Raw genomic sequence first — 72,089 nt, 5'->3', positions numbered from 1 at the left:
GACTGGTTGATTCACTGGATGTATGGGTTCAAGAGTGCATGTGGAAACAGCTGTAGGGTTTGGTGAGTGTGTGTATGGGTGTGTTAGTGAGTGAGTGGATGTCTCAGTGGTCAATGTGCGAGTAACTACATATGTAAAGGCAGTATATGAGAATGGTGGTGTAAATAAATAACTATATGTGAGAGTGAGTGATTGTGAGAGTGACTGTATGGATGAGTGTGTACTTGTATCAGTGAATGTATAAGAGAGTAAGTATGCGTTAGTATCTGTATGAATAAGTGAGGTGGTGTGTGTATATCTGTATAGATAAGTAAATAGAAGTGTGATTGATTTTTTGCATGACTGACTAGATGTGTGAAGAACTCTGGATGAGTGACGCTGTGTGAGTGTTTGTATTGGTGTATGAGTGCATATGATAGTGTTGTATTGATGAGTGACTGCATGTATGAGTAACTGTATGGGTAATGAGTGGGTGTGTGTGTAGACTTAGGAATCAGTGAGTGCGTACGTATTAACTGGTATTGGTGTGCCAATTGTTTCGAAAATGTTAGTCTGTATTTTAGAGTGGGTGTATCAAAGGTTATATTAGGGTGTGAGGTGGTGCATCAGATTTTCAAGTTACTTTTCAAATAATACAACATAATTTAACATTCAGAAAACATTTTTCTCCCTTTTTTTGCTGTTATCTAATTATACTTAACTTCACTATTCACAGAGATGTCAGTGTAGTATCATCATAAACGGCAGGCAAAAAAAACAATTAACTATATTGGTAAAAAAAAACAAATGACTAATTCTTGCAAGTACAATATGGAATCAACACAAATAACACATCCAATATTGTTTCCAATTTTTAAATCTTACCTTTATTGTGTCGTTTCTGTTCACATTTTCCCACTAGGCCGAATAATGTGTAACACTTTTGTTTGAAATGATCCAGTATGATTTCCTTAAAGCATGTTTACATTTTCCCACAAAGCCAAATAATGTATCTAAAATTTTTGTTTCAGAGATATCAAGTATGAGTTGGGTAATTCACAAGGCCTTCTGTTTTATTTCCAAGTTTGTATCGTTGCAGTGACTAAAACCATTATTGCATTTTAAATATACAGTATAATGGCCGCATGTGATAGTAGCTCCAGCATGGAAAACAATAGCCACTGTTGCGAAAGTTCTTCCAGAAATAGATACTTGACTAGCAACAAATTTTTTAATTTTCATTTCCACTTTTCTTCCATTTGGTCTACAGCGTTGTAGCATTAAAATTAAATATTTTCCATATCTTTGTAGGCATAATGTAGATAACATTGCTTATTGACAAAAAGAACATTTCATTTCATGAGTTGCTTCTTTTACTAATTTCATAAAAGGTACATATTTGCAGTCAGGTATTGTTAAATATAGAAATTGTTCTCTATCAACTATAGTGCTTGAAGTTAATGAACACTGTTCACATTTATGTTCCCATTTGTAACTGAGTCCAAATAAACTCTCAATCTGTATTCCTTCATCTTCTAATACTCCAAGTATAACCATCAGAAATTCTTGTGCATCTTGTTGTATATTAGCGCTGAACGTTAAAGATACAGTACATGTATCCAAGAGTTGGCGAATACCAGAGCAGTACGGATCTTACTTTTGTCAGTTCTCAATTGTTGAAATAAAGTATAAAGTGCCGAACATAATCTTTGTTCCTGACTTTCCATAATTTCACCATAAAGATCTTCTCGATAAAATATAATGTTTAGAATAACATTACCATAGCAGTTGACACCAGAAGCATTTTCTAATTGGTATCCCACAACATTATCTGCTTTTTAACCACACTTGATTCTTCAACATGTTTGCATTTTGAACACACAACATGTTTTTCATAAATAGGATATTCACCTAAGGTTGTTGCATAAAGCCTTCTTAAATGATTATATTCTCTTACACAATTTACATCAGCACTAACCGTGTTTTCATCAAAATCAATGAAATACAAACCAGACAATGTTCTAACTCAAGATAATGCAACATATGCCATTCCCTCTTTAAACACAGTTCTTCCAACATTTTCTAAAGCATTATCTACACTTAAACCTTGAGATATATGTATGGTTATTGCATATGCTAAACAGAAAGGAACATACACAGCTTTTACAAGCAAAAAACATACAGCAGAATGTGCAATCTGTCTTACCTCTGTAATATGATCAAATTACATTTTCAAAAATTCAACTGCATTTCTGTTTTGATATTTTACAAAATCAACAACTTTCTCCATTGTTCCATTCACTAAACCTACTTCTACATTCAAATTACGCCTCAAAATTACCCAACAGTTTATACATACATCTAAAAAAAATTCTAAGCCAGCAGTTTTTGATGCAGACTTTTCCAAAAAATCCAATTTAGTCTGTAGTTTCTATGAAAGAAGAAATGTTATTCATTGATGCTCAATTTTATCAATAGCTTCAATGTGAACTATTACTTGATTTTCCAATTTCAGAAGCTCTCGATTAAATGAATAACACTGATCCCCTGGAGGCATTAAGCAAACTATCGACTTTTTTCTAACCCTGGGCGGGCAACTTCGCTACACCCACGAAGTGGGCGTAGTGTTGCCTACTTTTCTCTTTGCAAAGTAGGCGAAGCAGGCAACACTACGCCTACTCCTTGGGCGTAGCGAAGTTGCCCACCACCCGCCTCCCTCCCGCCCTCCTGAACATAGCTAATTTAATTAAATGGGCAAAGAAAAATAAATAAAATACACTTACCTTGTCTGCGGTGTCCCGGGGCTCCCTCTGCTCGTTCACGGTGCCGTCTTCTAACCAATGCGCATACACCGGCGGCCGCGCATGCGCATTTCTCACGAGAATGCATGCAAACCTGTGCACAGCATCACACCCAGTGTTGAAAGTCTACTCCATGCTGACATGGCAACAACGTAGCCAACAACACAAAACCACTCAAAATAGAACTGCATGACAGGTAAAAGAGCCAACACAGATAACACAAGTATCAGTGTCTGAATGGACTGAAGACCCTGTTACCCCTGTTTAAAAATGTTATGCGGTAAAAGAGCTTGGCAATGTTGGTGACACATAGAGCATGGGGCACAGGATACCAAATGCACACACAAAAAGATCTTTAATCAGCAACTACACTGATAAAACAGACAACAGGAGTAACTGTCTTTATTCACATATTGCACAGATGTGATAGTTGAACAGCTGTACACAAGATCAAGACACAAAATGCTGAACAAATGCAAGATATCCTGCACAAGCAAACTGTAAACAGGAATGTCAGTGTCCATGGCACAGGGGAGAATCCAACACAGCAGAGCAACAGGGCCAATGTCCATGGCACAGGGGAGACTCCAACACAGCAGAGTAACAGGGCCAGTGTGCAGGGCAGGTGGCACAGCAAGTACATGAAAGGCTGCACAGGTGAGAGTTCAACACTGCAGAGCAACAGGGCCAGTATCCAGGGCAGGTGGCACAGCAAGTACATGAGAGGCTGCACAGGTGTGAGTACAACACAGCAGAGCAACAGGGCCATTGTCCAGGGCAGGTGGCCCAGCAAGTACATGAGAGGCTGCACATGGGAGACTCCAACACAGCAGAGCAACAGGGCCAGTGTCCAGGGCAGATGGCACAGCAAGTACATGAGAGGCTGCACAGGGGAGACTCCAACACAGCGGAGTAACAGGCCCAGTGTCCATGGCACAGGGGAGACTCCAACACAGCAGAGCAACAGGGCCAGTGTCCATGGCACAGGGGAGACTCCAACACAGCAGAACAACAGGGCCAGTGTCCCTGGCACAGGGGAGACTCCAAAACAGCAGAGTAACAGGGTCAGTTTCCAGGGCAGGTGGCACAGAAGTATATGAGAGGCTGCACAGGTGAGAGTACAACACAGCAGAGCAACAGGGCCGGTGTCCATGGCACGGGGGAGACTCCAACACAGCAGAGCAACAGGGCCAGTGTCCATGGCACAGGGGAGACTCCAACACAGCAGAGCAACAGGGCCAGTGTCCAGGGCAGGTGGCACAGCAAGTACATGAGAGGCTGCACAGGTGAGAGTCGAACACAGCAGAGCAACAGGGCCAGTGTCCAGGGCAGGTGGCACAGCAAGTACATGAGAGGCTGCACAGGGGAGACCCCAACACAGCAGAGCAACAGGGCCAGTGTCCAGGGCAGATGGCACAGCAAGTACATGAGAGGCTGAACTGGGGAGACTCCAACACAGCGGAGTAACAGGCCCAGTGTCCATGGCACAGGGGAGACTCCAACACAGCAGAGCAACAGGGCCAGTGTCCATGGCACAGGGGAGACTCCAACACAGCAGAACAACAGGGCCAGTGCCCCTGGCACAGGGGAGACTCCAACACAGCAGAGTAACAGGGTCAGTGTCCAGGCAGGTGGCACAGCCAGTACATGAGAGGCTGCACAGGTGAGAGTACAACACAGCAGAGCAACAGGGCCGGTGTCCATGGCACGGGGGAGACTCCAACACAGCAGAGCAACAGGGCCAGTGTCCATGGCACATGGGGAGACTCCAACACAGCAGAGCAACAGGGCCAGTGTCCAGGGCAGGTGGCACAGCAAGTACATGAGAGGCTGCACAGGTGAGAGTACAACACAGCAAAGCAACAGGGCCAGTGTCCAGGCCAGGTGGCCCAGCAAGTACATGAGAGGCTGCACAGGGGGGACTCCAACACTGCAGAGCAACAGGGCCAGTGTCCAGGGCAGATGGCACAGCAAGTACATGTACAAGACTATGGATTTGATACGGTGTCCTATGCCGATGATACCCAAATCCTAGTCACCATGGGCCCGGATATCACGGATACAAGACACAGGTTCCAGCAGTGCATGATATCGGTGAAAGAATGGATGTCAAACAACTGCCTCATGTTGAATGAGGGTAAGACTGAAATCATTTTATTCGGCTCAGCTAAGAAGACATGGACAGAGGAATGGTGGCCAACTACTTTAGGGCCCTGTCCAAAACCAAAGAGTGTAGTAAGAAACTTGGGTATAACTCTTGATGATAACCTATCAATGATCCCCCATGTCAATAAAACCGTGCAAACCAGTATGGGTCTGATGCGCAGCCTGAAAAAGGTATTCAAATGGATACCCCTCGCTTCACGCAAACCGCTAGTCCAGGGGCTCATAATCAGCCCCATAGATTATGGCAATTCGCTACTGGCAGATATTAACGAAGGATGCCTGACAAAACTCCAGACCCTGCAAAATACGGCAGCCAGGATGATCCTGGATTTACCTCCCCGTACCCCCTCTATTCCATGCCTGAAAAAACTTCACTGGCTGCCAGTCAGACAGCGTATAACATTTAAAATTTGCTGTCTTGTGCATAAATCTTTACAGGGCCAAGGACCAATGTACTTGATGGAAAAACTTACAGAATACTGTCCCACAAGAACCCTGAGATCCTCTAACAAACGCCTCTTAAAGATCCCGAAGGTGCGCACTGTTAGAAATGGCGACAGAAGTTTCTCAAAAATTGGCCCGGTTAACTGGAACTCTCTCCCTCTTACTTTAAGAAGCAATAATAATCACAAATCATTCAGAAGTAATTTGAAAACTTGGTTATTTTAATTATCTCTATCTAGAAAGTTCTGTTCACAAATAGGGTAATCTGTCAAAGCGCTATGAGACCTAAGGGTGACCTATGCGCTATACAAATTAAAATACATAACATAACATAACATGAGAGGCTACACAGGGGAGACTCCAACACAGCAGAGCAACAGGCCCAGTGTCCATGGCACAGGGGAGACTCCAACACAGCAGAGCAACAGGGCCAGTGTCCCTGGCACAGGGGAGACTCCAACACAGCAGAGCAACAGGGCCAGTGTCCAAGACAGGTGGCACAGCAAGTACATGAGAGGCTGCACAGGTGAGAGTACAACACAGCAGAGCAACAGGGCCAGTGTCCATGGCACAGGGGAGACTCCAACACAGCTGAGCAACAGGGTCAGTGTCCTTGGCACAGGGGAGATTCCAACACAGCAGAGCAACAGGGCCAGTGTTCAGGGCAGGTGGCACCGCAAGTACATGAGAGGCTGCACAGGTGAGAGTCCAACACAGCAGAGCAACAGGGCCAGTGTCCAGGGCAGGTGGCCCAGCAAGCACATGAGAGGCTGCACAGGGGAGACTCCAACACAGCAGAGCAACAGGGCCAGTGTCAATGGCACAGGGGAGACTCCAACACAGCAGAGCAACAGGGCCAGTGTCCAGGGCAGGTGGCACAGCAAGTACATGAGAGGCTGCACAGGCAAGATGAGAGCTGCAGTGAACGACAAGGCCAGTGGCCAGGGAGAAGTGCAGAGTCAGGGCATGAGAAGCTGCACAGCTAAGGCCAGAACAGCAGTGAATGACAAGGCCAGTGGGTCTGGCAAAGTGCAGAGTCAGGACATGAGAAGCTGCACAGGCAAGGGGAGAGCTGCAGTGAACGACGAGGCCAGTGGCCAGGGAGAAGTGCAGAGTCAAGGCATGAGAAGCTGCACAGGCAGGGCCAGAAGAGCAGTGAATGTCAAGGCAAGTGGGCATGGCAAAGTGCAGAGTCAGGACATGAGAAGCTGCACAGGCAAGGCCAGAACAGCAGTGAATTACAAGGCCAGTGGGCATGACAAAGTGCAGAGTCGGGACATGAGAAGCTGAACAGGCAATTGGAGAGCTGCAGTGAATGACAAGGCCAGTGGCCAGGGAGAAGTGCAGAGTCAGGGCATGAGAAGCTGCACAGGCAAGGCCAGAACAGCAGTGAATGACAAGGCCAGTGGGCATGGCAAAGTGCAGAGTCAGGACCTGAGAAGCTGCACAGGCAAGGCCAGAACAGCAGTGAATGACAAGGCCAGTGGGCATGGCAAAGTGCAGAGTCAGGACATGAGAAGCTGCACAGGCAAGGGGAGAGCGGAAGTCTACCTAGCTGTGGTGCCTAAAGTTCTGAGATCGCGGTTGGGCGGTCGATCTTTCAGCTTTACGGCAGCCAGATTATGGAACACTCTCCCGCTAGGACTGAGAAGTATGAATGATCTTGTCTCCTTTAAGAAAAATGTAAAAACACATCTCTTTCCTAGGGTTGCATCCTTTTAGTTTTCAAACAGCAGGGTGCGCAGCAGGATCCTTTCAGTCAAAGCGCCAGGATACCCGTGGGGTGACAGATACACGCTATAAAAGATTACCAATACATACATACATACATACAACGACAAGGCCAGTGGCCTGGGAGAAGGGCAGAGTCAGGGCATGAGAAGCTGCCCAGGCAAGGCCAGAACAGCAGTAAATGACAAGGTCAGTGGGCATGGCAAAGTGCAGAGTCAGGACATGAGAAGCTGCACAGTGAGTGTGTTTGACTGTACCCTTCCATGGCCAGCAACACAACCAGGTGGCAAACAATGGCCAGGACTAGCACACCTCTATGAGAGACAGTTGTATGCGGGGGAGTGCCAGTCACATCTGGCTGTCAGGTGGACTTGGAGCTGGCTGTGTGTCGGGGTCAGCAGGAACACTTGACTGGGGAGACAGAGAAACAGGTGATGTAGGGCTAACAGTCGTCTGGCAAGCTGGAGGGCTGTTTGGATCAGGTGGTATAGTGGCACGTGAAGGTGGAGTCATGCAGACCTGTGAGACAGTGTGGGTGGGAGAAGTTAGAGGGGTACCCTTCAACTTTTTGGGTGTACGAAATGGCTTACCTGTCTTGGGGTTAATGGGAACTGGTGATGACACAACAGGTACACACACCAACTGTCCTGCATCTGGTTTAGACACTGGAACTCCCTCTGGTGATGTGCTGGATCCTACAGAACGCTTTGTCTGGATTCGCCTCTGGACCACCTTACCCTGCTTGCCAGGTGTCCCACTTACAGTGCCCTCCTTTGCCTGTTTGCCAGGTGTCCCACCTACAGTGCCCTCCTTTGTCCCTTTGCCAGGTGTCCCACCTACAGCCCCCTCCTTTTCCTCTTTGCCTGGGGTGGCCCCTACAGTGCCCTCCTCCACCTGCTTCACTGGGCTTGGAATTGGAGTTGAAGTGGTGGGGGGATGTTGGCCTGTGCCCTTCCTAGGTGTACCCTTGCTATACAACACCTCATCAGTGGGCACAGACACTGCACGCCTAGCTCTGATTGAAGTTTTAGGGTCAGGAGAGTCCTTTGCTTGAAATGCCTCAGAGATGTGTGAGGCTGATGTCAGCCTCATTGCTTTTTCAGCCTTGCTCTTCCCTGATGGGCTCTTGTCCTTGCATTCTGGGGTGGCTCTGCTCTTCTGGGGGGATGGTGTCTGTGGGCGGGAACGCTTGGGTTGTGTCTGCTGTGTGCTCCTTGTGCTGTATTGTGTCTGTGACGCATGCGAATCATGGTCACTGTCCTCTGATGTCGCCACTGACTGGGGGGAGGACAAAGGCACCTGAGCAGGTATGGGAGTATGTGTTTGTTGAAGGGCAGACGTTACTGCGGATGACCAAGACTGAACTGTACGGTGGAGCCCACCCACGTCAGAGTGTATGCCCTCCATGTAGGCAACCACCTGCCCTAATTTCTTTTCATAGTCACTGAAGGCATTGAGCAGGACGGTCTGGCCCACACAAAGCTGTCGCAGGAGCTCTACACACTCTGCACTGAGGGCAGCAGGGGGGACAGGTGCAGGCTCAGCGGTGCCAGGTGTGAATGTAACTCGTCCCCTCTTACGGACACGGGCAGCACCAGAGGAAGTGGATGGGAGGCTGGGCACTGGCCGTTGAGTAGTAGATGATGTAGCAGACTCCCCACCCCCTGTGCCTGACAACATGGATGCATCACCACTCGCATCAGATGATGTAGTACTCTGTGTCTCATCCACAGATTCCTCCTGCATACTCCTGTCTCCTTCAGATGCGCTGGTGAGCTCTGTATCACTGGCCTCCGGTGCAGCTGTAGTGCTACTCTCGCCACCACTGGGTTCCGGCTCCTGTTCCTCCGTGGCCACTGGTGATTCTGCATGAGAGAGAGATGTAGGGTTGTATAAATGACATCATCAGGACAAAGCAAACTAAACCATGCATTCAGGGGATGCCAACATCAACATGCTGACCACCACACCCTGTATAAACATTGCAGAAACACACTACATCCACCACAACAGTGCCCGCAACACTGACTACCTGCCATGACTGAGCCATGTTTATGCCACACAGCACAACACCTTGCCCTTGGATGAAGAGTACCACACACAACTTGACATTCCCACACCTATCATGTCCCAACACTCATTGCCACTGACAGGCCTTCAGGGAATCTGATGGGAAAAAACACTCACACCTATTAGTACATGACAGTCCACAATGCCAAGTAGGCCATACCAAGCACCATGTGGTACTCTGGGGCACCTTGTTGTCAGACATGTGACCCTCAACAATCATGGTGCATGCAAAGTCGGAATACATGAACTCACACTCAGATAGTGGACCCTTATATTAACCCTCTAATACATTTCCCACACCATCACAATGCAGAATGACCATGTGGATCCCAAAACACCTGGCTATGATAAAGCACAGCAGGGATGATCAGCCTTTTAAGAGTTGTTGGCACAATTCCTGACACTAGCACACATCCCGGTAGCCACTCACATTACACATCACTGCACCACCCCATCACATGGCTCACCGCTGCCAATGGCTCTGTACACGTGCATCCACACCCAGGCAATGTCACCCTCCCCAAATACTCACCCCTTCCTTGCTGGCAATGCTCCTTCAGACGTGCATCCAACTCCGGATTAGTCACTGCCAATATGCGGAACATCAGTTGTGTCAAGTTGCACCATGCCAGACACCCAGTGCGCGGTTGCAGCCCCAAGGTCATCTCGGCCATTTTTTTGCCAGCCGGCTGATGTCATCCCACCTCTTGTGGCAGTGCGTGCGTTGTCTATTGGGTACCCCCAGGGCCCATACTTTTGCAGCAATGGCCCTCCACACGGCCTTTCGCTGGTGTACCTTGAGCTGCAGGTATGGGAGAAAAGTAGGGTAAGTGACCAGTTACATGGTGTCATGTACCAACATCTATCACAACAGTAGCAACACACAGAGTCCAAACCAATTGTAATCCCCCTAATTCCCAAACTGGGGGACACCTCACAAGGGCACTCTGCATGGCCCAAATAGTTATCATAGCATGCATGCATGAGGGCGTAGAGGCTACATGCCAAGCACACACACATGCAGTATGACTGCACTGAAACCCCTCTGTGGGTCGCACACATCACCAGTCCCATGCATGTTTGACCCCCCCCTTGCCCAACAGCACCCTCAATGATAATTTACCACTACATTGGTGCCACCATACAGCCTTGGGTACTGTGCCAGCACCTCATCCACTAGCACCTCCAGCTCCTCGCTTGTGAATGGACTGGCACGGATCTTCTCAGTTCTTGCCATCCCGGTGGACATGGAACACCTGTGGTTGAAGTGAGTGGTGAGGAGCCCCAGGCAGCAGGCACTGCTGGCAGCAGCAGGAGAGGGTCCCAGGCAGCAGCAGGAGAGGGTCCCAGGCAGCAGGCACTTCTGGCAGCAGCAGGAGAGGATCCCAGGCAGCAGCAGCAGCGGAGGGTCCCAGGCAGCAGGCACTTCTGTCAGCAGCGGGAGAGGGTCCCAGGCAGCAGGCTCTGTAAGCAGTGGAAATGTGTTGCTCAGTCCCACAGATTTATAGCCCCCTGGGCTTGTTTGTGAGGTGCAAAGCTGAAATTATTAGTTGTGCAGGACTGCCTCATTCAAAAACATCCAATGACTGGCTCCGCAGTGGCGGAGCACGCCTTCCGCGATTTCCAAATCTACATCACGCCAGCGCCATCATCGCTCCCATTGGCTGTAGGCAATGCTCCATGGCGGTGATGCATCGCAGGGGCCCGGGGTGCACTATCAAGATGGTGCATCGTTCAAAAGCATCCAATGACCAGCTCCGCGGTGGCGGAGCACACCTTCCATGATTTCCAAACCTGCATCATGCCACCACCATCCTCGCTCCCATTGGCTGTAGGCAATGCCCCATGGCGGTGTCGCACCGCCGTGGCCAGGCGGAAGCAACTGCAATATGTGTGGCGCTGCATGCCCACTGCCAGCAACCCATGCCAATCTCTACCGCACTTGTGTAGGGGGTGGTGCTGGTGTCACACCGCTGTGGCCAGGCAGTAGCAACCGCTATATGTGTGGCGCTGCATGCCCACTGCCAGCAACCCTTGTCAATCTCTACCGCACTTGTATAGGAGGTGGTGCTGGTGTCACACTGCCGTGGACAGATGGTAGCAACCGCCATATGCGTGGCGGTGAATACCCACCGCCAGCAACCCATGCCAATCTCTACCGCCATTGGCTGTAGGCAATGCCCCATGGCGGTGTCGCACCGCCGTGGCCAGGCGGAAGCAACTTCAATATGTGTGGCGCTGCATGCCCACTGCCAGCAACCCATGCCAATCTCTACCGCACTTGTGTAGGGGGTGGTGCTGGTGTCACACCGCTGTGGCCAGGCAGTAGCAACCGCTATATGTGTGGCGCTGCATGCCCACTGCCAGCAACCCTTGTCAATCTCTACCGCACTTGTATAGGAGGTGGTGCTGGTGTCACTCCGCCGTGGACAGATGGTAGCAACCGCCATATGCGTGGCGCTGAATGCCCACCGCCAGCAACCCATGCCAATCTCTACCGCACTTGTGTAGGGGGTGGTGCTGGTGTCACACCGCCGTGGCCAGGCGGTAGCAACCGCCATATGTGTGGCGCTGGTGACTATCTTCCGCCTGAAACCAACACCACCCACTACACAAGTGCGGTAGAGATTTGCATGGGTTGCTGGCGGTGGGCATGCAACATAATATTCAAAAATAATGATAGCCTGCACTCCTTTTTATCTCTATGTAATCAAAACTAATTTCTTATATTCACATTTATAATTGGTGCAATCCCATATCTTGACTAGCCCTAGTCAAGTGAAGTATACAAATCAAAAAACAGCAGAAACTGTAAAATGGGATGCACTGTTCACTGGCCCCTAATAAAGGCAAGTTATTCCCCTGACGAAGGTTGATACCGAAATGCATTGGGTGTTGCCAGGGAAATTGCAAATACTGTCACGCAAGAACTGTTCCTAACTTATGGACATCACGAATTGAGAAGAATAAAAGACAAAGATATAATGCAAAATGTCTTATGTTTTGAATGATTGTTTGTTTGATATCTGTCTAGTGTCTACACACAGATAAATGTTACAGTCTTTTTGAATTACGCAAGAATATTTTTGAATACGTTCTGAATTATCGTACCAATAGATCGGCACCTTAGGGGCCAGTGAACAGTGCATCCCATTTTACAATTTCTGCAGTTTTTTGATTGGTGGGCATGCAGCACCACAAATAAGGCGGTTGCTACCACCTGTCCACGGCGGTGTGACACCAGCACCACCCCTACACAAGTGCAGTAGAGATTGGCATGGAAACATGGGTTGCTGGCGGTGGGCATGCAGTCCCACACATATGGCGGTTGCTACCGCCTGTCCACGGCAGTGTGACACCAGCACCACCCCCTTCACAAGTACGGTAAAGATTGGCATGGAGACATGGGTTGCTGGCGGTGGGCATGCAGCGCCACACATATGGCGGATGCTACCGCCATATGTGTGGCGCAGCATGCCCACCGCCAGCAACCCATGTCTCCATGGCAATCTTTACCGCACTTGTGTAGGGGGTGGTACTGGTGTCACACCGCCATGGACAGGCAGTAGCAACCGTGAATTTGGACACATGCAATGGCAAATTCAATCGTGAACTCTGCATCAGTACACAGCAGCAACATGTTTAATGGCACACCATTGTGCACACAATGCCATTTATTGGTTTCATGTGGTTGTACGATATGTGTGACGCACATTGGTCTGTGTTCCTGCAATGTCACTGATGCATTTGATGGTTGATGATGTCTGACAGTGTTAAGCTGGTGTCAATAATGTGTAAACAATCAATGTGTTGTGGGTCAGTGCTGACCTTGACAAGGCTTGTCTCACTGTATGGTGTTGTTTCATACTTGTGCTACCATATCAGCCCATTCACACAAGTTTACCATCTACTGTGATCATTGGGCTCTTGATGTGCGCCTGCTTCACATGATGCATTGAGGTGTGACAGGTACAGCAGATGTGTGTGAGGCATTCATGGACATCTTACACACTTTTGTGGATGGTACGGGATGTGGCGTGCACATGTGGAATGTCGTGTTCAGAAACTGTGCATTTGCATTCACATTCTGTTATGTTTGTGGCACCTGTGTATTGAAAATGGATTGCTCTGTCCTCTGTGTGTCTCTAATTTAAACACATGTAACCTTGTGTGCCACGCATCTCTCATGGAATGTTAAGGTTTTGCGTGACATGCTTAACGGTATGTGCTGAGTCCACCTCATGATGGTTGTCATTGACATGTGTCCTTGTACATCTCAACTAGGAGGATGCCAAATCTCATACGTCACCTGACAGTGCTGGGGGACATGGAGGATAGAGCGATCATCCGAAAATTCTGCCTCGACAGAGCGACCATGAAGACCCTTTGTGATCTTTTGGAGCACCACCTGCAGCCTCATCACCACTACCCAACAGCCTTCACACCCACATACAAAGTGATGGCAGCCCTTCACGTTTTTGCAACTGGTTCCTTCCAGGAGACCGTGGCCGGCGCTGCAGGGATGTCGCAACCCATGTTCAGCATAGTGCTGAGGGATGTCCTTGCAGCCATGTTGAGATATAAGGATCGTTACATACGTTTCCCCAGGGGAGCAGAATTTTCAGGTGTGAAGGGTGACATCTATGCCCTTGGGGACATCCCCCATGTTGTTGGTGCCATCGATTGCACCTATGCCGGTCTGGTGGCACCACAGGACACTGAGCATATTTTTAGGAATCGCAAACATTACCATTCTATAAATGTGCAGGTGGTGTGCCTTGCGGACATGACAATTTCACATGTGTGTGCAAGATTCCCCGGATCTGCCCATGATTCATACGTCATGAGGAACAGCATGTTGCCCTGGATGATGGCTAACCCGCGTCCCGATCGTTCTTGGATTGTGGGTGAGTATGCCCAGTGATATGGCGTGCTGTGTGTTTATGACCTGCTGCCCTCTGCCTGTGCAACATTGCAATGTGTGTTTGTCATTCCTATGTGACTCTGCATATCCCAGTCGCCCATGGCTGCTGAGTCCACTGAGAAATCCCAGGACCCGGCTGATGTCAGGTACAATGAGGCCCATGGCAGAACCCGACGTGTAATTGAGCGGACTTTTGGTCTACTCAAGTCTAGATTCCGCTGCCTTGACAGGACTGGAGGAGCACTGGCATACTCGCCTGGGAAGGTCTGCAAGAACGTTGTGGCATGCTGTATGCTGCACAATATGGACATTCACAAGGGGATTTCCCAGCTCCTGGATGATGGAGAGGAACCAAGGCCCGCCCCTGCCCAAGGACCTGAGTCCAGTGATGGGGACAGTGGAGAGGAGGAAGGAGTTGACATTCGTTAACAGCTCATCAACCGCTACTTCACTTGAAGGTGTGTAAAGATGTACGACTTGTACATTGTTTGTTGTGGTGGTTGTTGTTGTGCAGGGCTATCTACGGATGGTACAGACAGGCACATGTTGAGTCACCTGTGTGTAGGAAAGGTGGCATTGACGTTGTGGACGTATGCTGGACTCTATTTGTTAACACCTGCTGCACATAGTCTTGTATGCCTGTAGTCAAATGTGTATGTTTTGTGTACTGTTATGTCTGTGATGCCACAATGACACCAGTGACTGTTGTTCTGTTGTGTCTCCCTAGGTGCTTCAGAATAATCCTGCCCTACATAATGTACATCATTTGGACACATCATGGAAATTTTCAAAACTGTAAATATTGCACTAAAAACGATACAGCACAAGATCTGGTGCGTCAGGTTTTTCATTTGCAAAGTGGACATGTGAGGGGTGCAGGAATATGTACATGAATGTGGTGAATGGGCAGTGATTTGACAGTCATGGTAGATGAGATACAAGAGTAGACACCACATGGATGTGGTGACCCAGTCCAACAGACAAGTGCCATTGCCAAGGCAGTGTGGGGAAGGACAGTACAAACTGTCAATCCAGTGGGGAAGAGGGTTGCCATCAGGGCTGGCTCCGTGACTGGCGTGTGGCTGGTGCTTTGCCTCCGGAGACTCCCAGGCTCTTCTTTGGATGCCCCCTTGATCTTTTTGGCGGTGGGGGGCCTGCTGAATGGCCAGCGGCATCTGAGGACTCACCCCTCTCTGTTGGCGCTGGGGAGGATGATGCACTGTCATCCTGCAGTACAACAGAAGGGGCAGAGGTGTTGGTTGTGACGCAGGCCTGTCCCTCAGCAACGCCACTTGCTGGGCCATGAGGTCCACCATTTGACCAATGCGTGTGTCGATGGACCTCATCAGCAGGATGAGCTCACGTAAAAGTTTGTTTGACCGGCCGCTCTGTCCCTGGACCTGTTCATATGCACCGATGACTCTGGTGAAGTGGTCCAGGGATGGTGTGCCATCCTCCTGAGGTCTGGGGGGTACCCGGGTCCTCCCACCTGCCCTGCTGCCACGGACCTGTTGCCTCGCCACGGTGAGTCCTCACACACTCTCCCTGTCCTCCACAGTTGGTGTTGTGTCCTGGTCGTCCCCTGGTACAGGGAGGGTGCGGATGGTGGCCGAGGTGGCAGCGGTAGAGGCACAGGCCATGACTGCAGGGGTCTGCTGTGCAGTTGTTGGTGGAGAAGACGTGGTGGTAGTGAGGATGGGGTCCTGGAACCTGTTGGGCCTTGGCACACCAGATGGGCCGGCCTGGAGCTCATCGTCCAAACTGTTCTGGGAGTCAACATCCGAGAGTCCATGTACCGGGGGTGGAGACTGGCTCTGCTGGTGGTTGTTGTCCTCAGCAGCAAGATCTTCATCACCTGTGGATTAGATGGGAAATGGTCAGTGTAGGTCACTGTGCAAGTATTCTGTTAGCTGCATGTCATCTGCTGTCTGTACACTACACAATTGAGACAACTTTTGTATTATTGTTACATGCAATACTGGCTGTTATTACATGGTACATGAAAACATCAAATAATCAAACATGTCCTGTGTGGATGCATTGAATGTAATTGGTGCCGTGTGTTGTGTTGCAGGTCTCTCAACCAGAAACAGCCAGACCTGTGACAATGCCTACCTACCTGTTAGGTCAGGGTAAACAGTGCAATGGCTGACACATGCTCCTGGGTGGGGGAGGCCTCCATGCTGCTGAGGTGTGGGCATGCTGGGAGTAGTGATACAGGCCTCCCACCCCCAAACAGTCCTCCAAAACAAGATGGCTACCTACCTGTAAGTCTGTTTGGTGGACAGTACAATGGCTGACACGTGCTCTTGGGTGGGGGAGGCCTCCATGCTGCTGGGGTGTGGGACAGGGGGAATGCTGGGTGTGGTAGTTCAGGCCTCCCACCCCCAAACATGTCTCCCAGTGAGGATGGCTGCCTACCTGTTAGGTGAGGGTGGACTGTGCAATGGCTGACACATGCTCCTGGGTGGGGGAGGCCTCCATGCAGCTGGAGTGTGGGACAGGGGGCATGCTGGGAGTGGTAGTCCAGGCCTCCCAACCCCAAACATGTCTCCCAGTAAGGATGGCTGCCTACCTGTTAGGTGAGGGCAGACTGTGCAATGGCTGACACATGCTCCTGGGTGGGGGAGGCCTCCATGCTGCTGGGGTGAGGGACAGGGGGCATGCTGGGAGTGGTAGTGCAGGCCTCCCACCCCAAACATGTCTCCCAGTGAGGATGGCTGCCTAACTGTTAACTGAGGGTAAACCGTGCAATGGTGTTTGGGTTGTGCAAGGAAGTACTTATCAGTGTGTTGGTTGCCATTTGTTTGTACTTACCAGCCTTCGTTCCCCCAGCTACTCCTGTGAAACTGTATGGATGCAGTATGGCAAGCACCTTCTCCTCCCTTGGTGTGAATGTTTTCTGTGCAATAGGAGGGCCACTGCCAGGCCGGTTCACCAGCTCCCAGTTCTTGCTCCACTTCTCCTTGACAACCCTCTTGAGATCATGCCACCGCTTCATGATCTCCTTCTTGGATCGCGGGGTGGTCCCTACTTTGGACTATCCTTTCCCACATTTGTGTCCTTGTGGCTAATGGTGTCTGTTGGACCAAAGAACCAAACAGTTGTGGTTCAACTCTCACTATCTCATTTACCATGACTGTCAACTCACCCTCTGTGAATTTTGGCATTTTCTGTGCTGCCATGGTGGTTGATGTTTGCAGTGTTTGTGGGCGCAGGGGTGTGTATGGTGGGTGTGGTGTTGAGGTGTGAGGTGTATTGTATGCTGGGAAATTGTTGTTCCTGTTGTAATGGTGGTGGTGATGGTGTTGGTGGTTGTGGTGGTGTGTGTGTTGTGTTGTTTTGCCTCTCCTGTCAGAAGTGGTGTTTGGCCTTCTCTTCTGGAGGTTCGCAAAGGATTGTGGTCAGTAGAGGGACTCTATTTATCCTCAGCTGTGTGGGTGTGTCCAATTGAGCCTTTGCTGTGAGGTGTATTTTGGGTGTTGTCCTGGGAATTTTAATTTTTTTATTTGCATTTGTTTTATCATTGGTATGTGTTTGGTGTATTTGTGGGGCATGGCTACTTTGATTTGTGCTCAGTTAGGCATTGATGCGGTGTTTTTGCTTCGTCCGCCATGTTTTTATGTATTGTCTGCTGCGGTGGCTATGCTGCAGCTCTTCCGCTGTCTCTCCCTTCACTGCAGTATGCGACCGCGGCGGTCGGAAACAGCGCTTCGTACCGCGGGACCATCGGGGATATCCTAATCTCCCATGTGGTGTCTCCGCTATGCTTGCTGTGGGGTGTAGCTTTTCCGCTGCTTTTCCGACCGCAGCGGTCGGTTTTGGGTTGTCACCGCCCACGTCGGGCATTTTTTGTTAGCCCGCTACCGCCGCGGTCAATCTTTTTTGGTGGTTGATCCTAATTTGACCGCCGGTTTATCCACGATCCCGGCGGGAGGTTGTTTTCCGCCTCCATGGCGGTCGGGGTGATTTTCCGCCCGCTATCCTAATGGTGCTCCAAGTTTCTTGTGGTTAATAAAGTTACCTTTTGCATGTTTTACTAAACAACCATCACATCCAACTACTGCATATGTTCCTTATTTTAAATTCTGTTTAACATTTCTTTTGAAGCCTTAATGTTGCAGTATTTCATACAGACATAGCTGTTCCAGATGTCGACTCCCTTTCGGATAGTATGTATCGAACATATTAGTTTAAAGAATTTCTGTACTGTTTGGTTCATTTGCTGCTAAGTATTCAATTTCTTCTAATGATTACAACACTCTGTTTCGTGAGCAAGCAAGACCTAAACTTACCCAAATGGTTCCTCGTGATTTTGAATATAAACTGGAAGGGCAAAAGGGGTGTGAACATTCATAGGATCCAATTTCTTGGTGGAAAAGCATTTTCAAAGTAAATCTGTACAATTTTTTGCTAAGGCTCTTCTCATGTGCAATTTCTTCCCACATTTGTTTCATCTGTTTTTTCCGATTTTGTTAGATATGATGTAACATATCGTGCACAGCAATTGAGTTCTCTGCAACATACTGGATGTTCATGTTTGCATTACACATTTTCAAAATAACTGGATTGTAGTCTTTAATATACTTTGACAGTTCTGTTCTTTTTAAGTTGTAGGTATTGTTTGGAGATTTGCAAGTTATTGTGTGCCTTACAGAAGAAAAAAAAGAATGTACACTTCCTTTAGAAATTACTGTACGTGGAAATCCAAACTGACACTTGGTATACAATTTTCCTTCAGACTTGTATTTTCGTCGGCAGTACTTTCCGCAACGGTGACTTTGGGCACGTAAAACTTGCTGTCTCAAGCTTCTATCTCCACCTTCTCTTGGAATCTCACATGTCACATACTGTTCAATGAAAGACAATACTATTTTCTCTGAATTAATTCCAAATTTAGGTGCATCCTTGATCCATAATAGCATATGTATATGACGAGCACCTCTTGCTTGGTACTCCTTTCTCCAAAAGAAATCGGTAACTTCTCCAAGAGGTGGATTCTTTTTATTGCAGATAAAAGACATCATAGCTTGAAACCTACGATTAAAATATCTGAACACATTTACAGGATCCAAACAACACAGTTCTCCAGGTGTCTTCATTTCAACATGTTTTATATTGGAATGTGCTTCTCCTAGAAATTCAAGCAAATCTTCCATGCATACTCCGCACAGCTAAGTGTCACAAACCATGTTGGTGTTCCTAAGTTCCGTAACATACACTTCAGTTCTCCATGACGACGATACCAATACACATTTGTTCCTCGTTGACATGCCATCAAATTAATTAATTGTGCATCTACATTTTCATCTGTTTCACCACAAGTTCTTTCGCTGAAAGAAGTGATTGATGAACTCGAGTTTTAAGTATGTTGTTTGTTGCATAGGACAGAGAAGACAGATCACTTTCAAACAAAAGGTGAAACATATATGGAATGCACTGTCGAAATCTAGGATCCTCAGAGTTTAATCGTGTTAAGCGATATTCTGAAGTTGGAATCCATACAGGTCGGTTATCATATTGTCCACCTTCTCCAGTAGGAAACAGCTGTGGAAAACAACGAGCTTCCAACCTTTTCTCCAATACACTCATGGGAGTTCCCTTTGCTTTTTTCGTTTCAAATATCTCAAAGCTGTTTCTTATGACTTCTTTTGAATGTAGAGGACATATTGTGTAATGTTCATGAATCTCTTCACTCTTTGACTTGTCCACTTTCTCTATTTCACCACTTGAAATTTCAGATTCATCTTCCAATCGTATTACCTGTTCTTCCACATTTACACTTTTATAATAAATATTGTTCTCCACAAGATATAACGTAGCCTTTTGAAGTTTATTAACATCCACAAATTCTTACCATATTTTGCGACTCTTTGATGGTACACCATTTAGTACAATGACTACTGCTTGATTTTCGTTTTTCTCTCCACCAAAAATTTCAATATTTTTTTTTAAACTGAAGGTAAGTACACCACTCTTCCTTTCAGCCCTCTTTGTAAGTCTGTTGGTGGCAGTTTAACTGTTTTAGGCTCCATGCGAATTAGAACTGACTCATATGTGTTCAAATCTGCCAGTTCCTCTGGAATAACTACGAATTCTAACTTATCATGTACTGCTCTAGCGAGCATTTTGTTCTCTCCTAATTTGTTATAACAATATTTACAAACATGTTGATCACTGCCTAACTCAGATTGACCTTCCACTAACAAGTAAGTTGCAAATTCCTTCCATTTATTATTATTATTCTTTTCAGATTTTAAATACAAATCAACATTCCTAGTTTGAGTTTTATAATTAGTACGTCGACAACAAACACAAACAAAGTTTGGAATTTCAGAGCACACTATGTTAAATTTTCCCATTTCTTCTTCAAACTGATCAATCCTAATCACTTTCCCATGTCCTTCAACAGCTGTAATTGTCAAACTTTCACTTTCTTTGCACTGCTCTTCATAACCAAAATATCACAGCTCAATATCAGTACACTTTTTTTGTCCATCTGATGAAGAACCGTGTAAAAGAGCTGTATTCAGTTCACTTAAACACTATGCAGGACTTTTTACATAGTACACTTTTCTTACAAACTTCCACATTTCTGAATGGTGTACCGCTAACATCCTCAAGTGATGAAAAACACTTTTACACACTTTTCTTGAAAGACAAGTCAGAGAATACCAATGCTTCTCAGTATATTTTCTTACATTACATGGATCTAGTCCTTGTAACAACCTAATCTTCTGTTTAACACTTTTCTGTGCATATTCTCGTAACAAATTTCACATTATTTCAACAGATTCCTGTCAAAGGCTACAAATAAAGCTACAACCCCACTTATACAAAAGAGCTTGTGTGCATTTCCCTTGCACTTTTTCAGCTATTAACTGTTCTGCACTAATACTAACCATTTCCTCTTTTGGAACAGGACAACCATTCTCAACTTCTGGGCAATGACCCCCAGTATCAACTGCAAATGGTAAACTATTTTCTTGACAGTAACTCTCTTCATTAAAAAAAGGTTCACTAGTAGACGTATGTTTCCATTTTCCACTGAAGATTTTACAAAAGTTGCATCTGTTCACAACTCTTTTTCTTTTACTTTTGTCTTTGTCTTTTAGAATCTTCATTGTTTTATCCAACAGTTTGATCCTCTTCAAAATCAACATCAATATTTTTTGGTTTATCTTAAAAGCAGTATCCACTATGCTTTCAATACTCTGTTTCTGTTTGAATTGCAGCACTTTCTTTTTCTATTTTCAGCATCCTTTTATTAAATTCTGAATTACTCTAGTTTGAAAAAGTCGAATTTCTTGAAATTGTTTTGTCTACGGGTAACAAATAGTTTTTCCTTATCATGATTTTTTTTCCTTCATTTTGAAGTCAAAGTCTGCTTCTCCTTGAAATCTTCTTTTTCCTTTGTGTCATGGTATTTTCATTAAATGTTCGTAATACTTTTTTTAAAAATTGTCTAGTGTTTTTAAGAGAAGAAAGTCTTTTTGTAGTATTCTAATTTACTTGTAATCCACATTTTTTACTTTTCATTAACTGGATTGCCTTTTTGTCTTTCCTTTTTTTCAGTTCTTCTAGGCATTTTCAATTTTTAATCCAAACAAAATAATTTTCTGAGAAAGAAAAAAAGTTTCAATTGTTTGTTATATCTGTTTAATATGTTAAAATAATCACATACAATTAGATAAGTTCCACTGGCGGCATGCAGAGGGTGGCGGAGCAGAATAAGGGATCAGTAGGGTGGCAGGTAGTGTCACCGGACATACAGCACATATTTATTTGATTATTTAGATTCACCTTTCTATTTTATATGTGACTCCACTACCTCCTACTTATCCCCTCCACCACCCCGCGCACCTTACCATCCCACGGCACTTCCTCTGCAACCCACTACAGATAACTTTGAAGATACTATTTTGAAAAATTGTTATCTGTAAACTTACAGTGATATTCTCAACTAAATGGCACATGTATACTTTAGCCTTATTAGCTTAACACTTCTATCTGCAACTTAGCTAGCATAACACTGCACAATATTAACAAAGATATGGTACAGGCTTACATTTCATTGTGGTTGTACATAACCAAAAACAGATCAAATGTTTAAGAGCAACAAAAATAAACCAATATGGGGATGGAGAGGGGGAGATATTAAGCAAGGTGTCATTCCCATTTTGATAATGTGCCTGCCGAGTCGTGTACTGAGCTTTAACTAGGGGTGGGCGGAATTTGCGGAGTAGCCTTTTGCAAAATTTCAAGGAAACGGCAAGAAATCTCTGCGAGCAAGTGAAATTTCGCAAGCTCGCAGAGATTTTGCTGCGCCCGTTATAATCTATTCCTCGTTCTTCCACCGCAAGATCGCCGACATCCACAAAAAACGCTTCGGCGCCCCACCCACGCACCCAACCGCCGAACCAACGCCCCCCACCGCCACCCTTCGCACCTGGACCACGGTGACGACCGAAGACACAGCCCGCACGATGAACACCATCCACTCCGGATCACCGACCGACTCCTGCCCACACCACGTCTTCAACAAGGCCGACTCCACCATCGCACCCCAACTCCGGAACATCATCAATGCCTCCTTCAACACCGCCACCTTCCCGGAGAGCTGGAAGCACGCCGAGATCAGCGCCCTCCTGAAGAAACCTACAGCGGACCCCACCGATCTCAAAAACGTCCGCCCCATCTCGCTCCTCCCTTTTCCTGCTAAAGTCATTGAGAAGATTGTCAACAGACAGCTGACCGCCTTCCTCGAGACGAACGGATCCCTCGACCCCTCGCAGTCCGGCTTCAGAGCCAACCACAGCACCGAGACCGCCCTCATCGCAGCCACCGACGACATCCGGACCCTGCTCGACAAGGGGGAAACAGTGGCCCTCATCCTCCTGGACCTCTCCGCTGCGTTCGACACGGTCTGCCACCGCACCCTAGTCCAGCGCCTCAGCAACATCGGTATCCAAGAGAAGGCACTGGAGTGGATCATCTCGTTCCTCGCCGGAAGAACACAAAGAGTCCGCCTCCCCCCGTTTTGCTCCAAGGCCACCGAAGTCATCTGCGGTGTCCCGCAAGGATCTTAACTCAGCCCCACCCTCTTCAACATCTACATGAAACCTCTCGCAGCCATCACACGCCAGCACAACCTCAACATCATCTCTTACGCCGACGACACCCAGCTGATCCTCTCCCTCACCAGAGACCCCGACACCGCCAGAACCTGCCTACACGAAGGAATGAAAGACGTCGCCGAGTGGATGAAGGACAGCCAACTGAAACTGAACTCGGACAAGACGGAAGTCCTCATCCTGGGATCTTCGCCCTCCGCCTGGGACGACTCCTGGTGGCCCCCAGCCCTGGGCACCGCACCCAAGCCAACCGACCACGCACGCAACCTGGGTTTCATCCTGGACCCCTCCCTCTCGATGACCAGACAAGTCAACGCCGTCTCCTCATCGTGCTTCAACACCCTGCGTATTCTTCGCAAGATCTTCCACTGGATCCCGACCGAGACCAGGAAGACTGTCACCCAGGCACTCGTCACCAGCCAACTGGACTACGGAAACGCCCTCTACGCCGGAACCACAGCCAAGCTACAAAAAAGACTCCAGCGCATCCAGAACGCCTCCGCCCGACTCATCCTGGATGTCCCCCGACGCAGCCACATCTCCAGCCACCTGAGGAACCTGCACTGGCTCCCCGTCGACAAGAGGATCACGTTACGGCTCCTCACCCATGCACACAAGTCTCTCCACGACCTGGGCCCCAAGTACCTCAACGACCGCCTGACCTTCTACACGCCCACCCGCCAGCTACGGTCCACCAGCCTCGCCCTCGCAGCCGTACCACGCATCCGAAGAGCCACCGCCGGAGGAAGATCCTTCTCTTACCTGGCTGCCAAGACTTGGAACTCCCTCCCCATCCACCTTCGGCTGACCCAGGACCATCTCGCCTTCAGGAAACAACTCAAGACCTGGCTGTTCGAGCAGTAGCATACCCCTCCCCCCAAGCGCCTTGAGACCCTCCCGGGTGAGTAGTGCGCTATACAAATGGCATGATTGATTGATTGATTGATTGATATGCAGGGTTACTCTCAGGGGCATATGAGCATCGCGCCAGCCAGAATGAATCCTGCCCTGCTAATTCATTGGCCTGGGCAAAGCACTACACTAAACTACGCTCGCGTAGTTTGCGAAGTTTGCGATACTTTGCACTACGCGAACTGCACGTAGCACAGTGCAACAACACGTAGCCTAGCGTAGCGTAGCGCAGGGGTCATTTTTTGCTTGCCCGCGGTCCTCAACGTCAAGTTGGTGACCGTGAGCAAGCAAAATTACATCCCGGCGAGACTTTTTCCTCGTTCGCGATCAGCAACATCAAGTTGCTGATCGCGAGTGGGGAAAATAAACCTCCCGGCGAGATTCTCAACGCGGGGAGGTCAGGTTTCTCATTGTGAGTGGTCGCGTAAGCTCGCGACCGCTCGCGATGAAAAACTAACCGGTCCGCATTGAGAAAGCTGCCGCTCCAGTAAAAATCTACTCGAGCGGCAGAAAACTACAGCTCGCACTGTGCAAAATGCCGTTTTTAATGATTGCACAGTGCCGGTTGCTTGTCTGCACCGTGCAATCATTGAAAACAGCATCTTGCACAGTGCTAACATGCTACTACGCATTTCGCGTAGTGCTACGTGTAGCTCGCAAAGTGCACTTTGCGTAGCTTCGTGAAGCGCTACTTTGCAAACTACGCCCAGCCCTACTAATTCATCCAAGAAGATGCCACCGTTTTGTGCAATTCCTCTACTCAGATGGAGTACTTTCTACTGGCTAATCAGTAAGTGCTACCTCGTTGGGTAAATGCATGGTGCTTTTCCTACACTACAGCTGCGTAAAGGGACAGAAGAGTTGTCTCCAGTGACCATGTGTCTGTAACTTTGTCACCGCACCGAATGGCGCTGAGGTCCCTTGATTGAGCTGTCAATCATAGTGGGGAAATGCCAGGAAGACAATGCATACCACTAGTGTGTGTGGGGCGGTGCTGCCTTTAATGCAAGTTCACATGCCTCTTGTTTATAAAGGGTCAATTGGTAGCCTAGTCAGAAGCCGATCAGAGATGCAGATGAGGAGAAAGCAGCCTCCTGGTCACAGGGGATTGCGCTGAAGAAACTCATGGATGCATCCTCCATCAAGGATTGCAGCTCATTTTCGATAGTAGATATGTGTTGAAAGCACACCTGCCCAGTCTCGACCGAGCTCACGATTTTTTGGGGCTGATTAATGCCTTACTGAATTTGAGCTTCTACTCGGGCTCCTGCAAGTGCTCCCTGGTGAGGTTTAAAAATACCACATGCCACCTGAATTGACATTTTCGCTTTCTGTGCAGAACGCGGAAATGTTGAAATTTCGCAAGTTCCGCGAGCGGAACTGAATTTGACACCCACTCCTAGCTTTAACACCAGCAGCAAACTTTGTAATTACATTAATTTACATTTATGTGTGCGTTAGTACTGTAACCAAAACGTTGTGCCCCTGAGAGTACTGTTTATAAAAACAAACAGAGCTTTATCTTGTATAAAAATAGCACACAGTAGGAGTGAGACATCCCCCCATGGGCTGGCTCCAAAGGAGAGCTGTGGGCTGTCAGCTCCTAGAGGGAAAGCTGCGTGCCGGCTCGCATAGGGAGAGCCGCGGGCCATCGGCTTGCAAAAGGATATCTGCCACCGATGATGTGGGTCATAGGAGGGTGAATGGAGCATCTCGCAGAGACAGAGCTGCGGTATATTTCCAGTGTTGGCCTGCAGAGGTAGAACTGTGGGCCCAACGGCTTCTAGAGGAGGAACTGCGAGCCGATGCCTTGCAGAGGAACAGCTGCGTGCCAATTTGCAGAGGGAGAGCTGCAGACTGGCTTGCACAGCAACAGCTACAGGCCGCTGCGGGCTGGTGATGTGGGGCAAAGGAGGGTGAAGAGGCTATCTGACAGAGGTAGAGCTGCTGTATATTTTCAGTGTTGGTTCAGAGAGGTACAACTGCGGGCCCAACGGCTCGCAGAGGGAGAGCTGCAAGATGACGGGCTGGCTCGCAAAGGGAGAGCTGCGAGACGACGGCCTGGCTCACAGAGGGAGAGCTGCGGGCTGTCAGCCGATGGGCTGGCTCACAAAGGGAGAGCTGCTAGCAAATCGGTGGCTTGTAGAGGGAAACCTGCCATATATTTCCAGTGTTGGCTGGCAGAGGTAGAGCTGCGGGCCCCATGGCTCACAGAGGAAGAGCTGTGAGCTGATAGGCTGCCTCGCAGAGGGGCAGCTATGGTATATTTCCAGTGTTGGCTTGCAGAGGTAGAGCTGCGGGCCCGAGGACTCTCAGAGTGAGAGCTCCGAGCCGACAGGCTGGCTCGCAGAGGGAGAGCTGCAAGCCGACGGGCTTCCTTGCCGGGGAGAGCTGCGGGCCGGCTCGCATATGGAGAACTGTGGGCCGTCGCTTGCAAAAGGATACCTGCGACTGGTGATGTGGGGCAAGGGAGGGTAAAGGGAGTATCTCGCACACACAGACCTGCAGTATATTTCCAGAGTTGAACTGCGGGCCTAACGGCTTCTACAGGGAGAACTGCAAGCTGTGGCTTTGCAGAGGAACAGCTGCGTACCAATTTGCAGAGGGAGAGCTGTGGGCCGGCTCATAGAGGAACAGCTGCGGGATGGTGGGGACTGGTGATGTGGGGTGAAAGAGGGTGAAGGGTGTATCTGGCAGAAGGAGAACTGCAGTATATTTCCAGTGTTGGCTTGCAAAGATAGAGCTGTGGACCCGAGGAGTTGCAGAGGGAGAGCTCTGAGCCAATGGGCTGGCTTGCAGAGGGGAAGCTGTGAGCCGACGGGCTGGCTTGCAGATGGAAAGCTGCACACCGATGGCCTGGCTCGCAGAGGGAGTGCTGCGGGCCATCGGTCGATGGGCTGGGTCACAAAGGGAGAGCTACGAGCCCACCGACTGGCTCGCAGAAGAAGAGCTGCAATATATTTCCAGTGTTGGCTGGCAGAGGTAGACCTGTGGGCCCCACAGCTCGCAGAGGAAGAGCTGCAAGCCAGCGGGCTGGCTTGCAGAGGGACAGCTAACCTATATTTCGTGTGTTGGCTTGCAGAGATAGAGCTGTGGGCCTGAGGACTCGCAGAGCGAGTGCTTTGAGCCGATGGGCTGGCTCACAGAGGGAGAGCTGCGAGCCTACGGTCCCCCTCGCAGATGGAGAGCTGCAGGCCGTCAGTCGACGAGCTGGCTGGTAGCCAACTGGTACAAACTGCAGTCAACATCTGTTTTTTTATCTTTTTGAAGTAAATAACTTATGTCTGTGTAAAACACACTCCTACAGTATTTTATACAAGATTCAATGTCCAAAGCACCAATAACACCCGGCACACTTAAACATCTCCGTATATTCAGCACAGAAACAAACCCTCATTACTTATAATCACATTTAGTTTACTATTCTGAACAAAATTGTACACAAAATATACAGAGAATATTTTCATTTATTTTTTCTCTCACACGTTTATAAAACATCTCTTGCAAACCCACACTCCCCACCCACCTTTATTTAGTAAGAATGGGCAATAAATAATCCCTTTAGCAGCATGCTTTTATTATATCTGTCTTTTATTTTTTCACTAATCACTAAGTACTAACACTGTGCACTATGCGAATCCACCCGCAGCTGTCCCTCTGGAACTGGCCTGCAGCTCTCCCTCTGTGAGTTCATACGCAGCTGTCCCTCTGCAAGATATCCCCTTCACACTCCCTCTCCCCACATCACTGGCTCGCAGCTATCCATTTGCAAGCCAGTCTGTCAGCTCGCAGTTCTGCCTCCGTTGGCTTGCAGCTCTGGCACGCAGCTGTCCCTCTGCAAGGCGACGGCTTATAACTCTTCCTCTCCGAACCAGCTTGTCGGCCCATAACTTGCTCTCTGCAAGCCGTCAGGCCCGCAGTTGTACCTCTGCAAGCCAACACTGGAAATATACCGCAGCTCTCTCTCTGCGAGATACCCCTTTCATGCTCCCTCTCCCCAAATCACTGGCCCGCATTTATCCCTTTGCAAACCGACGGCCCGCATCTCTCCCTATACCAGTCAGCCTGCAGCTGTTCCTCTGCAAGCCGGCCTGCAGCTTTTCCTCAGTGAGCCGACGGGCCACAGCTCTCCCTCTGCAAACCACCAGTCGGCTAGCAGCTCTTTGTCTGCGAGCCATTGTGCCATTAGGTTTACCTGTACAAGCCATCGGGTCCGTCCCTCTACCTCTACTAGACAACACTGGGAATATACTGCAGTTCTCCCTCTCAGAGATACCCTCTTTACCCTCCCTCGCCCCACATCAACAGCCCACAGCTATCCCTATGCAAGACAACATCTCGCAGCTGTTCCTCTGCAAACCGTGGAGCCCGCAGCCCTACCTATGCAACACAATACATCACTAGCCCGCAGCTATCCCTCTGCAAACTAATACTGAGAATATACAACAGCTGTCTCTCTCAGAAATAAGTCCTTCACCCTCTCTTGTAATATTTCCAACATAATACAGTGCAGTTTTATACTATTGAAACTGATTGCAACATTCTCTATATAATACAGATCCTCCCAATATGCCAATAAAGCTATAAGTGCTATTTTTATAATAGATAAACTTGTATTAGATTATATGTCTAAACAGTACAGTACTGTTGGGGGCACAAAATGGTGGTGGGGAGTGGACAGAGTAAATAAAGGTGTAATTCCCAAACTTTTTATGCATCGTCCCTTTACTATACGTATATTAACAGCTTTAAGTGGGGTGCAAAAATTGGCAGCTTTGTTAAAGCGTTGGCGGAGCTCAGTACCAGTAAGACCCGGAACAATTAAAGGTCTGCGTCTATTCAGCAGAGGAACACACCCTGACAATTACTATCTCTAATAATCACATTTACTTTAAAACTGTGAACAAAATCGTACAGAAAATATACATTGTCATTTATTTTTTATCTCTCAAATATTTATAAAAAATGTCTTGTAAAAAAACGCTCCCCAACAACTTAGATTTTCTAAGAACACCCAAATTTAAAGCCACACAGTACCACACCAGCCTTGACTGATATTGAAATCTACCTCTCAGTGTAAAAAACTGAGACCACAAACTATGCACATAACATTTCTGGTTTTTGTTGCATCTCTGTTAGGTTAATAAAACATGAATTTTGTAATCTCACCCCTTCAACACTATTTCCAGACTATGCATAATTTGCAAACGTGCGACATTCTGTTTATCTCACCAGAATAGATATATAAATCCAAATTAACACTACATCTCATTTTGAAAACCATACAGTCCTTTACAGATGACAACCTACACCTTTTCTTTGTGAAAAACTCCTAAACATATATAGTACTTGTTTAATAACTAGTCACACTTTATGCATATTTTAGAACCAATGTGAAACACCAGACGTTACTAACACTATGTTATTCAGAAACATAAAATACTTTCAAAGTTAAAAATATCGCCTGAAATACTTAACCACTACTACAGAACACATAACACACCTTCTTAATTTGTAACTTACCTTCGTAGTTGGTATGCAGATACAATTCTTTGTTTGTCACACAGTAAATGTAATGCACCGCTTTCATCAAGAATGGAACCAGTAATGGCACAATTTCCCTGTTGCTCCACACATAAATACATGTAAAGAACAAATCAAAATAGTTCCTTCCTTTTTTCAGATTGCAAAACTTCTCTCTATTGGTTATTTTTGAACTTTCATTATAAACTGTATTTTTAATATTTAAGGACACATACAGGTGAGAAGCGGAACGCATTCTGTCAACACACTTTCTGGAACATTCCACGACATGTGCAGGTTAAAAGTTAATCATTTTTTTAAACCTAATGATATTTTTGTGCAACATTTTCTCAAACATTTAACGACACATGCAGGTTAAAAGTTCACCACAGTATCTTCCAAATGCAAGTAGCATGTGTGGTTGAGCTGAGCAAATTTTATCCTATGATATGTACTCTACGTTTAAACTGCTTTTTATTAACCAATGACAAAGATGCTTTTACTCAAATCTAATATTATACACCCTACTTTTTTAGAAAACAATGCTTTTTTATCACCCAATCAGCTATCGTTTTGTATTGGGGAAAAAAGTAGTTCCCCATCTTTAAACATATCTCTTATTCTACATACAGACTATACACATCTATCCATACCTTCCAGCCATACCTTCAAAATGCTAGTGTGGATCGTTGGACATAGCTATGTTTTCTGGTTCAAGAGGTATGCAGAACAGAGATGTATTGACTTAGACCTAGGTTTACAAAATGTGGACATTAAATGGTTTGTAGAGAGAGGATTGAAGTGGCACCAATTGCTGCCTTTGGTTAACACCTGTTTGCATCTCAAACACCCTGACCTCAGGATTGCGCACTGTGGTGATAACGACCTAGGCACATTGACTGGGGTAGGTTTGGAAATGCTAATGAAGGACACCTTTGGACAATTGATGTTGCTTTTGCCTCAAACTGTCTTTGTATATTCCAATATATGCCAAAGACAGAAGTGGAAATGGTCAAACCGATTTTGTCATCAGATTGAAAAATCTAGGGAGAATGTCAACAAAGCTGTGTATGCATACCTCAGAGACCATAGAATGGGGCATATCTACAACAACATAGGTTTTGATATGGCTGATATCTACAGAAGTGATGGAGTACACTTGACAGATCAGGGAAATCGTTTTTTTCTGAATAACCTGAAACTGTGCATCTGCGCTTATATGTAGCTCCAACTAATAAACACAAGGGCTCTTTTTAGAGCCGCCCTATATTCCTAATATCGTCTCGCAGAGTGACAGCTGCAGTCCAGCTAGCAGAGGGAGCCCTGTGGGACGTCAGGCATGCTTATAGAGGGAGAGCTGCGGCCCGTGGGCTTGGCTCACAGAGGGAGAGCTACGGGCCGTCGGCACAGGCTCTACTGGCTAGCAGCGTACTGGCTAGCAGAGAGTGAGCTGTGGTTTGGCTTGCAGAGGGAAATCTTCGGGCTGACTCGCATAGGGAGAACATCAGGCTGTAGGCTTGCAAAGGGATAACTGCAGGCCGGTCATGTGGAACAAGGGAGGGTGAATGGGATATGTAGCAGAGGGATACCTGGGGTATATACCCAGTGTTGGCTCTCAGAAGTAGAGCTGCGCATCCGACAGCTTGTAGAGGTAGAGGTAGAGGTGTGGACCCTACAGCTCACACAGGCAGAGCTGCGAGCTGACGGACTAGCTTCCAAATCGATAGCTGAGAGCCAGTGTTGTGGGGAGAGGGAGCGTAAAGGGGGTATCTCGCAGAGAGAGAGCAGCGGTATATTTCCAGTGTTAGCTTGCAGAGATACAGCTGCGGGCCCTACGACTTGCAGAGGGAGAGCTGTGAGCCAATGGTTTGGCTGGCAGACAGTGAGTTGTGGGGTGACAGGCCTGCTCACAGAGGAAGAGCCATACACCAACGGGCTGGCTCGCAGAGAGAGAGCTGTGGACCGTCTGCTTGCAAAGGGATAACTTTTGGCCAGAGATGTGGAGCGACAGAGGGTGAAGGGGGTATATCGCAGAGAGACAGCTGTGGTATATTTGTAGTATTCGGTTGCAGAGGTACAGCTGCGGGCACGACGGCTCACAGAGGAGAGCTGCAAGCCGAGGGGCTGGCTTGCAGAGGGACAGCTGCATGAGCGAGACCAGTGCTGGCTTGCAGAGGTACAGCTGTGGGACTGATGGCTCACAGAGGGAGAGCTGAGAGCTGACGGGCTGGCTCGCAGAGGGAGAGCTACAGGCCGACGGGCCTGGTAGCAGAGGCACAGCTACGAGCTAATGGGCTGGCTCGCAGAGGAAGAGCTACGTGCCAGAGTTGCGAGCCGATGGGCTGGCTCACAGAGGGAGAGCAGCGGGCTGATGAGCCTGCTAGCAGAGACACAGCTACGAGCTAACAGGGTGGCTCGCAGAGGTAGAGCTGCGGGCCCGACTGCTCCAAGACACAGAGCTGCGAGACGACGGACTGGCTTCTAAAGGCATAGCTGTGAGTTGGTGATGTGGGGAGGGATCGAACGTGAAAGGGGTATCTTACAGAGACAGAGCGGCGGTATATTTGCAGTGTTCGGTTGCAGAGGTACAGCTGCATGCCTAGGGCTCACATAGGTAGAGGTGCCAGTCGAGGGGCTGACTCGCAAAGGGAGAGCTATCGGCTGGTGGCTTGCAGAAGGACAGCTGCATGAGGGAGAGCAGTGTTGGCTTGCAGAGGTACCGCTGCAGGCCCGACGGCTAACAGAGTGAGAGCTGAGAGCCGATAGACGATGGGCTGTCTCTCAGTGGGAGAGAAACAGACCAACAGGCCTGGTAGCAGAGGCACAGCTATGAGCTAATGGGTTGGCTCTCAGAGGAAGAGCTGCGGGCCTGGTGGCTCGCAGGGGGACAGCTGCATTCCAGAGGTGTGAGCCAACGGGCTGACTCGCAGAGGGAGAGCAACGGGCTGACAAGCCAGCTAGCAGAGACACAGCTATGAGCTAACAGGCTGGCTCACAGAGGTAGAGCTACGGGCACAATGGCTCCAAGACGCAGAGCTGTGAGCCAACGGACTGGCTTCTAAAAGCATAGCTGCGAGCTGGTGATGTGGGGAGAGGGAACGTGAAAGGGGTATCTCACAGAGCAGGGATATATTTTCAGTGTTTCTTCGCAGAGGTAGAACTACGGACCCAATGGCTTGTAGAGGGACAGATGCAAGCTGATGAACTGAGTTACAAAATGGCTGCCAACACTTCCTAGTTTCAACAGTTTGCAGCCAATGAGCCTCAAGCTCAAGCTCATAACACCTCAATCAATCAGATGTCAGAATTCTCAAATATCAATATCTGTAATATTTGATATTTCTCAAAACCTACTGAGTGGATTTACACCATTTAAACAAAAGCGTGCTTTCTAGACCATAATCTTTCTCCGTGCCAAATTTGGCATAATTTCATTCAGCAGTTTGACCTGTAGCATCGTCTATTTCCAATGGAAATTGCACGTAGAAAACACATTTTGGGACCCCCCTTTTTTCTCAGCCCCCCTTGATGAATCACCCCCAAACTTTCAAGATAGGAGCGGTTCTGAAAAAAGATTTTATGGGAAAATTCGTAAAGATTCGTCAAAGGATGCCAAAGTTATAAGCAAATCAAAAAATGCTTTTCCTATGGAAACTTGGTCCTAACTATAACTACCTACTAATAGGTAATGGCGACAGATGGCGAACAATAGAACTTTTTGCGCACCATTCCTTGGGTCCGTGTCCGTCTATGGAGGCAAGCTTGTGAAAGTACGGAAGAACGTGATATATATATATATATATATATATATATATATATGTATATTACCTACTGGCGGTCGCCAGTAGGTATATATAGTTAGGATTTTTTCTCTATGGGTTTTTTGAAAATTCTATGTCTAATAACTTTGGCGTTTGTGGACGGAATTGGCTGAAATTTTCAGGAAAATGGCACATTTTGTTTCTGAGCAGCCCTTGAAAATTTGGGGGGGGTTCGTCCAGTGGGGGCTGAGAAAAAAGGGGGGTCCCAAAACGCGTTTTTCCCATGTTAATTTCCATAGGGCGGTTGGCCTCACTTTTAGCCCGAACGGCTGAATGGATTTGCACGAAACTTGGCAAAATTGTAGGGACTGGTAGCCCGATGTGCCTTTTGTAGGTCTCAATATATGTGCTGCAGTGGATTTTGAGAAATTAACGTTTAAAAAAAGATATATATCTGTAACAGCGGACTGGGCAGCGGCCCAGGACGCGTACTTTTCGCGCAACGGAGCTTTGTGAAGCGAAGCTGATTGGTTCTCCGGCGTCTGTCAACATTCCAAACAGTCCGTAGCGGCCGCCATCTTGTCTCTCGGTAGGATCGAGAGACAAGAGGAGGTCAAAACAAAGGGGGAAATAACTATAAGGGGGCATAGTAGATCCTCGCTGACCCCCTAGGTTTGATGTGGAGGTTTTAAAAGGGCCCCGCGGGGCAAAAAAAAAAAATAATAATAATAATCGAACGGCTGAATGGATTTGCACGAAACTTGGCAAAATTGTAGGGACTGGTAGCCCGATGTGCCTTTGCTAGGTCTCAATATATGTGCTTCAGTGGATTTTGAGAAATTAACGTTCAAAAAAAGATATATATCTGTAACAGCGCACCACTTCGCGTACTTTTCGCGTTACGGAGCTTTGCGAAGCGAAGCTGATTGGCTCTCCGGTGTCTGTAAACATTCCAAACAGTACGTAGCGGCCGCCATCTTGTCTCTCGGTAGGATCGAGAGACAAGAGGAGGCCAAAGCGAAGGGGCAAATGACCATAAGGGGGCATAGTAGTTCCTCGCTGACCCCCTAGGTTTGATGTGGAGGTTTTAAAAGGGCCCCGCGGGGCAAAAAAAAAAATAATAATAATAATCGAACGGCTGAATGGATTTGCACGAAACTTGGTAAAATATTAGGGACTGGTAGCCCGATGTGCCTTTGCTATGTCTCAATATATGTGCTTCAGTGCATTTTGAGAAATTAACGTTCAAAAACAAGATATATATCTGTAACAGCGCTCCGCTTCGCGGAGATAAAATTATATCTGTATTACCTAGCTGTTGCTAACACCAGTTAGCGACGGCTAGTAGGAGATAGCGACCATCTTGGGTCCCACTTTGCATGTGAGTGATATTTATCACTAATGACATGCAAAGTGGGCATGCCAAGATGTTAGCGACTGGAAACAGTCGCTAACATCGCTATCTCCTAGGGACTGGTAGCCCGATGTGCCTTTGCTATGTCTCAATATATGTGCTTCAATGCATTTTGAGAAATTAACGTTCAAAAACAAGATATATATCTGTAACAGCGCTCCGCTTCGCGGAGATAAAATTATATCTGTATTACCTAGCTGTTGCTAACACCAGTTAGCGACGGCTAGTAGGAGATAGCGACCATCTTGGGTCCCACTTTGCATGTGAGTGATATTTATCACTAATGACATGCAAAGTGGGCATGCCAAGATGTTAGCGACTGGAAACAGTCGCTAACATCGCTATCTCCTATTATCAACTTTTGGAAATATTCGAGATAAGCGCGAATATCTCCAAAAAGTAACAGCTGCCCTGAGCAGTTCTTAGCCATGTTATCCAATGGGAGGTGGATAACATGGCTAAGAGCATTAGCTCGGTAATGCATGAATATCGCTGAGTTTTCAGCGATATTAATGCATTGCGGTCGTTTTTTATCGTATTTGCGATAAACCTTGATAATAGCAAGGTTTATCTGCGATAATTTCTGACGGTAAAAAAATCTTTGCAATTCATCGTTAGGGATAAATATCGCTTAACTTTGGTAATATGCCCCAACGTCTGTTAACGTTCGATTCGAAGGAAATCAGGAATTGTTGAAAAACATTGTGTGCGCCATCTTGTCTTTTTTCAAATGCCACACTTTTGTCGTGCACGGCAGCCATTTTAGTTGCCTTGACCAGACCCACTCTGTGCACGCTGTCGATCCTTAGCATGGCTCCCCACCCTCGCAAGCATCTCACCCAGGCAGTGGTCACCCCCGCTCTCTGTCTTATGCATGGGTAATAAACCTCCCCCCATCTGCGCTGCTCTTCCCTGAGAATCACACCCTGTGCCCGCCCGACACCTCCCTTTTGCCCTATTCACTACCGCACCCTCTGACACTCCTTTTCCTCTGTGTCCGATTGTCCAGGCCGGTCCTAGGCTATCAGCTAGCCCTGCAGATGTAGTTTATGGCCACAGCTGTAAAGAATCACCCCTCTTCAAAGGAGTTATAGTAGATCAAGGCCCACACTCGATGAGATCCGTCACAGCAGAAGCGTTGCTATTATCTGAAAACCATCCTGTATTGTGATTGGGGAGGGGACCGAGCGTGAAGCGGAAGATTCCAGGGATGACTCTTTGTACATCAAAGTTTTTACAATTATGTGTCACATTAAAAATATATAGCATTCCGACAAAGTAGTAAGATTATAAAACTTTAATAATTTATAAATATATACAAGAAAACAAAAATAGTAATAACATATAAACATTTTTAGGGAAAAACAACGAAGTAGCGGTCGGCTGTGCGAATAGTCCCAAAGCAGCACAACGTCCAGATTTCCGGCGTGGGGCGTCGCGGGGGGTGGGTCATCAGTAGCAAACTGTTGTGCGAATAGTTCCAAGGCAGCAGAACGCGCCGAAATCTAGATGACACGAAAGTGATGTCTAGTAAGTTGCCACCCAGCAAATAACGGCGTGGGGCGTCGCGGGGGGTGGGTCATCAGTAGCATACTGTTGTGCGAATAGTTCCAAGGCAGCAGAACGATGGCACCAAGGTGATGTCCAGTAAGTTGCCGCACTGGTTTTGGTATCCTACAATGCTGCTCCGAATAACGGCGTGGGGCGCCCCGGGGGAGGCGGCGTGAACGGGCCTCTCCAGGTGGAGTCTCATCTGTTTTAGTGGGGCGCCCCTTTACCGTTTCAGTTGCCATTCCGTCCGCTTTTGGTCCACTGTGTCAAAATCCGCCATTCAGCTGAGTTGCGCCCACTCTTGCGGTGCAGCGATAGGCGGCTGCCACAGGACTCTCAAAATGGCGGCAGGCTCTTTCCTTTTTGGGCGTGGTCCACTGAAATGGCCCTGGGACACCTTGGAAATCGGACGCTTGTCTGCTAGGTCTTGGACCCCATTCTCGAAAGCGTCCCCTCCGCCTTGAGAATTCATCAAAAGTTTTGGGGGCCCCGACTCCTGCAGGCTTCTGGTGGGGAGCGGCTGCCATGATTGCTCGCGGAATGACCACGACGGAGCTACGAGATGGTGGTGCTCTCATGCTGACGCCAGTTTAGTCTGAAACATCCAGAAACAAGGTGGGGCTTTCATCGTTTGGGGAAAAAAAAAAGTTTTCATCCAATGAAAAGTGTTGTTTTTAGGTCATATGATCAAGCCTTCCATCATTAGGAAACCAAAAGTAAAATGAACCAATGAAAAGTTTTATAAACAAGTCACATGACCTGTTATGCGGCATAGGGTATAAAATGCGGAGAAAATACGTTGGCACGTGAGGCGGCGTCAGTAGCGGACCGATGTGCGAATAGGCCGAAGGCAATACAACGCGCCAAGATCCGGATGGCACCGAGGTGGTGTCCAGCAAGTTGCAGCACTGGTGTGGCCATCCTACAATGCTGAAAGTCGGCGTGGGGCGCCCCGTTGGCCTGTGAGTTTGCGTCAGTAGCGGACCGATGTGCGTATAGGCCGAAGGCAGCACAACGCGCCAAGATCCGGATGGCACCGAGGTGGTGTCTAGTAAGTTGTCGCACTTCTGTGGCCATCCTACAATGTTGAAAGTCGGCGTGGGGCGCCCCGTTGGCCTGTGAGATGGCATCAGTAGCGGACCGATGTGCGAATGGGGCCAAAGGCAGCGCAACAATATTTTCTGACTGACACCACAAGGCGCTGAGATGCCAAGATCCGGATGGCACCGAGGTGATGTCTAAGTTGCGGACTGATGTGCGAATGGGGCCAAAGGCAGCGTAACAATATTTTTTGTATGGAAGATACCACTAGGCGTTGAGATGCCAAGATTCGGATGGCACTGAGGTGATGTCTAGCAAGTTGGTGTGGTCATCCTACAATGCTGAAACTCGGCGTGGGTCGCCCCATTAGCCTGTGAGATGGCGTCAGTAGCGGACCGATGTGCGAATAGGCCGAAGGCAGCACAACGCGCCAAGATCCGGATGTCACCGTGGTGGTTTCATAGTTGAGAGGCACTTCATCTGCAGTGGGGCGCCGAGATCCGGATGGCACCGAGGTGATGTCTAGCAAGTTGCTGTACTGGTGTGGTCATCCTACAATGCTGAAACTCGGCGTGGGTCGCCCCATTAGCCTGTGAGATGGCGTCAGTAGCGGACCGATGTGCGAATAGGCCGAAGGCAGCACAACGCGCCAAGATCCGGATGTCACCGTGGTGGTTTCATAGTTGAGAGGCACTTCATCTGCAGTGGGGCGCCGAGATCCGGATGGCACCGAGGTGATGTCTAGCAAGTTGCTGTACTGGTGTGGTTATTCTACAATGCTGAAACTCGGCGTGGGGCACCCCATTAGCCTGTGAGATGGCGTCAGTAGCGGACCGATGTGCGAATGGGGCCAAAGGCAGCGCAACAATATTTTCTGAAGAGAAGACACCAAAAGGTGCTGACATTCCAAGATCCGGATGGCACCGAGGTGGTGTCTAGCAAGCTATGCAGTTGAGTTGTGTGCGCACTTGCGGCGAATAGGTCGAAGGCAGCATAACAATGTTTTCTGAATAGGAGACACCACAAGGCGTTGAGATTCGGTTACCACCGAGGTGATGTCTAGCAAGTTGCCGCACTGGTGTGGCCATCCTACAATACTGCTCCGAATAACGGCGTGGGGTGCCCGAAGGGGGGGGGAGCCGGCGTGAATGGGCCTTCCTAGGTGGAGGCTCGTCTGCTGTAGTGGGGCGCCCCTTTACCGTTTCAGTTGCCATTCAGCTGAGTTTCGGCTGCTCTTGATGCTACAGCGACAGGCGGCTGCAAGAGGACTCTCAAAATGGCGGCCTGTTCTTTGGATTTGGGCCTGGTCCACTAAAATGGCCCTGGGACACCTTAGAACTCGGACGCTCGATTTTTTTTTCCTTTCCTGTACATGCAAAAAAAGGTAAATGCCCGGTACGTTACACGCTTCATCTGCCACGATGAACTCTCCAGAGGAACCGAAAAAAAATATAGTTGTGGTAACTATACCATGCATCGTCATATGGAGAGGTGGCACCAATTAATTATAGTGCTGCATAAAAGAGAGATTTGGAGGAGAACCCCTGACCTGCTAGTACATTCATCAAAGAAGTGGCACTGAGAGCTTCAGAGGCAAGGGAAACGGTCCCAAATATTTAGAAGAACTTTGGAAAGATTAAAATGACATGTTTAGATTGTGGCAAATTAATTTCATGTGGACAGATGAGTGTTACTCTAATAAATACAGCATATGAACATCATCATAGTCGATGGTTGGTAGAGACATTTTGACTATATCCTGGACCTGCCCGTCCTCGCCCAAAATGGCGCCGGAATAAATGGGACTCGTAACTCCTTGTTGTGTACTGGTTGCAGAACCTTGAAATCACGAGATACGTATGCAGTTTTGAAGCACATGGCGGGCGGGGACGAGAATTGATTGAATATTTCGACATCCCTATTGATATTAAGTTCTGATGTGTTATTGATTACTGTACTGTTGAAAGTTCGAATTAACGTCACCCATGGTACTTGCCCGCAAATGTATATCTAGATAATTTTATTGTAACTGGCCCTGTCGTATTTTAATTATAAAATGTTCGTCCACCGATTCCGTAACTGTTAGACACCTTAGTTCTTGCAACCTAATGGCCCGCCCGTTACGTTCCTCTACAGTGTAAATGTCTATTCATCATATACGATTACAGTTTGCTCTGTGGCAGGCCCACGTGGTTATAGGCTCGTATTTGTATAATGAAATTTTCACAATAAAGGTTTTTAAAAGAAAACATGGTAGTAGTATATACATTGGTAAAGTTTTTAATAATAGTGACTGTTTTAGAATCATTAAAAGGCAAGTGAAATAAAGCAGACCAATTACATGAAGGGTAAAAGGTATAATACGAAGGAACGCAGTAAAGATAAATGGTCAAGGGCTGTTGTGTTTTCTATTCCTGCAACATAAAGTGATCGATAAGAATCTCATATTCAGGCGTATCGGCGACTAAGACAGCAGGTCGACCCTCTTTTGCTCAACGGCTCCGTCATGGGACGAAGAAACGCTCTTTTTCTCGAAAAAAGAATATATTTTACTTGCAGGACAGTTGTAAAATTTCCGGGAAAGTACATTAGCCTGGAACATTATAACATATATTTAAGAAAAAATAATGTTCGGAAGTAATGAAAAGCGTAATTTTTAGGTCATATGACCAAGCCTTTCATCATTACAATAAGAAAAGTAAAATGAACCAATGAAAAGTTTTATTAACAAGTCACATGACTTGTTATGCTTACGTTACGCGCTGCGCGCCCCGGATGACTTCCGGATGCGCTAACGCGGCGCGTCATATGACGCATTACGCGACAACGCAGGTACAGAATATAGTCAAAATGTCTCCACCAACCAGCGGTCGGAACACAACCCCTTTCAGCAGGCTAAATAGTTCTGTTAAATGACAACAGAAGGGACAGGCAACAAGAACCATCAGTCAAAGAGGGGAGGGCTAGTTCTTCTCTACCGGGTTACATTGGGGCGCTACCGGAACTGATCGAATTGGTAGTCTACAGTGTTTCTGGATGTTTCAGACTGAAGCTGGGGTTAGCATGAGAGCAGCACAATTTCGTAGCTCCGTCGTGGTCATTCCGCAACCAATCATGGCAGCCGTTCTTTATCGTTATTTTGGGCGGGGTGGGTGGCGGAGCCGAGCTGTTTTGCAGCCATCATTGTGTGGAGTTCAGTTCATCTCACTAGTTTTGTATTTGTCATGAGGGGTTGTTCCTAATGTTTCTATTTTAGCGAGGTCAAAAAGAGATCCCATTAGTGGCCTACTGATTTTGCTCGATTCCTTTTCTTTTTTTTTACACGATTTTTCGTTATCTGCAAAGACTAAACAGAGTATTGCGACTCTGTGTTTGTTTGTAAATAGAGAATGAACCAAAGAGAACTAATTCTAAAACAGTAAATACTTGGATAACAATCAATCAAATGGAGAGAGAAGCAGGCACGACGGATTACAATGGGGGCAAAGGCCTGCGTTAACTACCTTTCACTATCTGCAAAGAGAGAGTACTCCTAATAGAAATGAGGGGGGGGGGCACCATTCAAAGCAGATCAGTGTGCATAAACACGAAAATGTTTTCACTTACCACGTACTTGACATTCGACAGCTTATGATATTTGCTATTAAAAAACCATTGAAATTCACTGAAAAAACCATAGGTTATAGACCATATATAGTTAGGAATTAGCATTTACAAAACCTTGAAAATTCACTGAAAAAACCATAGGTTATAGACCATATATAGTTAGGAATTAGCATTTAAAAAACCTTATTTTACTCACACAAAACCATTGAAATTCCATATATAGTTAGTTGCACTAACTATATATCGCGCACCCGCAATCCACTGTTGATCATGTCACATATTACATCATTCATGACATGGTCAGTGACATCACTGATGACATCACTGATGACATCTCAAATGACATCACTGATGACATCTCACATGACATATATAAAAATATCTATATATATATATATATATATTTCCTGCAATGCGACCCTTTGATCTTGTAAGCTCATCAGCGGGTGTTCAGCGTTGGGGCCAGATCCTTGTCCAAAATCATCAATTTTAATACATAGTACGTGGCACTCTAAACTTGTATTTTGCTTAATTTAATTCAAGTTAAACACTCAGATCAACGCGTTTCAGTCCTCTCACAGCTTTGCTCACGGTTAGTGAGTCCTTCTCAGTTTCTACTATCTAAACCCATGTTTGCTTTTGTGCGGCAATATGGGAATCGTAGTATTTTGAATAATTGTAACAACATATTTACATCTATACATCTATACAAGAAGAACATGCATTTTTTCTGGCTATTTACATTTGATTTTAGTAACAGAACATGTATGCTTTGATTTTACGCACAATCCCAATATTTAACCAATTAATTAATGGTATAGTACCCCTAGTAGCAAGATCAAAAAACATATTTTTTGTTGTCAATCATTGCATTTGGCGTAATGGCTATATGTTTAAATACTCAAATATAAAAAAGTATTTAAACAAATAGCCATGGCCCCCAATGTTGCATACTGTGTGCCCTTGGTGGGCTCCTGGGTACCCGGCATAAAGAGGCCCCAGGGGATTTGGTCCCCTTGGTCGAAATTGTCTTGGGCAGAGGGGCTGCATGGACCCCCTCCCTCATTAAGTTTTGGCCAGACTGTTCGCTCCCTGATGCCCATTTCACAGAAATTATACCTTAGTGGGAGGCACTTACAAATAGAAACATAGCAGGTGCTTAAGTTAAAGCTCCACTTATGTAAAATACAAATGATCCTAACTTCCTGGTGAAGGCAAAGCAAGTGTGTTTTCTCAGCAGTTCCACATTGAAAAGCATTCTGAAATCCTTGGTAAAGGTGAATGTATCTTTGATCTATCAGAGTACAATTTGTAGTGACTAGGACAAGCGGTTCTTATTTGGCTTCTCCTAGTGAGAGCAGAGTTCATGGTTCTCCCTTGAATTGACTACAAGTATTCAAATGTGCAACATCACATGAAGCGCCATCTCTTTTGCCCCACCCCATCCACCTTAGTAGTATGCAAAGGTCTACCCGCCTTTTACTAGCATGATTCCTGATGATTTTGGTGATGCCTTCTTGGTGCCAAAGAATATGAGGGCATCTTCATTAAAGAAGCAGTTGCTTCATACAGCTAAGAGTAAGTACTCTTATTTGTTGGAGATTCACCACGTTGTAGTCTTGTTGTCTCTGCTATAGGAGGATTCATGTTATCAGAGGTTTTTGGATGAAGAGTGACATTGCTGAAATGCACACAAGGTCACTGGAGATATTTCTTTGTGGTCCATTATGCAGCTGTGGTGTGGAATATGCACTGGACATTCACCCAATTAGGTAGCACTTACTAATTAACCAGTAGAAACTACTCCAGTTGAGGAAACATTTTATGCAAAACTGTGGACTCTTGTTGGGTAAATGGGCAGGTGAGGTTCCTTTATGGCCCTGATGTTCATTTCACAGAATGTGAACCTCAACAGGAAGGACTTACAAATATAAACATAGCAGGTGCCCCAGTTGAAGCTCTGCTTCTTCAAAGGACAAATGATCCTAACTTCCGGGGCTTTGCGAAGGCAAAGCAAGTGTGTTTTCTGGGCAATTCCACATTGAATAACGATCTAACATCCTTAGTGAAGGAGAATGCATTGTTGATCCATCAGAGCGTAATCTGTAGTGACTGTGACAGGTGGGTTCTTTGCCTCTCCTGGTGAGAGCAGAGACCATGAGTAAGAAACCGCCTCTCTGTACTGTGTACTAAAGTGAAGTACACTATGTAGAGAGTGTGAAAAATCCACAAAAGGCAGGTAGAGGTAAGAGTAAATAATACTAACTCTATTTTTGTGGTAGCATGTTAGGCTTATCAGAGGATAGTATTAAGCATGTGTTAGAGCATAAACAGTGTTCAAAGGTAAGTACTCTCGGAGATACGATTTTGCAAAGTTTGATAAATATATCACTTTTATGCCCAATTATGCACCATAGAAAGTATTGGGGAAAAGCAGAAAAATGCATAGAAATTCAGGCAATGCTTTCACGAAGTTCACCTTCTCACTTTGGGTGGATGTCAATACCAGGTCCAAAGCTCCAGCTGAGAAGTTCAGGAGCGTCCTGGTTTGGCTGGGAGCAGATGAACTGAGGTCTTCGTACCTGGTGCTCAAAGACGAAGGAGGCCACTTGAAAAAACACTGCACAGACGGACTTAATGTTAATTCCGGTGGGTCTCCTCAGAGGCAGGTGGTTGCAAGGGCCTGGGGACCACGGAATCTGGGCTGGTCGGTCAGTGCTGGGGACAGTGGGACTGGGTGCTGAGAAAATAGGTCAGTCGGGCACCGAGCGTCTTGAGGTCCTCGCGGGAATTAGCATGTAAATTGGAGAGGTGGTCTGAGGGACGGCTGGGCAACTCAGGAAGTGGGTCTTGTGTGCCACAATGTCCCTCTGCGGGTGCTTGCTTCTGGAGCTTTGGGAGTCCAGAGTGAACTCTTCTTCTAAGTGTTTGCAGTTTGGGTTCTCATATCCTAAGTATTGGTAGGCCACGGCATCAGTAGGTATCCCCAAACTTGGTAGGGATATAGATTTTACCCTCTGGAGCTGTTGTACCTTTTTTTGCTTTGGTGCTGTGTCGAGATCATTGGGGGGAACTTATAGACAAACTGAACTTCTTGGGATCAGTGCCTGCTGTGTGCAGGGGAGTGATACCTGCACTCCAAGGGAGCTTCACTATGATTTCTTGAAGGGCTGGGTTCTCAGAGTTCTTTCAGGTTTCAGGACAACACAGCAGCAGCAATTTCTGAGTCCTGGGAGCAGCAGGCAGGGTTTGGTACCTTTTTCTTCTGCAACAGGGCTTCAGTTCTCAAGCAGCCGGTCTTCTTTGTCCTGGTCTTCTCTTGTCCATAGAATCTGATGTTCAAATCTTGGGGTGCCAACTAAATATTGAATTTAGGGGTGTTACAAGGGGAGACAGGTAGTAGTCAATGGGGTATTAACCTCTAGGGTGCCAACACCCTCTAATGACCTCTTCCTGTGGGAAGAGACACTACCCTACCCCTTATAAGAGGCTTTATCAGCATCCCAAGATGGGGGAATTTCAGGAGAAGGGGTTGCCTTGCCTGGGCTAGGGGTGCAGTATGCTAAGTGGGGACCCTCTGTTATAGTTGGTAAAAACCTGTCATTGATTTCCTAATATTGAATTCAATATTTATTCTTGGAGCAAGACATTGGAGAACCAGTTAAAAGGATGGCATTTTTTAAATACAAACAAGTGAAACTATAGATTGTAGTGATATTATTACAGTTCAGTAAATACACATTGTCTAAAAGTTTCTCTAGAAGGTTACAGAATAGTTTAGTACTTGTTCCATGGACATATGCAAATAGAATTTATCAGAATGAGTAAAACACGTGTAAACTGACTGTTGCAGAATGAGTCAGCGCTCACACACGTACAAAAGAACTCAACCAGCAGTATTCAGTGTGAGTAAAACACGTGTAAACAGTAAGGAACGTGTATCTGTCAGTTGCAGAAAGCTGGCATAGGAACACGTGTTAACTGTCAGAAACTTGTACATGTGCTCGTAAATAAAGCGGAGCGCAAGAGTATTCAAACTGCGCCTGCAGGTGCAGAAATGCTTCATCTCATTGATGATTCCTGACACTTACCCGTCTCCAGCTGATCTCCGGTCCCTCATAACCGCGAGTTCCAGTCTTCGTCCTTGGCTTGCGGCAGCAAGTTCCGGTCTGATTCCTGGTGCCCTCCGCATTGCTTCCAGGACCCGCCTTCCAGTTTCCAGTAAAAAACAAAAATATAGAAGATTAGAAACATTCTGGGCACCTCTTGAAAAAACATACATTAATATGTTTCATTAAACCAAGACATTGCGGTTTGTTTATATTAAAACTGCAAATAGAAGAAAAAAGAGGACTGTGTATATACAGAACAGTGAAACCGATGCTAATTTATAGAGTGTTTCTTGATGCTGTTAATAAGTAAGGAAGACTGCATATTTTGTTATTATTGTGTATGTTTTAGGTTGGCATTATGTTTATTCCAAAGCACAAAATCCCCAGATACTTCTAGTAGAAGAACCTAGAGTTAAGCTTACCATAGAACATTACCGATCAGAAGGAGAAGGCCAATAATTAATGAACCTGTTGAAACCAGTTCATTACAATTACCAAGACCCTCCAGAACTGGTCCACAGCATTTCGTACCCTCCTTCTCGAGGGACAAGATTCCTGACTTAAAAAGAAGTGAGAACCATATCCAGTCTTTATTTCTCTTGTCTCTCTATCCCATCACCCTTCCCCTGGGATGATATAGGGTCAGCAGTTGTCATTTTCCTATTACTGTTTTGTAGCATTCGGAGGGATTGAGGAACAGCTGCATCTGCAGAGGAACACACTGGAGTACAAGTGAGTGACAGGCGTAACACCCTCATCCTAATCTAACACATTTTCCCACCTTTCCTCCCACCAAAAGAGGAGCAGAAAAGGGAGCCTGGCCTCCCCCACTATCTGGAGGTTCCTGGATTGTTTTCAAAGGTAGAATTGCCTTTCAAATCTTCCCACCCAGGAATGCCATGGTGTCATGGAGGAGATGTGAAGCATTGCAAACCCAGAGCAGGCTATGTCTCTGTCCTCTGAGAGTGCAGGCTCTCATCCCATGAGTACAGAAACTATCTGGTAGTGGCAGGCTGACTACAATAAGTCAGGAACCACACCAGTGCTTGTAGGTTTTCAGGGGACTCTCTAAAAGGGTCTACTGTGTGAAATTATTAATACTTTATCATACAATACTAGCATCAGTGAGGATTTATTAAAAGAAGAGGTTTGGTACCAAACACCTTTGAATTCAGTGAAGCCATCATGGAGCTTTCGAAAATTGTGTTGACAAGTATCAAGCCCATGTACCCTATATTACATCCATGTGCACTTACAACACCTCAGTATGAGTTGGACACTGCAGTGGCATATCTCTTCTTGCTGATATACTTGCATATAGGATATAGTGCACTCTGCCTTAGGGCTAAAGGCCTGCAGTAGGTGTGACTTACCGATATCCCATGCAGTATATTGGAGGCATGGCTCACAGGGATGTGTGCCATGTCGACTCTTGGGATTTCTCTGCACCAAGACATGCAGCCTCCAATGGAAGAGTGCATAGCCTTGGCTAGGGATCCCTGGGGTGACACAATCAGTGCTGCGGCCCCAGAGGACCCTCTTCAGCACCCATGCCCTAGGTACCAGGGGTGTGAGTTGTTACAGATTTACTGGGTATCTGAAGTGGCGCAAATCATGGTACAGATTTTAGGAAAGATATCTGGAACTGGGAGCCTGGTTAAGGGGGACCCAGTGAAAATACAGTTCAAAATGATATCAGACATAAGGCATTGGTATATAAATAAATAATTGTAATAATTATGTTACATTATATATGTATATGCCTATATGTATATATATATATATTACCTACTGGCGGTCGCCAGTAGGTATATATAGTTAGGATTTTTTCTCTATGGGATTTTTGAAAATTCTATGTCTAATAACTTTGGCGTTTGTGGACGGAATTGGCTGAAATTTTCAGGAAAATGGCACATTTTGTTCCTGAGCAGCCCCTGAAAATTTTGGGGGGGTTCGTCAAGGGGGGGCCGAGAAAAAAGGGGGGTCCCAAAACGCGTTTTTCCCATGTTAATTTCCATAGGGCGGTTGGCCTCACTTTTAGCCCGAACGGCTGAATGGATTTGCACGAAACTTGGCAAAATTGTAGGGACTGGTAGCCCGATGTGCCTTTTGTAGGTCTCAATATATGTGCTCCAGTGGATTTTGAGAAATTAACGTTTAAAAAAAGATATATATCTGTAACAGCGGACCGGGCAGCGCTCCAGGACGCGTACTTTTCGCGCAACGGAGCTTTGTGAAGCGAAGCTGATTGGTTCTCCGGCGTCTGTCAACATTCCAAACAGTCCGTAGCGGCCGCCATCTTGTCTCTCGGTAGGATCGAGAGACAAGAGGAGGCCAAAGCGAAGGGGCAAATGACCATAAGGGGGCATAGTACATTGTCGCTGACCCCCTAGGTTTGATGTGGAGGTTTTAAAAGGGCCCCGCGGGGCAAAAAAAAAAAAATAATAATAATCGAACGGCTGAATGGATTTGCACGAAACTTGGCAAAATTGTAGGGACTGGTAGCCCGATGTGCCTTTGCTAGGTCTAAATATATGTGCTCCAGTGGATTTTGAGAAATTAACGTTCAAAAAAAGATATATATATCTGTAACAGCGCTCCGCTTCGCGTACTTTTTTCGCGTTACGGAGGTTTGCGAAGCTGATTGGTTTTTCGGCGTCTGTAAACATTCCAAACAGTCCGTAGCGGCCGCCATCTTGTCTCTCGGTAGGATCGAGAGACAAGAGGAGGCCAAAGCGAAGGGGCAAATGACCATAAGGGGGCATAGTAGATCGTCCCTGACCCCCTAGGTTTGATGTGGAGGCTTTGAAAGGGTCTCGCAGGGCAAAAAAAAAAAATACCGTTTTTTTAGTTTTTTTGCGTGGAGTGCGCCCGGTTCGCGAACCGGGAAGCGTCCTGGGGAGCGTACTTTCTTGAAAATTAGTGAAAAAAGTTAGAGTAAAATAATAATTGTGAGTGATCAGATGTAGGGTAGCTCTGAGAAGAGCTTTTGGGTTTATGGTACATTTAGGTACTTATAAGTAGGTACCAATGCACAGTCTTAGATTCAGAGTGAAAACTCTGTTGCCCTCATCTGAGAAGTGAACTCCATCTCCTCTGTAGATATCTTGCATGTAGTAACGCAAGTTATTGTTGTACAGGGAGCCCATTCCATGGTCTCTCATGTAAGCTGAAACAGATTTGTTTACATGCTTCCTCGACTTCTCAATTTGTGGACAAAATTGGTCGACCACCTCCATTTCTGTCTTTGGCATATATTTGAATATACCAAGGCAGTCTGAGGAAAAAGTGCCATCAATTGCTCAAAGGTGTCCTTTAAAAGCATTTCCAGACCTACCCCAGTCAAAGTGCCCAAATCATTACCTCCACAGTGCACAATTAACAGGTCAGGTTTTGGCAAATGCATAAAGGTTTTCACCAATGGTATCAATTGGTGACATTTTAATCCTCTGTGGCCAAACCACTTAATTTCCACATCTTGTAAATTGAGGTTAGGTAAATTCCTGTTTTCAGCGTACCTTTGAGCCCAATAGATGTAACTATGTCCAACAATCCAGACAGAAAACATGGTGAGAGAAGGTTCTGCTGCAGTCAGATGAAGTGTGGCAATGAAATGGCAGTTGAAAAAATGAGAGTGTAAAATGAAAAAAACTGAGGAGTTTCTGTGTTAATGAAGCAGTAAGAGTGATTGGTGGATTTTGATTGCTGAAAACAGAAAGTTAGTGTGCATGGATGAGTTCGTTGAAAGATGTATTTTGAGTGGCGAAGAAAAAATCATTAAATGAAAGAATGCTCTGGATATGCAGGTGCACTGAGAGTTCAGAGTTCAATTGCAACATTGTTGTGTGAGAGGTCTTGCAAGAGGTGGTTGCTATGCAGAAAAAGCAGAGAGGGGGCAGAGGGGGGAAGGGTTTTGGTTTGAAAAAAAGTGAGGGAAGAGTTTTGATTGGGTGACATGAGAGATATGTGTGAGGAATTACAGCATTTCTGTGCTTTTGATAGCTGCAGACTCTGGAGTGCATACCTTTTGCTCTGCTGAAGACAAATTGGTGTGTTTCTGAGACTGTTTTGAAACTCAAAGTATTTGCTAAGGTGAGAAAAGATTTCTTTAATTTAGATAGAAAATAGTGTGCTTTAAGGAGAAAATTATGAAGAAAGTTGTGTTTTTCAAATGTTGCTTTGTCTCAAGTGTTTCACAAATAGATTTTGTTTCTTTGAGAAATTGTAATTGGAGAAAATGTGAAGTATTAGTACTGACAGGGCTTTTATGTGCATAGGAGCTGTGGAGTGTTTTCAAATTATGACTTGTAAATCGTTTTTGAGAAAAAGCAATGGTTTTAATATTGATGAGAAGGACATAATGGTGTCTGCTTCTTTATAAGGTAATTGAGAGTCTCTGATGTTATTTTTCCCATTTCAATGTAAGAAGTTTGTCTGTGGAGCAAATTGCTTGTAAATATGCTCCCACCTGTGCATGGCAAATTTAGATTTTGAATGTTTCCGTTACATAGGCATGTTAAAGGTGACTGAAACATGCTGCAAAGGCAATCAAAAAATGCTTTTATGTGTCTTAAGGACATTTTAAGTCATTTCCCCATGTGCAGTGTTTTCAAATTATGAGTTGAAAATCGTTTTTGAGGTAAAGGAATGTTTTCAAAATTTATGTGCGCCATATGACGCCAAATTTCTTTTTCAGGGGTGCAGCAGGGTGTTCTTGAGACACCCCTGCACCGTCGGAAAAATTCGTAATTTGCGATGAGGTAATTGCTAATCGCAAATTGCACCTTCATTCCTATGGGCCTCCTGCTGCATGGAAATGAATGGGTAATTTGTAATTAGCAAATAGGTCATCGCAAACTAGGAATGGTAAAGAATCGCTATTTATTCCTTAAAGTTCGCTATTTAGGAAATGCAAAAAACTTTGATGATACATATGGCGGTTCATCTCTAACAAGATAAGAAGCATAGGGATAGATTTATGATGACTGGCGCATCACCAGGGATGTGTTAGTCATTCTGTGCCGCTGTTCCGTCACCTATGGTGTGCTGCATTTACAATGCGGCGCATCATGGGGCAAAAACAGCACAGATGCGTGACGTATTTGTGCCGTAAAGTTGGCGCATTGCTGGAGTTGTATCGCAAGTGTGATGAAGCTCCAGTAAGGCTGAGGGGTGCCCCTGTCGCAGGGTTTCTGTTCTCACACAGAACTGTGGACAGAGGATTGGAACCTCGGCGAATTAGGGTGTCCCAAAACTCACCTTAGTAATCAAAAACCCCTTAGCAAGCTAGGTACAGTGTCACATTGGATATAACAAACTCTCAATGTTTAGACAATCCAGAATATGAACTTATAGTACCTCAGGATACGTGGAACTCATGAACAGTTGGTCGTTATATATTTCTTAGAAACCAGAACATGGAGTTAAGAAGAACACATGTGTATTTGAAATGTTTATTTACTAATGCCGTCTTCTCAGGCGTAGTATCTTAGATTATACAAGTACACATATTATCAGTAGCAAAATTACCAGCATAGTCAGTAGTACATAAAAAGCGAATGGTGACAGTATGTTAACATGCTGTAAATGAATAAGAGTTAGCAACACTTATAAGCAGCCGCGGGCCGTGGAGGGAGTTACGGTGGGGCAGGGAGGCGGGGAGGGGGAGGGGCAGGGTGGAGAGGGCTCCACCCTGCCCCTCCCCCTCCCCGCCTCCCTGCCCCACCGTAACTCCCTCCACGGCCCGCGGCTGCTTATATCTCACCCTCCCTAATACACATATTATATTATTTGCTAAGAAGGTCTCTTTGTGTTGGTTTAGGGCGTGCCGATACTTTAGTGTCTTAGATTTGAAGGAATCACATCAGCATACACCAGCTCTCTCTTCATGTGAACCGCATCAAGTGTTGTGTATGTGTGTTCGGCAAAGCAATATAAAACCCGCCTCATGCCCAGAATTGGGAGAAGCTGCACTTATGTTATGAGTATGAAGTCGTGGAGATCAGACCTCATAACAATTCTGTATCGTGTTGTTCTTGAAACTTCAGCACTCGCTGTACAGATATAGTTTAAGAAGTAAAGCAGATAGTAGAGCAATAACATATTATTCTCATGTAAATCACGATGAACTACTAGGTTGAAAGCTAAAGCAACAACTAAGTGTCGTGTGCAGAAGTTGCAAAAAAGGAAAAAATGGCGTTTAAACCGGTAATGAGTCCATGCTAACTTAACACGGTGTAAAGATATCCAGGACCTAGATGACACCTCCCCATGATCCGGAAACGAACTGAATAAGATAATAGAAGTGCCATCTCATGAGAGCAGATTGCAACTTTATATGTGGACGGTCCGCAAGGTAAAACATTAAAAACTAGGAAAATTTAATGCTAAAGAAAAATAAAACAGCCAAGTACTTTATCGAGTCTTAAGCCAATAGGCAAGCTAAATAATAAAAACTTGACAAATAAGTCAATGAATTGTCAATGAAATGCTAGTACTCAGCATATCAAACATGAAAAAGGTCTATGACATAACTGTGTATGCAAAATAAGCTGCAACAGCCTCCAATAGGAAGTCACCGTCTTCATCCGAAAATAGTTCAGCCATCCAATTTAAAAGCGGAAAAGAACATAAGTGCTCTCCCAGCACCGGATCCTCTATCAACATCAGAGGACAGCTCGGTGGGTTTTCAAGAAAGCTCTGTTCCAAGAAAGACTGTGTTGCCGCCAGTAAATTCCAGGGACCAATTAGTCCATGCATCAATGCCACAGCCATAATCCTTTCGCCAGGACAAACCAACTCGTGAGTAATGATAGGAGTCATCAGCTGATTAAAGTCGACGTCAGGAGAAACCGGTCCGCAGAGACACAAATCAATGGCCCAATCGAAATCACAGGTCAGGCAGTGAAATACAGGCTGGACACAGGTGAAGTAGGAGAATCGAAAAGATAATCCATATGCCGTGCTTAATATCGCCAACGGCATTGTGCCATAATATTCTAGCATGCGATTGCGGAACAGTGTCAGCAGCTGCAGGGCGGGAGCTTGCACAGGAGGGACATCCATATTTAAAAATGTAAAAAAGCACAAGAGCGTCCGCTGGTAATGCAAGTAAAAATGGGAATCCACGAAGCAGAGTGGAAAAAATAGAATGAAAGAAAGCAGGGATGACTCCAAAGATTTTCTCAAATGAAGTCACGAGACCACTGGTAACAACTTTAAAGAAGTGCACCAGGCCCTTTGTGGAGGACGCGTTGGAGATAGTCCGAACCATCTTGCTGAAATGGAAAGGCGAATCTGTATTTAAAAGGGTCTGCACCTCTGTACGGGTGTTCGCTATGTGAAGCACGAAAGTTTCACGGGCCGAACTCAAGGCCACCTCTCTCTGAGACAAAGGAGCTCTTATTCTTGCCATGCTGTTGAAATGTGCTCCCAAGGTTGGTATTTGTGGCCAGATTGAAAACTCCCTATGTTCATGTGTGGGAGGAAATAGAACATTTCTGCAGAAAATAACCCGTTCATTTACTGTTACGATAAAATGAATACTTTTAATTAACCCAGAACAATCTTCATTATTGAGCATCAAATAACTACCATTTTCCAAGAACTTGAACGTGGGGATGATAGCAGGAACTGGTGTGCCTTGCAACACGCAAGCCATATTTGGTCGGTGTTTGTTGCATGAACCGTGTAACTGTATGTGCCTACACATTAGTGAATGATCTGGCGTCTCAGTGCATTCCTCTCCATTCAGATAAAGTTCTTGATCATCTTTGAAAATCTGTATGTGTATGGAAGCGACCAGACCTCATGAAGAAAACCACTACCTAAAGGTTAATAACGACCTATTGGTATATATTTCATACAATTTGAAAACTTATATAAAGCAAAAGGCAGCGTTATTAAACCGTGGATAAGGCACGTTGCCAAAGCAGTCAACCTTTTGGATTTATACTGGAAATGTTAAAGGAAGAATTACGGAGTAGGGCCTGTAAATCTTTAATGGACAACGAGTAAAATTACTCCAACCATCATATTCCTCTAACTCCGGGATAGTAGGGGTGTTTAATTTTTTAGAAGTAGCCAATCCAAAGCATTTGGTCTGGGAAATTGTTTCATTCACAAACAACATATGATTTGGGATGAGACATGCACGGTGGAAAGCCTCAGTGCCTTGTACCTGCCAGGTTCGTGAACCCCAAACTGATGTAGATCCTGGATATTTTTACTCTGTGTTACGTTAGCATGGTCTCATTACTGGTTTAAACGCCATTTTTCCTTTTTTGTAACTTCTGCACACGACACTTAGTTGTTGCTTTAGCTTTCAGCCTACCTGCGTCAAGATCTATGCCTGCTTCAAGCAGGCGCAGGGTTTTGATGTAGCTTTGTCCTATCTGATTGTAAATGCGGCACACCGTGGGTGGCAGAGCAGCGGTGCACGTTAACTGGTGCATCCCTGGGGATGTGCTAGTTAATATAAATCTGTCCCTTTACATTTAATTATGTGCAGGGGACACAGAGTAGGTGAGGTTTATCCAAGGTTAAGAAGAGATGAGTCCTGTTCAGTGAAAAATTGGAGATAGGCTTCAGTATATTATATACTTAAGTAGTGTGTTAAGTTTTTGATGACTGTTATTAATTTACTGTTGGGTAATAGTGGTTAATAACATTTTTTATTATATTTTACCACAGATTCAACTGCAGATTATTTCAAGATTTTAGGATGCCTAGCAAAGAAAGAGTGAGAAAGGCTGCAAAACGTCAAAGACAGCAGGACCATGGAATAATGCAGCAGTCCTCTAACAAAAAGATTTGTCAAGTCACCAAGAAAGCACCGGGTAAGAGTCCAAAAACAGTCATAAGAAATATGTGTAGTAAAAAAAATATTACTACAGAAAATGTTTCAGTCCAGAAAAGGAGAAAGAATTCAAATGGTAAGGAAAGGCCAATGAGAAATGTTACTGCTAGAGTAAGAGATAACTCTATGCATGAAAGTAGAAGGAAACAACAGTTTAGGGATATTCGTAAACGAATGTTCCGCAACAGGATAATTGGGAATTTGTTAAAAAATATTAAGAAAGGTCAACAGAAAGTGGTTTTTTATAAGAGAAAAAAAATAGTTGAGAAAGTTATTGATCAGGCATTTGAAATTAAACGTAAGTTATTTATTTTGACAATCAATAGAATTAGGAAGCTAAACAAGGTAATTTATGATTTCAAAAGAAATAGTAGATGGAAGAGAATAGTTAATCGTAGTAATTTTTGTGAAGTTTTTTCTGGAGAATGGATGCATAGTTCAAGCTCTGAGGCATTTTTTAATGAGGAGAGTTATTTCCAGGATAATGATTTGGTGCATGCAGTTGACACCAGTGGTCGAGCTTATGAAGTGAAAGATGGTTGTCCAGTTGAAAAAGAAAAAGTTGTGAGAACAGAGATAGAAGAGGTGTTAGGTAATGAGGTTTTAGGGAGACGTCCTAAGGGTCCTGTGTACACCTGGAAGTATAGTAGTATTTGCAGTGTACGACAGGATTCCATCAATTTGCTTTGTGATTTTATACGGTCATTTAATAAGAAAAGTTTGAAGCAGAAAATGAAGTTGTTGCAAGAATTAGATCCTTGCAGAGTGAGAGAAGTGATAGGTTTGCATGGTCATTCACTGGCTTGTCTTTCCAGGAGAGTATGCCAGAGTGTTTTTCATCATTTCAGGATGCTAGCAGTGCATCATAATAAAGTGAGGAAATTAGTTAGAATGTTGTATTATGCTAAGAGTCCAGCAATTATGCTTAAACAATTATGCGCTGCTCTTTTGCATGGTTCTGAAATAGATGTGAAGAATATATGTGAAGAAATTGAGTTTTGTTACTTTGGAAGTAAAGAGGAGAATGTTGAAATTGACCAAGAAGAAGAGAGTAATGTGGAAGATAGTGTACAGGTTTCCAGTACAGATAATTTCCAGAGGGAAATTGCGACGTTTGAGGTGAAATCAAGTGAGAGGCCAAATTTCACTTGTGTGTGTTGTCGACGCACTTATTATAAGAATCAGACTAAGTTAGTGGATTTATATGGAAAAAGTGAAAGGGAAAATAATAGTGAATGGAAGGATTTTACAACATACTTGATGGTAGAAAATTGTTTTGATTTGGGATTGGATCAACGTGTGTGTACTTATTGTTGTAACAAATTAAATCAAAACCAGATGCCTGCTAGAGCAGTTCATAATAATCTGGAATTGGTTGAGATTCCTTCTGAATTGAAGGATTTAAATACTTATGAATCTATTTTGATTCAAAGTATCCATCCCTTTCAGGCTATTGTAAGAATGGAGCCAAAGACAGGGAAATTGCCTCCATCAGATTTACAGAGAGGATTAAAGGGAAGAGTTGTTTATTTGCCTCTAGATTTGAAGAAAAACATTAACACAATTGGAGTAGAAAAAGTGGAAGAGGAACCTCTTGTTATCTTAGTTAATGGGGTTCCGACAAAGAATAAGAAAATATGGCAAAATTTAGTAGATGTTAGGAAAGTCAAAAGGGCAACATTGTATTTGAAAAAAAATATTAAATACTATAAAAATGTATATGTTGCAGAAGAGGAAGTAAGTGAGGAAGAGGATAGCGATTTGTGTGCTGGTCAAATTGAGAAAGTAGAACCCTGTACTAGTGAAGAAATATATGAACATTATAGTGTTCATCCTTTGCATTCCAAGGAAGTCATGGGGAATGCTATTGAGTTGTTTCAAATGAAACAAGCGAAAGGGAGTCCCATTAGTGTTTGGGAGGAAAGTTTGGAAGCTCGGTGTTTCCCACAGCTTTTTCCAACAGGTCAGGGAGGAAGATATGATGAGCGACCTCATCAAATTCCTGCTTCTGAATACCGGACTTTGCAATTGTATGCAGGAGATCCTAGGTTTCGACAATGCATTCCTTATTTGTTTCATCTCCTGTTTGAAAGCGATCTGTCTGGACTGTCATATGCAGTGAACCACATCTTGAAAAGTGGTATACACATGCAAAACATCTCGGCAAGTGACTTTATGGATAAAGTCAATGTCCAAGACAGAATTTTGGATTCTCACCTGATTAATCTCATGGCGTGTCAGCGTGGTACTAATGAGTACTGGTACCGTCGTCATGGTGATTTAAAATGTATGCTGAGGAACTTAGGAACTCCCACATGGTTCCTCACTTTGAGCTGTGCTGAGTATGGCTGGGAAGACTTACTTGAATTTCTACGAGAGGCAAATGCTAACGTAGAAAACATCGATCAAGACACCCGGAGAACTGTGCTCTTTGGATCCAGTCAATGTATGTAGGTACTTCAATCATAGATTTGAAGGTATGATGTCTTTTATCATGAATAAGAAGAATCCACCTCTTGGAGAGGTGTTGGATTTCTTCTGGAGGAAGGAGTACCAAGCAAGAGGTGCTCCTCATATACATATGTTGCTGTGGATCAAGGATGCACCTAAATTTGGAACGGATGCAGACGACTCAGTGATGAGTTTCATAGAACAGTATTCTACGTGTGCTGTTCCAAACGCAAAGGAGAAAAAAAGCCTAAGAGAAAAAGTTCTACGTTTCCAAAGCCATCGATGTGGAAAGTACTGTCGTCGTAAATTCCGGAACAAAGACAAGTTCTACACCAAATGTCGTTTCGGCTTTCCACGATCGGTGATTTCTAAAGGAAGAGTGAACAGTTTGATGTCTTCGCTGCGACATAATGTGATGAAGAAATCACCTAAAAACACATACAATTTGAAGAGGAATGAAGAGTCTAAGTACATCAACGACTACAACCCGGTGATTTTGTCCATGTGGAATGCTAACATGGATATACAGTTTGTGGCTGATAACTGTATGGCTGTGGCTCGGTATGTGACATCTTACATCACCAAAAAAGAGAAGACAGAATTGAAGGATATGTGGGAGGACATTTCCCATGAAAAGAGCCTCAGCAAGAAGTTGTACAGTTTCAGTCTGAAGATGTTGTCGCATCGAGAAATCGGAGCTTACGAATGTTCTGACCGGTTGTCTTCAGCAAGTCTCTATGCCAAGTCCAGGAGTATCGTTTGGGTGAGTGTTGGTCTTGCTGCAACGCGTAATCGAGTTCTGAAACCTGTGCGGGAAATTGAGTATTTGGCGGAAAAGGAGCCAAACAGTACCGACATTTTGAAGAGCAACATGTTGGATACATATTATCCAAATCGAAGCAGTCACCTCGAGAATGTTTGTCTGTATGAGGTTCTGCAAAATTACATATTCAAGAGGAACATCAAAGAAGATACTGAGAAAGGAGTGTATGCTGTAATAGGAAGTGAGGGATGTCTGGTCAAGCAAAGAAAATGCCACTTGATAAACCATCGAAAATTGAGTGGCGAATCTCCTGAAAAAAAGGAGTTTTTCTATTTAGCACTTTTGCAACTTTTTAAGCCTTGGCGTGCAGAAGAGGAACTGCTTGGAGATTTCCTTTGTTACGAAGACTCATTCAATGCTGCCAAGGAGACCATAGAATGTCCTGCTTTTCCCAAATATGTAGAAATGTTGAATGTGGAAATTGAGCAGGAAGCAACGATTGCAGCCGAGATTGCCAGAGACAGTTCTCAGGACAGTCAGAGTTCTGCTTCATTGAGTCAGGATCCACTAGGAGGACCTCTTATCGAAAATGAAGCTGCCACTGCTATGAATGAAGTGGAAAGAGCCATGGCACATGCTCAGGAGGATGCGGTTAACTTAGAAGAGTTGGAAAGACAACTCAACGTTGAGCAGAGGAAAATATATGACGAACTTACCATGCAAATTGATCATGGATTAAGTCATGACAAGAAAGAGTGCTCATGTACGTCGTTGAAGCCTGTCCGACTGTACGTGAGTGGAGAAGCGGGAACTGGAAAAAGTTTCCTTATTAAAGCAATTTTATGTTTTTTGCAGGAAAGGACAGAGTCATCGCTGTCTTGTGTTGTCACCGCTCCAACTGGACTGGCAACACATAACATTAAAGGGATTACTTTACATCGTTTACTGATGCTGCCAGTGGAGCATGACAACAAATTAGAATATCACAAGCTATCTGGAGATGCTTGTTTTGAAGTTTCAAGAGTCTTGAGGAAAATGAAACTTCTTATCATTGACGAAGTAAGCATGGTTTCCAATGTCATGCTTGCCTTTGTGCATTTGAGAATGCAAGAAGTTCTCAAAACAGAGTATGATGTGTTATTTGGTGGCAAACACATCATTGTTTTCGGAGATCTTCTGCAGCTGACACCAGTGAAAGGGCAACCTGTGTTCAAAATGCTCATGCATGAAGATACCAGGAAGTGCTTAGGGAGTATTGGCAACGTCAATATATGGTTAAACTTCAATTATGCTGAACTGCATGAAAATATGCGTCAGGCAAAGGATGAAGTTTACAAGACTATTCTACAAGATGTTAGAATTGGAAAAGTGACCGAGCATGGGAAAGAAGCTTTACATGCACGATTACTGACAAATTTATATCCAGACGAAGATGTTGTGCCTGAGAATATTTTTCAGAAAGTTACTGAGAAAAAATCTGGAATATGTTTGATGCCAACTCTTGCAGAATGTGCCAAATTCAACAACAAAATGTTGCATTTAGAAAAGCAAGAGATTGTGAAATTGGAAGCTATTGACAGAGTAGAGCATATGGGATCAACAATTATTTTGTCTGAGAATCTGAAAACAAAATTGGATTCATTAGAGAAGAGTATATCTAAAACTGCGGGTTTTGAAAAGACTCTGAATGTGTGCTTGAACTGCCGTATAATTTTAAGAAGGAATTTACATGTTGAAAGAGGTCTGGTAAATGGATCAATGGGTAATGTTGTTGATTTTGTGAAATACAGAAATAGAGATGGAATTGAATTTTTAAAAATTAAATTTGATGGCATTGAGGAAGTACAGCTAATTGCTCGTTGTTCTGCTAGATTTTTGCTTGTAAAAGACTTATATGTTCGTCGTAAGCAGTTTCCTGTTTGCTTGGCATATGCGGTGACAATCCATAAATCGCAAGGTTTAAGTGTAGACTGTGCATTGGTGAATATTGGCAGTTCTGTGTTCAAGGAGGGTATGGCATATGTGGCATTGTCACGAGTTAGGACTTTATCGGGATTGTACTTGATTGAGTGTGATGTCACAAACATTTGTGCGGATCTAGATTGTGTTAAGGAATACAATAGGTTGAGAAGAGAGTATGCGCCACATTTGCCTCAGTATCCTTTGTTTGAGAAACGTGTGGTAGGCCGGAAACGAAGAAATGTGACCAATACTGGGGAGGTTGTAGCAAAAAGACGAAAAGTCGATGAACCTGAAATTATAAGCAGAAACAAAAAGGATTCTGTTGAAGATGTTGTTGGTTTTCAATTTGAAAACAGTTCTGGTGTCAACTGCTATGCTAATGTAGTGGTTAATGTTTTGTTTTCTCTAGAAAATGTAAAAGAAGAGATTGTGGTCAATTCTGATCAAAGATTTTGCAGTTTGTTAAATTCTGTGTTAGAGAAATGTAGCACTGATAGAACAAACATAGAAAGTGTGTCTGAAATTCGAAATCTGTTAGACAGATGTTCAGGCCAAACACAATTCTCTCAAAATAGTCAGCAAGATTGTCAGGAGTTTTTAATGTATATGCTTGATGTATTGCATGCTGAAGGTGTAGATGTAGATCACCTGTTTGGGCTTTCTCATCAATGGCAGCATGACTGCGAGAACTGTAGGGTATCAAGTACTACTAGTGTAGACTCAGAAAGATTTATATATTTAACTTTGCCAGACAGTAAATCAGTCTCTTTTAATAAGCTAGTAAAAGCAGCTGATCACAATATGGAGTGTAGGCAATGTAAATCTGAAATGATGTCCACATTATTTATACGAACATATGGCCAGTATGTCATTTTAATGTTCCAACGATGTAGGCCTGATGGAACAAAATTGACAACTTTAATAAAAAATTTTGTGGCTTCACAGTTGTCAATATCAGGAAGGACTTTTGTAACTGTAGCAATTATATATCATGATGGTCCTTCAATAACATCAGGACATTATACAGCTTATTTAAAGTGTAGAAATGGCTGGTCATTCTGCAATGATTCTGTTTTAATTTTCAAAAAAAAATTGCCATACGACCTTAAAAACTCTTACCTGGTGTTTTTAAAACCAAAATTTTAGGGAAAGAATCTCGGGATGTGCTCTGAGGAATTTCAAGAAGTTCTCATGGCTCCTACACTATTTGGCCTTGAGGATAAGTGTAGTACAGAGACATAACTTTTTACCATAACACTGGACGTTATTGAGAAATACGTGCACTTTGAATGAGTTCAGAAAACTATTTCTTTTTATAAGCTAATTGAAGCAGCCAATCAAAACATGGAGTAGAGGGAATGTAAGTCTGCAATGCTGTCTACTGTTTTACATTGCTTTGTGATTAAAAGTGATGTAGAGAATTAAATAATTGTACTAGTCATAAAGGTAGTGTAAGTCTGCTTCATAGTAAGCAGTATCAGTGTGATAGGAAATGTAGAACATGATTGAGCAAGAAGGGGAAGATATTACTAGTCCAGGATTGTGTAAATGATCTTCAACATTTTAATTCTGAAAGTTGCGGAAATGCGAAAAGACGGGATTGGCTTACAAGAAATCCAAGAGTTATAAATGGCTTTGACAAGATTTGGCCTTGTGGAAACTTGTGGTAGAGAGCAAGAAGTCATTTATTGTATGTAACATGTTTTTGAAAACGATGGAGGTTTTCTTTCAGAAAGTGGCGGGTTGAAAGTAATAACAGCACAACAGAGTGTAAGCTGTTCATAGGACATCCTTGGCCGTCATGGAAAGTAAGTTAACTTTAAGGAGTTCTGAATTCTGATTTGTTATGTTGTATGGGTTTTTTAAACACAATCATTTTGATTGTGTTTTTTTTTCCCCGCTGTTATATGATGAATACCTTCAAGTCACTGTTTTTAGTGAAATTTGATACATTCTGAGAACAGCAAAAATAAACCTTTTAACATGTATAATTAATTCTGTTCTGTTTGCATTTATGATGTACATGTAGAACTGTGTAGGAGGCATGGAGAAGGTGAGGCTTCTGTAAGTGTCAAAGTTGTTGCATACAGTGAACACATTCACACATCGGTCCACTCTTCCTTGGATGTGGTGGAGGTGGTGGGGAAGCACCAGCTGAAGCTACTAAAGAAGCCATTGCTCACTGGTAACAAAGGGTCTTTCTCTCACAATGATGAAAGTCAGAGTGAGGAAAGAAAGAGGGATTTTCATCATTTGGGAAAAACAATAGTTCTCAACCAATGAAAAGTGTTCATTTTAGATTATATGACCTAGTCTTACATCATTAGGAAACCAAAAGTGAAATGAACCAATGAAAAGTGTTATTACCAAGTCACATGACCTGCTGTGTTTATGTTACACGCTTTGCAGGGCCTTCCGGTTTGCTTCCAGAAACCTTTGCTTTGCGACTCGGTAAGCGTACCAGTTCGCTAACGTAGTACGTCATATGACGTATCACGCGACAACGCGAAACGTCATGCGGACGGGAGGCATCACGATGTTGTTTTCTAACGCGGCAGTTGCGGTAAAGAAACGTTTACTGGCTCGCGGTCTATTTTGCAGCATCAAGGTCAGCTAACGGGAAGCTTCCCGATTCGCGAAGTGGGAACGAAGAGAAAAAATTAAAAAAAAAAAAAGTTATTAATAAACATATAAAATATATTTTTGGATTTAAAGAAGAATACATTTTACAGCTACAGATATTTGCTATTAAAAAACCATTGAAATTCACTGAAAAAACCATAGGTTATAGATTATATATAGTTAGGAATTAGCATTTACAAAACCTTGAAAATTCACTGAAAAAACCATAGGTTATAGACCATATATAGTTAGGAATTAGCATTTAAAAAACCTTATTTTACTCACACAAAACCATTGAAATTCCATATATAGTTAGTTGCACTAACTATATATCGCGCACCCGCAATCCACTGCTGATGATGTCACATATTACATCATTCATGACATGGTCAGTGACATCACTGATGACATCACTGATGACATCTCAAATGACATCACTGATGACAACATCCAGTGATTATGTGTTTCTGTAAAGTTTAAATATGTTTTACATATTGAAGAATGAGTGGATGTATAAGTGTCTGAATGAAGGTTTTAGTAGGTGTGTGATTTACTGTATGAGTGAGTGATTAAATGCGTCTTACTAAATGCACGGGTTAGTGACTAAACTGTCTGAAAGTGTGCATCAGTATGTCTGTTGTTGTGCAAGCTGCTGCATGTGTTGATCAGTAGCTATATAAGTAGCTATATGGGTTATTGATTGGTTGCACAAGTATTTGTATGGGAGACTGAGTGTGTGTATGGCTGGCTGGGAGGTGTGTGACTCTGTGCAGATCAATGTGTACTTGTATCAGTGATTCTATAAGAGAGTAAGTATGTGTTAGTATATGTTTGAAAATGTAAGGTACTCTATGTTTAACTGTGTAGATTAGAAAATGGAAGTGTGATTGATTCTTTACAGGACTGACTAGGTGTGTGAGTAACTCCATGGATGAGTGGCAGAGTGTGAGTGTCTGTATAGGTGTATGAGTGCATATGATAGTGTTGTAAAGATGAGTGATTGTATGTATGAATGATTGTATGGGTGAATGAGTGAATGTGTGTGTAGACGTAGGAATCAGTGAGTGCGTATGTAGTAACTAGTATTGGTGTGTCAATGGTTTCAAAAATTATACTCTGTATTTAACACTGGGTTGTAACAGAGGTTATATTAAAGTGTGAGGAGATGCATTGTATTGTCACATTAATGATATCATCATTGATGTGACCATTGATGTCAAATGAGATATCATCAGTGATGTCATTTGAGATGTCATCAGTGATGTCATCAGTGATGTCACTGACCATGTCATGAATGATGTAATATGTGACATCATCAGCAGTGGATTGCGGGTGCGCGATATATAGTTAGTGCAACTAACTATATATGGAATTTCAATGGTTTTGTGTGAGTAAAATAAGGTTTTTTAAATGCTAATTCCTAACTATATATGGTCTATAACCTATGGTTTTTTCAGTGAATTTTCAAGGTTTTGTAAATGCTAATTCCTAACTATATATAATCTATAACCTATGGTTTTTTCAGTGAATATATATATATATATATATATATATATATATATATATATATATATATATATATATATACATAAACATACATTCATTCAATATAAACTTTATTTGATCTTTTTATATTCAGATAAAAGTACATGAAATCAAGAGCAAAACAGTAAAAATACAACCAATCACAATTCTTTCTTAAAACAAACCCCACCTTAATCAGGATTACAATACATTTGCATTACAAAAAAAACACATTTAAAATAATGCGTTAGTTTTCGATATTTTTCTAGGTATAAAATTATTTGCATATATGTATATATATATATATATATATATATATTTTAAAGAAGTAATAAAGCAGTGACCAAATAAAAGATCCTCATAGTTCATAAATGGAGCGCATATTTCCTTTTACGCATACATGCCCATAAAAAAGCTGCAACTGCAAAACAGACAAACAGGTTTGAAAGAGATTTTAAAAAGTATAGTGCGACCGGGCATTGGCAACATTTATGTCTCTTTAATATTGGTATGATATAAAATGTCTATCTTGGGCATACATGCTACAAATAAATACCAAACACAAATCATTTTGTGTCGACTTAGAGTCACAAGGGCACACAGGTAAATCAGAATGCCTGAATCTTCTACCTGGATACCCCAGCATCAATGGGATCACATTTAGATGAAATCCAGTTAGGATAAACTTATGGTGTGAGAATGGGACCTCTGCCAAATATGAAAACTCACCCTCCTCAATTGGGGGTGGTAGTTGACACATCCGAACCATCTGTGCACCATAATTCATCTCTCTACCGACATATTGGGCCCTCAGCTTTAAAGCCTAGGCCAACCACATCTTGGCATGTCATTGGTAACATGAAGAGATTCAGCAAGCCTAAGTCACTAAATTCCTGCTCAACATAGCTTAACCATTTGCTCCTGCTATGGTTCTCCATCCTGAGCTGGTCTGTAATAATCCCTTATTTCAGGGGAACTGTGCCCCTACACCAGATCGACAACCACAACATGAGAGGAGCCAAGTGGATTGAGTCCGTAATGTAAGGGAAGGCCAATTCAATATGAGAGATGTAACTTGATTTTTTTTTAGTCCATATACAATTGTGGTGCTTTAGCTTTTTTCTCTGCCCCTGCAATTAATATAAATGTCTTTGTTTGATTGACTATTAGGTCCAGCGAACTCATAAAAGCTGCATATGCTATTATCAGATACTGGAGACCCACACCAGTTCTTGAGAGAAGTACGGCATCATCGGCATATGGCAAGACTCTTGTTGGCCAACGGCACTAGGAGCACCCCCCACACCCACCGACCACGCACGAAACCTAGGGGTTATCCTCGACTCCACACACTCCATGACGAAGCAGGTCAACGCCATCTCCTCCTCCTGCTTCAACACCCTCCGCATTGCCCACTTTGTTTGCTATACCCGCCACATCCCAGGTTGCCAGAAAGAATGAGTTAGACTGCCCGTCTCCCGTTCAGAAGTCAGGACAGGATAAATTCTGGTGGACAAGGACCCTCTAGTGGGGGGGAGGCAGTCAATCAAATTAGTCCATATCAGAAAGAGGTGCAAATCTGTTTTTAAGCGGTAAACCAGGATTTCCCGCTGGGATCGACTTTGCGTAGACCTCCCTATGCAGCAGCAATGGGTTTGGGACCATTTGGACCATACTGGGGGAAGGAGAATAGAAGTAGCCAAGGGTCAGGTTGAGAATCTGGGTACCCTTAGGAGTTACTCTGTGTAATTGATTATTAAAGTTAATCACCACGCAGTCCCCCTCCAGTGTCAGGAGAAGGAGGCGTGCAGTGGAAAATCACAGGTTTACATGTGCCAACTGTGAGGCGGTCTTTCCACTGGATGTCGGGCATTTTCCCCCTAAGGATAGGTAGGGTGGGTTTAACCCTTTGAAACAATCATTTATTGGGTGTCGTCTCAATGCTCGATCACTAATCAAACATCGAATTTAATGATTTTGTGTCCCTTCAAAAACCAGACTGGGTGTTTATCACTGAAACCTGAGCCAGAGAATGCTCTGGCCCATATTTAGTGGAAGCTATCCCTGTGGGGTATCTCTTTGTGAGATATGATAGGGAGGGGAGGCTGGGTGGGGGACTAGGGGTTATGTATAAAGACATTTACTCCTTTTGTACAGAGGCCCTCACCTCTCCCTCGGATCCCTATGAGGCTTTGTATTTTTCCCTGAAGGTTCTTCCAACTGAAAGTTTCAGTGGAGTGATTACCTACCGGCCCCCCGGACCCAGAGCGCAGTTTCCCCAGAATTTCAGTAACCGAATAGAGCCTTACCTAGCCTACTCGAAGGTTACATTCCTGGGTGATTATAATTTTCACTTTGAGAGTATGCTGTGCCCTGAAACGCAGGCCTTTTTGCAAGTTATGGAATCCTGTGGTTTCCCTCAGCTAGTAAAAAGCCCTACGCATATGGCCGGACTTATCTTGAATGGGATTTTTTCCAATGATCAAAGGGTTAAGGTCTTGGACCCTATTCCCCTCTCTTGGTCTGACCATTCTGCCATACCTTTTACCCTGGCAATGTCAGTATTCCCCCTGGACTCTGGCAGCAGGAATAGGGTAAAATGGAAGAGAAATCTTAGACAGGTCAGTAAGGAGGTTCTTCTTGACAAACGTAGCAACTTTTGCCCCTCTTCCTTTGCTGATATCAATGTCACATACAATGAGTTTCTAGCTAGCTAATAACAACCTTGCCCCTTTTAAGAAGCACTAAGAAGCAAGAAAACGTCCCTCTGCCCCATGGTTTTCTGAGGGATTGAGAAAGCTGAGGCAGGCCGGTGGACAGCAGGAACAAAAATGGCGGATGGACCGGAGTAGAAAGGGATTAGCATAACCTGCGGTTAAGGGAATATAAGGAAGCTATTAGAGAGGAAAAGGCCTCCTATTTCTTGTCAATGACCGAACCTACCAGATCCTCCAGGGAACTTTTTTCCATTATTAATTCCCTCTTAGTCCCTCGACCAGTGCCAGCACAGAGGTCTCCCAGGACTTCTGTGACAAAATGGCTGGTTTTTTCCATGCTAAAATTAAGGATATTCATTCTTCTTTGGAGAATTCTAATTTGGTGAGTGTTAATACAACTCCCCCTTCTGATTTAGTGGAAGTCCCAAGGGGGGACAACCGCCTTCGCCTTTTCCGCCTATTCTTCAAGAGGACACTGAGGTACTGTTAAGGGCGATCAGATCTGGTTCTCCCCTTGAGCCATGTCCTCTTAAGATTTTGAAACTGGGAAGAGAGGCGATTGTATCTCCTCTAACGGCCATTCTTAATACGGCCATTTCCGCGGGTCATTTTCCTACCGCGTGGAAAACTGCAGTGGTAAAACCTTTGCTTAAGAAGGCCTCTCTTGATCTGACCGAACCAAAAAACTATCGGCCCATATCCCTGCTACCGGTTCCAGCTAAGATCCTCGAAAAACATCTTAATCGCCATCTCAGTTGCAACCTGGAGGAATTCCAACTCCTCGATGCTTCACAGCATGGGTTCACGAGTGAACACAGCACAGAGTCAGCACTAACCATTGTCTTTAACAACATTCGTCAACTGGTTGATGCTGGTCACACTACCCTGCCGATCCTCCTGGACCTAACCGCAGCCTTCAATACGATCTCTCCGAGTAGACTGGTTGGTAGGCTGCAGGAAGTTGGGGTAGAGGGGTCCGCACTAAATCTGCTGTCATCCTTCCTCACGATCGGTCACAAGTAGTTAAGTTGGTCCAATTCTTGTCTGCTCCCAAACAACTGTTCTGTGGAGTTCCGCAGGGATCCTCATTGAGTCCTACTATCTTCAATCTATATGTAGCCCCGCTCGCCACTGTGGTTTGGTCTTTTGGTCTAGAAGTCCTTTCCTACGCTGATGACACTCAGATCCTGATTTCCATCACAGAGAGTGTCTCAGCCTCAGCAGTAAATTTCAAGAACTGCATGCGAACGGTGGCTACATTAGGAACTATCTTTGACTCAATGGGGATAAAACTGAGGTTTTATTCTTCGGAGACAAGTTGGACATATGGTCAGGGGCCTGGTGGCCTGCTTCTCTAGGGTCCTGCCCCGTCCCTTGTCTCAGTGCCAGAAATCTTGGCATTATTGTAGACTCCTCTCTGTCCCTGAGATCACAAATAAACAGAACAGTATCGACCTGTTTTGGGATGATACGGACCCGTAGGAAGATTTTCCATTTTCTCTCCAGGCTGGATTACTGCAATGCCCTTTATTTAGGGATAAATAAGGGACTTTTGCATTGGCTCCAATTGTCGCAGAATGCAGCCGCCAGGCTGGTAATGGGTCTTCCAAAATATCACGCGGTCTCAGCCACCATTAGGAGCCTTCATTGACTCCCGCTTGGGAGGAAAATTGTGTTTAAGGCCTTATGTCTGGTTCACAAGACCATTCACAATAGGGGTTCTGAAGGCATTAACAAAATGTTCCAAAGTTACATTCCTAGCAAGAATTTTAGATCGGCTAGTAAGAACTGGGTAACAGTTGCTAGGTTTTGGAAAGTCAGGTGAGGGGGAGGACATTCTCGCTGATAGGAGCCAATCTGTGGAATCTGTTCCCTCTCCCAAGTTCAACTTTGGAAATACTTTCTTCATTCCGAAAATCTTTGAAGACCTGGCTTTTCACCTGTTTGATGGTCATCTGCCATAATCTTTTAGCCCCGCAGCTTATGAACCTCTGACACAATGATCTCTGTCGGCAGCGCCTTGATGCCCCTGGGCTAAGTCCGCGCTTTACATTTTTTATATTCATCCATTCATTCATTCATTTTTGGGGACAGCCCCACCCACCTTACCCTTCTTGCCATGATGATATGATTGGCTAACCATGACCCCTCTCCCATCAGAGCTCAGGTATGGGAAGTCAGCTAATGGAGAGATTCATCAATTAGCTGAGTAGTATTTTCGATTTGATATACCATCAGGGAGGGAACGTTTCCAAGGACCAATACAAGTGGAGCCGCTGTGGGTGGTAGATGCAGTGTTTGAAACCAATCATGGACCTCCCCCATGGTGTTAGCCCTCTTCTGTAAAATACCATAATTTCCCCCTTCTAAATTAGTTACATATAAATTACTAGGGTGCCTGCCCGTAGAGATGCTAGAAGAGGGAAAACGTGGGCGTCTCAGTTCACTCCTGTTTGGGCGATTAACAGTACTTTGCAAAATAGTCGATTGGGACCGCCGGTAAGGAGAAGGTGGAAGGGTGATCATGTCCTTAGTGTGATCAAGTTCAGATTGAAGTTGGTGAGATGGTTGGTGAGATGGATAATCTTCAGCCATTATTGAGACTGATAAGGCCCTCTTCGTCTCCTTCTCACGTGTATATGTGGCCTAACCAATACGCCCAAGCCCTTTAGCTTAGATAATCTCACTTCAATTTCTGAGAGTTTGAGTTGAATTGGGGCTAGCAAGACTGTGACCATGTTCTCCATCCTGTTCCAGGATTCATTTTCGCCAGACGAAGCTGAATACGTGGCCTGCTCATGGCTAAGTAGGGGCTTGCTTATCCCCTGTTCCGGCTTTTCCCTTGCCCTTAGATTTAGCAAGTCGGGACCCTTTTTGTTGTTGTTGTTTTAGTTTCTATGTGCCCGCTCCCCTCCTTCTCTTAACTGGTGGTGCACTCATGGTATCCTCAGTATCAGGTTTAGAAGCCTGAGCCCTCGTAGCAATGCTGAGCCCGTATCAAATGACCTTAAGGATTGCATCCAGGGTGGTAGAGAGGGGGGCTGAGTCAGATCAAACACAGGGGCAGACAAGGATGGTTGTGGGACATCATCTGATGTAGATAGGCCTAATGAGGAGCGTCTCTGCGCTGAAATTGGGTCCAATGAGAGTTGCCGTTCCACCAGCTGAATCTCGGTGCTAAGCATTGATTCAGCCCTAGTAATGAAGGTGTCAAAAGTTCCCACTACTCCCTTATGCTTGCTCATTATGAGTTCAGATATCAAGCAATTAGACGCCAAACTAAGCACGAATAGATACAGTCAATAGGGCTACTCAGTAGAATATTAAACACCACGGTACCTGAAGAGTGAAAAGATCACTTTCCTGTTCCGTTGTCCCAATATCAGAGGGGTGACCCAGCCCAGCTTCCTCTGGGCTCCTCCAGGCGTGGAGGGCCCGTTTTGGCCTGTGCTTTGCACGGCCCGGGTGTGTCACAGCACGCGTCCCGAGCCGCGAGCCGGCGCCCTCCTCTTGTAGCACGTCCGCGCGTTATGCGTGACTGGAGTTGTGGTCCTCCTGGGCCAGGTTACGGGAGTCCATGGACGAGCAGCAGGAGCCCACAGTGAAAGCGGCTACGATGCGCCGTGGGCCGGCATCCTCCTCTTGTAGCACTTCCACGCGCTATGTGTGGCGGGTGTTGTGGTCCTCCTGGACTAAGTTACTGGAGTCTGTGGGCAAGCAGCAGTAGCCCAACAGTGAAAGCAGCTGCATTTATATGTATGAGTGTTTATGTAAGTAGATATTCATGTAGAGAATTAAATATTAGGGAGATGTATTCAATTTACATTATATTAACAGTATACATTAAAATATTTAAGATTTACTACTTCAAGCTATAGAATAGAAAACTATATTTGTGTATGTTTTTTACACGATAATAGTGTGAAACTATATATTTTTTTTAAATTGGATCAGAAATTGATATTTTTGTGAACAATATTTTTAGCCCAACATTACTTTTACAAAATATTATTGGTTCTGATGTTATGTTAGGGATATGAAGAAAAGCTGCCAAGTTTGCAAACTTCCAACTATCAAAGCTGCAAATTATCCAACAACAAGGCTGTTGCTCAGTCACAGTTGCAGGGGCGGCTCCTCCACGTGGGCGTAGGAGCGTCACCCCACTGCTTTTTCGCAGTGTGAGAAGCAGAAACATAAAATGGTACTATAAATACCATTTTATGTCTCTGCTTCCTGCACTGCGAGAAATCAGAAGGCAGAGTTTGGTTGAGGGAGCGCGAGTGGGCGTTTCTGCTCCAGGCAGGGGAGGATTGGCTTGTCCACTGTTATGGGCGCTGACTGTTTGGTCGGTCCTGGGCTAACCAAACCAGTCATGCACACTCTGCATTTTCTCTATGTAGGCTGCATGCAGCCTACATAGAGAAAATGGCCTCCCCACAAACGCCTGTGGGCTTGGCGTCCCAGCCAATAACACCACTGCCATTTCTGCGTTGTGATTGGTTTAGGGGAGGAGAGGGAAGCTGACTGCTTCCAGTGAGGCACAGAGAGAAGAGACGTGATGCGGGTCCAGAGGCAAAGGTAAGTTTCATTTTTTTTATTAACCCCCCTGCGCGACTCCCCATGCGACCCCTTGCCACCCTCCCAGGAGACATGCCGGCCGCGAAAGCACAGTTGGAACAAGGGTACTCTGATATTTAACTGCAGGTACAACTTGAATTTTCGATGAAAATACATTGTAAACGATCAATTATTTTGGTTATGAAATATCCTTTCTATTCATAAACACAGGTGTGAAGGCCTTTTAGTCCCTTCAGGTGATGGCCACTTGAGAGCTATATTAACATTTCTATAATCCGACTGGCAAGTGGTGCTTAATGGAATCCCAACATTGGTCCTCTTACGTGATGTGATTTTATCTAATTGTCTTCTTCAAAAACACATTGCTAAGCACCAACCTTACTAAAACTAGGCAACACAACCATGTTTTACCAAGGATGAGTTTAGGGTTATTAAGCCAGAGCTATATTCTCTGTATGTTTATGCTGAAATTTCTTTACACCGTACAGACGCCCTATTTGAGTTAGAGAAGATATCTGCAGACATATTTCTTTTCTACTCATTGGGTCCGACTCACACATATTTTGCTTGTACCTACTCATAAAGAACTCCTGGCATACACCTTAACTCCACGAGTAAGCCAGGAGTGCTTCTAGAAACAGAACCTCATCCACTATTAGAAACATCTCTGTGAATTAGGGCTCACAATCAAGACTCATTTCACTGGTCAACATGCAAACAACCAAGACAAAAAAGATTAAATGGCCAATCCTGAATGTTGTTTTTTTCCCCTTGAACAATTATCCTTACATTGCTTCTTCACCAGCAGGTACCTTCGCATTTGCTTCCACTTGAAATTCATACACGCTGCTGCATTGTACATCAACTAATGCGAGGCACGCTCACAACTGTTACAAAGTACTCTGCAATGGCAACATATGTCTTCCTGTATCAAACTCCTGAAACAAAATAGTATAACAAGCATTTACAATGCAACGGTTTCGCCTTTGTAAAAGTTAGAGCTATGTTAATATTGTGCTGTTAAGACCTGGTATATGGTCACCAGGCACTCTTCACACTGCATGAGAACAAAACTACACTAAACAGTAACCCGATTGGCCCCGACGTAATGACACCATCAGTGCTGATACAGCGACCTCCCGCTGTGCCATCCAATCAGTGGCGTCCTGCTACCAGTCTGTCCGTCTTTGGGACCCTGGCACAGAACCTTAACGAACAAATGTGTTTCATATTTATTCTAATTAATGCAGGAAATGACGCACGCGGTGTAGACAGGTCAGCAAGTGTGAACACTGCTAGAGGACTCGACAGACACGCAATGTATTTGTGAAGGACCAGCAAAAGCGCACAGACAAAAATATCATCATAGTAAAACAAATATATTTTATTTTAAGAACCGAACACTAATATTGCAAAATACAAATGACTGCTTATTCGGCTTTGACA

This window comes from Lissotriton helveticus, chromosome 6 (assembly GCF_964261635.1).
Source record: "Lissotriton helveticus chromosome 6, aLisHel1.1, whole genome shotgun sequence".
NCBI classification, from domain to species: Eukaryota; Metazoa; Chordata; class Amphibia; order Caudata; family Salamandridae; genus Lissotriton; species Lissotriton helveticus.
The sequence above is the reverse complement of the archived record's forward strand: the minus strand, read 5'-3'. Positions refer to the sequence as shown.